The sequence below is a fragment of the Siphateles boraxobius genome, unplaced genomic scaffold (genome assembly GCF_051911475.1).
Source record: "Siphateles boraxobius isolate OS27281-9 unplaced genomic scaffold, OSU_SipBor_1 15, whole genome shotgun sequence".
Classification (NCBI taxonomy): domain Eukaryota; kingdom Metazoa; phylum Chordata; class Actinopteri; order Cypriniformes; family Leuciscidae; genus Siphateles; species Siphateles boraxobius.
In genome coordinates this window covers 1,549,885-1,621,973 of record NW_027508755.1, presented here as the reverse complement: position 1 = coordinate 1,621,973, position 72,089 = coordinate 1,549,885, and the positions used below count along the sequence as shown (strand labels likewise).

Here is a 72,089-nt window from a genome sequence, read left to right as displayed (position 1 = left end):
GGACGAGCCGCGGCGCCGCCATCTTAAACCGGTCACCTGCTCCGCTCAGTGTAATCTGTTTGGCAGGTGCAATGAGCTGCCAGCGCATTTAATTAATCATATCTCACTGAATACCGAACTGATTTTCACGCGGGTTTTTTTGCTGCAAAGGTCATACACGTAGCTACGATACAGGACACATTGAATATTTTGTTCACAAAATACAACTAATAGTACGGTAGTGTTAAATGTTAAATCTTATTTGTGTAAAGTAATCCCCGAGTGATGGTCCGCCGATTTGAGCAGGAATATACTGCACAGTGCTCTGAAATCTACTGCTGCTATGCAACGTAAATAGGAGTATGACCTGCTTAATATGGCGGCCGCATTTCTTGCGCCCCAGCGGCCAATAGGGCATCTAGTCTCTATATGATATCTATGGTGGCGACACGTAGGTGAAAGTATTTGGAGGTAGCCTACAAAAAAAGAGTCTATTTGCGGGCGGGAGCGGGACAAAAATGTTGCGGGCGGGAGAAAGTAACATAGAAAGTAGTTGAGAACGTCAGTTATAACGACCCACGTATTAAAAAAATGGACGGGTTTAAATCGGGCTCGGGCTCATAATTACAGTTTATGTGTCGGGCCGGGCTCGGACACAATGCGCACGGGCTCGGGTCGGGCTTGATTTTTTGGGCCCGATCTAAGCTCTACAATGGATGACTTCAGACAGAAGCACATGGATAACACAGCTAAGAACAAACTTACTGCTGATCCACTTTTCCATGTTGATAAGAGCATTAAAATTAAAAAAAATAATGAGACAAATAGAAATCAAGGGACATTTAGAATAGATAAAAATGTGCGATTAATCGCGAGTTAACTATGGCATTAATGCGATTAATCGCGATTAAATATTTTAATAGTTTGACAGCACTAATATATATATAATAGCCATGAAAAGATGATCAAAAACGCGGTGGCTGGCTAAACGCTGGTGAGGAAAGAGTTAAACCGACTATTTCATATAGAAACATTTAACTTTTTTCCAGCCAATAACTGCCCGCATTTTTTTTTTCATATTCACAAAACTTTTGTGGTCCCCAGAAATGTTTGATTGTATGAATATCTGAACATATCAAAAGGACGAACAGACCTTCTGATTTTAAACAAAAAGGATTCTAGCTTCACTCATTCTTTTTTTTATCAACACTTGATTGTAAGTTTCATAAACATTATGAAACATTTTCATAAACAATAAAGCAACATTTTGAGCAAAAAGCTGAGAAAAATATTTTCTTTTTTTGTCTGGATCAGATTCAGAAGGATGATTAAAACACACATGGAGTCGATCAGTCCATCAACACCCTCAAATCTTCGGTCATGAACCCTTTCTGGGTCGACATTTCATTCAGAAACATTAGGCATTTTGGCATATTTATATGCTGTAATGTTGATTTTTACAGCAATGCTTCTATCGCTTGTTTCTGCTTCTTCTTCGCATGTGTTTTGATCCGGAAATGGAGTTATGTTTCAGAAGATGTGTAATAGCGCCCCCTACCGTATAACAGTGAAAACACCGATTGAAGGAAAACACCGGGAATGACGGGGAAAGAGTTGAATAAGAAAACAAATAATAATGGGCTGCAAACTCATACGTTTCTGCAACTTGGCTCAAGGACATCTTAAACCTCAATGAATTTGAGCTCGACAAGTTTCAAAAACGCCTTGTTTAGAACTGTCTAAGAAAATTAATTTTGTATCACTGATTAAAGGTTTTATAAACAAAATATTACATCATTTCATTAAAAAAAAATTCAATTGAATGAAATTAATTGTGTTGCATGAATAAAAAAAATATAGGTTTGAAAAACAACATGATTGAGAGAAAATTATGACAGAATATGTTCAGTATTGGAGTGGGTGAAATATTGGGTGAAATATTTCTTTAGGCTTATGTTAGATTTTAAACAATAACTGGGGATCTCTCCATTACAACTGAGTGACTCTACACGACTCCACACGGATCCAAAACTGCAGCCAAAACCAAAGCTATTTTCAAGTTTATCAATATTTTTCATCTTTGGAGTATTGGGAGGATCAAAGGTTTTCCCACACGCTCCCGTCTGTCTCTGTCTTATCTGTGGATCAGGAGGGTGTGTGTGTGTGTGTGTGTGTGTGTGTGTGTGTGTGTGTGTGTGTGTGTGTGTGTGTGTGTGTGTGTGTGTGTGTGTGTGTGTGTGTGTGTGTGTGTGTGTGTGTGTGTGTGTGTGTGTGCGTGTGCGTGTGTGTGTGTGTGTGTGCCATTACCTCATAAAGCAGATTACAGCCCGTGGAATATCCCGTATATCCCGGGACTGGAACAAGGACTCGGTTTCCCAACCTGTGTTGATATTATGTAAAACTAGCTTTGGTTAAAGTTAGGATTTGTGTTTGGAAAGCCAGTCTAATGCTGTGATATCAGAATGATGGAGTTTATGGAGATGAACGGACGTGAACAACACCAGTAGGAAACTAACTAGTGGCATTTCTGCTGCCGGGAAGTTCCTACTTATTAGTTGGGAAGCCGTAATTGGTGCTCTTCGCATGCCGAACAAAAATTATCGACTTTTTATTGTTATTTCAATGAAAGGCTTGTACTATATTTTAGTTTGATAATGTTATATATATATATATATTTATATATATATATATATAATATTTTATGGGATTTTATGGTACTAAATTATATTTACGCTGTATTTATAATCAGTGTTGGGAGTAACGCGTTACAAAAGTAATGCATTACAGTAACAGATTACTTTTTGCTGTAATGCAGTAGTGTAAGGCACTACTAATCAATTTTCAGTAATATTTTACTATATTACATGTTCAGTTACGCTTGCGTTACAACACACTTTTAGTTTTAATTGTAAAAAAACAACAACAAAAAAACACCAAGACCATGAGACATTAACGAATGAAAAATGCAAGTAGGCTAAGTTAGCTGTTTGTGGTCAGTCAATAGCCGCGTGTGGTGTCCAAGTTTGTAAATAAAGACTAAATGGCAGCGTCTGATATATTTTTTATAGCGATATATTTTTTACAGGAGTGCTGTGTGAGGCATGATTTCGGCCTCTGTGCTCGCGCTGCCCAGTGGAAAAGCGGCTAATGGGTGAAGATGGCATGAAGAAGACTGTACATTCGCGAGATGGACGTATGCGCATTAGGCTACTCCATTTGTTCAGTGTTTTCTTTATAAACAGTTAGGTTATGTTTAGGTGGTATTTTTCTTGTTTTCATCACGCAATCATTTTTGATGCGGTGGGGACGCGTTCACGTAACATGATGTAAGGAAAGCAACTAAAAGCTGTCACAAAGTACCGGCAAAAGCAATGATTATGAATAGCATATGTGAAATATAGCAAGGAGACATTTTAATTGTTTATTAATAAAGATGAAGTTGACTTTGCTGACTCGCGATCTTCGCAGTAGTGAATGCGCCAGAGAGAAATGCACTTTATACAGATAAGCAGAGAGCAGTCCGTTTTCTTTCGTTTTGAATTGTTCTGTTTACAAGTAGACATTTCAATATATATATATATTTTTCAGGTCTGTGAAGTAGGCTAGGCTACCTTATAGCCTACGCTGAGATTCGGTTAATTTATGAGACGCGCTTCAGTTCACGCGCAGGCACCTCCGTGTCCTGATTATCTATTGTCTGCTATATATACTTCTTATTTATTAAATCCAGGCAATTGGTTGATGAAACATTGATTCAAATTAAGATACAATTAGTAAAAATCGAAATTCACTTTAAAGAAAGGCTTTGTGTCTTCTGTTTTAGGTCTCTATGAAAGTTTTAAAACAGTCTTTTAGTGCCGCTTCAGAGCGGTCGCGTCCGTAACGGAGAACTGCCACATACATTGTTTTTTCCTCATAAATGCGAACCCGAAAAATAAAATAAAATGAATATTTTATGTTCTGTGGAGAGCCAACCCTTCTTCATCTTGTTGGTAGTATTACTTTTGATTTGCGCAGTGTAGCCTAATTCACAGAATTACAAAAAAATATTTTGCCTCCTAAAAGTAAAAAAAAAAAATTGCCATTCAAGAATGAGTGTATTTCCCTCATATTAAATATAAAACGCATGTGAGGACTGATATTTTTCTAATGTCTAGACTCTTTTAAGGGGGTATCCTATGGATAAACAGACGTTTCAATATATTGGTTTTAAATGCATTTTCTGAGAATTTATATTTCAAGTTTTGACTGCAAATGTCACGTCCAAAACACTGGAATTCCCCAATTTTTATAATCCATTTATTCACTTTTTTAGCATAGACCTGAAAATTACATTTCCAGCTTAAACTGTGGTAAATCTTGAATGTTTTAAAGCACAGACTGAAGTTTGATCTCTTTTCAAAGACGACACATTGCAAATTATTGCTGAAGTGAAAAAAGTTAAAAGTGAACTTAAAAAAACGTTACAGAATTTTATTGTTATGAAAAATGCACAAAAATACTATTTTCAATTTGTATATGAAATCTATATTTTCAACAACAAAAAAACATGTTTTACTCTAAAAATGCAAGAAAATCAAAACCATAAATCTAAACAAGTTGTGTTCCAAATTTGACTTTGATTTCTCAAAAAATAAGCTTTCAGTGAGATTTTGTTTGGCCGCAGAACCAAAAGTTTCCACTAGGTGAAACTCGTCTCCCACCGCCAGAATCATGGTGTTTATGGAGATGAACGCACATAAGTGGGAAACTAACTAGTAGGATTTCTGCTGCTGTTAAGCCCTGCCGGGAAGTTCCTACTTATTAGTTGGGATGTCGTAATTACAATGCGATGTGAGTGATATTTAGTCAAAAATAAATATATGAGGGGTGTTTCGAGTCCCAACTAAGTCAGGAGGCAGGAGCAACTCATCTGTTGCTTGATAAACAAATGGGGGCTGTACGTCACTTTTATGACTGTACTCTAAAGCATAAAAATATCACAATATGTTTGCAGATATTAAGGAAACACTAATAAAATAATGTGTTGGCTCATCAAAAAATATTAACGCAACAGTTTGCATAAATGTTTTTGAGTAATGACAACTTTGAGTGAATTAACATTCAACCAGAAAGCTACATTGAATTAAAGGAACTTAATCATTTGTAAACTCAAATTTTTAAATGTGGATTACTCAAAAAAAATTAATTCATTCCAATTCCCAGAGTTGTAGCCCTGGAATGAATTAATCTTATTTCAGTTCAAATCAACAGCTATCATAGCACATGTTAACATAACTTATTTAACATGAATATATATTGCGTTTTTAATGAAGTAGTAAGATATTACTTGACAGTCATTGCTTATAGAATCAATGTAGTGTTTACCTTCGTGTATCTACATTACAGAAACTCTTTTAAATGTCAAACATAACAGCATTAAACACTTAGCAGGTCTTTCCCTTCACTAAAACAAATAAAATAACACTTAATTTCAACATTTATTCATTATTCAAATAATGTTTGCTACTTAAAAAGTGTCACGCAAGGTTGCAGGAAGCAGGGCAAAGACGAAGATATATTTCCAACACCAAGTTTTAATAATAATAATACAAATAGACAGGCAAACAGGCAGGAGCAATACACACTAAACGTATACTTGAACGCATAACAAACATAGGAAAATGAGGAACTTAAGTACACAGTGATAATTGTCATTTGTATTCCATTGTAGGATACGTACCAAAAAATTTTAAGCTGGCTATGATTAATCAGCTTGTAAGAAAATGCATCTTGATCTTACAGAATTAGTCAATTACAGGCCGAAGAAATGATATCTGTGAGAATTTTCAATCAGGATTTAGATCGTATCATAATACTGAGACAGCTCTCATTAGAGTCACAAATGATTTCCTCTTATCATCCGATCATGGTTGTGTCTCTCTATTAGTGCTACTCGATCTTAGTGCTGCATTTGATACTATTGACCAGCAGTAAATGAAGAGATGTCCTACCGATCACAAGTTCAGTATGGCGTACCCCAAGGCTCAGTACTAGGACCGTTGCTGTTCACTCTGTACATGCTACCCTTAGGAGATATCATTAGGAAACATGGCATTAGTTTTCACTGTTATGCTGATGATACTCAGCTCTATATTTCTTCACGTCCTGACGAAACTTACCAATCCACAAAAGTTGTGAAAGTTCTGATCCAATCTGACTTCTGACCCTATAATGCTGCCTGAATCATAATCATACACTGTTCGTTCATTGGCCAGAGGAGGACTGGCCCCCTGACTGAGCCTGGGTTCTCCCAAGGTTTTTTTCTCCATTTTGTCACTGATGGAGTTTTGTTTCCTTGCCACTGTCGCCTTTTTATCTTTCTTCGCCTTTGGCTTTTGGCTTGCTTTATTTTTTTATTTTTTACACAAGCAACATACACATCTCTGCTACAAATTAACACTTAAAGTTTTTTTATAGGACCTACCATTTTCATACAGTTGCACTGAAAGTGACAGAAGTGCAAATGTTACAACTTACCCCATATGCAGGATTAATTGTAACAGACAGAGTGGTTAGTTGTAACACTTGTGTGTAACACACATAATTCAGTGGTATTTTATCTCTATAGTTTGATATTGTTTGTGCAACTGTATAGATAGATATCCATAAATCCATCCCTCATCCAATCATCCTTCTATTATGGATCAATATCATGGATAGAGATATAGGAAAGGGCTGCACAGCAATAAATAATTAAATAAATAAAATATTGTAATTCCAATTGAATTATATTTGTATGAGGCAGATGCATGCAAAATTATTATTATTCATAATAATAACAGTAATAATAATAAAAACGAGCTTAAAATCACATTTTAAATGGTTTATTGCATGAAAAACAGGCTATATTCTTAATAAATAAACAAGTGTTCAATGCATAGTAAACAAATATGGGGGGAAAAAATCATACTTTGACATTTAAATTCCAACATTGTTTGTGAAAGTCCAACAAAGTTAAATGTGGCAAAATAAATATATAAATAAATACTAAAACTTGAAAAATTGTGTGGCTCCCTGTTTTCCTTTGATTATAGTTGTACACTTGGTGGCTTAGCTGCAACACTGTAACTACAACTAACCCCGCTGTGTAAAACATATATTTTAAGTCTAGCTAACAGTTGCTAGGAGTTGCTGAAGTGTTTCAAAAAAGACAATGATTAAGGTATTATAAAGTTAGATTTGGTGGTGACTTACACACCCAACTCAGAAACCGAAAAAAAAGTATGATGAAAAAATGTGCTTGCATGGTTTTAAAACACTCTTTTTCCAGTATCTTCACAAAATCTTATCAAACTTTACACAAATCCGCGTGAAACCGTCTTCTGAGAGAAAAAGAGCGGAAACACAACCTGCTTGACCCTGACTAACTATGTAAATGGTTTGTGTTACATTTAACAACGTATTTCAATAGTATTTAAACACCTCGGGTTGTCAGTTAGTGGAAAACACAACGTATTGCAGCCATGGAAGTCAGTGAACCAACTGGGTCAGAGATCGCAGATTATACCCGACCTTAAAAGCCTCGGCACCCGTCTTAAAAAGTCTATGTCCAGATTCATATTAAAACATGTATAAATCAACTTTCAAAGTTTTGCAAGTCTCCTCAGCTTCCATTGTCAATCGCAACTGTCCTCAATCAATATGGCAACCCGTGCGAGGAATAACTCTCTCCAATACTGTCAATTTGGAGCGCAGTACACATTTCATCCACTAGCTGTCAATACTTAATTATTCACTATTGTGATGTGTTGAAACCAGGTTGAAATGGCTTCGCAAATCAGAAGAAATGTAGGTGGGGCTTGATTTTGTCCAGGGGTGAATTGATTGGATTGTTGTGGTTTGCTATTGTTGGTCAATGTCATGAGATTAAAGATGACAACATTCATCATAAATAATGCAATATTCCAAGAAAAATAAAAGTTGTCTATTTTGATTTCATGGTGACTTTAAGGTGTAATTCATACATGTTCATCTATGTTTATTGTGATGTGACTTTAAGGCAGCACGACTTAAATTAATATGTAATTGTGAATGTTTACTCTACAGTTAATTTAGTGTATATTTTTTGTACTGCAGGAGCTTGATAAATACTATTCATGTAACTAAAAACAGGTTTGTGGGGCTAAATATGATATTCTCATCAAAATGATGCCTTGAATTTGTTAGCAAAATATCCAGTAACACTTTAGTTTAGGGTTCAATTCTCCCTATTAACTAGTTGCTTATTATCATGCATATTAATAGGATGTTGGCTGTTTATTAGTGCTTATAAAGCACATATTAATGTCTTATTATGCCTTGCATGACCATATTCTACATCTCTTAATCCAGACAATACCTAAACTTTAAAACTACCTTACTAACTTTTAATAAGCAGTAATTAGGAGTTTATTGAGGCAAAATCAGTTAATAGTGAGAATTGGACCCTAATCTAAAGTGTGACATTAGGCCATAACTAAAATGTTCTCCTTTTATGGTCCATAAAACAAAGAACTGCATATGGCAGTAGAACAACACCAGGATGAGTAAATAATGGGTTAATTTTTATTTTATGGTGAACTATCGCTTTTAAAATAGGCCAAATGCACAAGTTAAGAATCAACAATTTATCTCATTAATATCTGAAGTGGTTATTGCCAGTGATCACAGACACTTATCCTGAGATCCTGTAAGTGAAAATTAGGGATCGAGAGCTTCGTATGTTTGGGCTGATCATGTGATACAATGACTGGCACATCCACAGCTTTTTATTCAGGGTTTTGTTGTTTGCTTATGTTACTCCCATCACCAGCATAACATCTTGTCTACAGGACTTCTTGAAGTGTGGTATTAAGTGAACCTGCCATTGCAGCCTGACAATGACACACAGTCTGAGTGTAAATGTGTGTGACAGTTCCTCTGTCTCTCTGTCAGACTAGTTTCTGCTCCATGTACACAGGACAGGTTTGCTTTTTTACGCTCTGTTTGTGTAGGACCAGACGAGTTCACAGTTGTCTGTTTCCCATCATTGATAATGATGTGTTGCATTATGAGTCTGACAATCATAACACTCTTGAGTGAGTGTCTATCTCCGGTTGTCAGTATGAACGCTGTATAAAATGACTATGTTTTAACATTACTGTTTAATAATGCGAAGGTATTCCACATTGTGAAGTCGGTCCATATAAACGCCCAGTTGAGGACACTTTAATAGACAAGCCCATTCAAACGAACATGGTGTTTATTCCTTCTTCCCACAATGCCTTGCTGTCCAGTGTCTGTCTGGAGGTTGACAGTGTATATACAGTGATGTCCAAAAGACTGAGAACACATTGAAAATATGACATTCAAAGTCTAATTTAAAATGAACAGAGTGCTTTGAAATATTTTAAACAATTGGGATGTTATAATATGAAATAAAGAATAAAAATCATTTCAATCAGCCAATCCCAGCAGTGGCCGTTTACGCCGAAGACACGCCCCTTCAAATCAGAGGCTAAAATCAGTGTAGGAAATATGCCTTTTATTTTTAAATAAGACGATTTTTGATGTATAAATCATACTAACATTTTAAGTGCACCCAAGGAAAAATTATGAAACAATAAAACAGTGAGCCCTTTAATTGATAATCTGGCCTTGTAAAGGAAAAGAGATAAAAGTTGATGCCGTTTTACTGCCTCTAGTGTTCATTTCAACTGTAAACTGAATTGTATGTAAAGGTATGTTTTTGTAAAGGTTGCTGAAATGTAGCTAGAGTCACATTTTTTCAAGAAGGTTGATTTATTTCTTTATTTCTTTACTTATTTAGTGGTGGCCTTCATTACAAAACACACTGTGTTCTGGAATTGATCCCGGTAATGTTACCAGCATCTTATTTTGCATTGATGCATCGAAGCTCCCCAGCAATTTGACAGCTTCTTTCTGGACTCAAATCCCACTGTGTATGTAGATCAGAGTCAGCATGAAATAAAATTTCACCGTTATTTTTTTCTTTCTAAATTTATGCTATAGATCCTATTGTGAAAGATTAATCTATGTATATGTTTCTTTTCAATCCAAATGTCATAACTGGATCTTGGTGAAAGTGACAGGCTTGTATGCAGGACTCCTCCAATCATTTAGTCTGCTTAAAACTGCCTCTGCAAACTCATGTTTAACTTGCTTCCGTGTTTTAGTGCAACGTCCACATGTCACAATCCAATCAACAACAGACGAATAGAACCAAATCCCTGCCCTACATTTTTTCTTTTAATGACAATCTGTTACTCTCAGATGTGTCAAAATAAGAAAAGATCTGTCGCTATACTTCTGTTTCATCACAACTTTAAGAGGAACGAGTGAACGCTTTCTCTTTCTCTTTGGTACAAGTGTCATTGTGTGAATGATTGTCCTTTTGGTTGTCTGTTTAGCTATAAAAATTGATGAAGTGACATCAGACCAGCAGCCAAAACCTGCCTCTCCTCCAAACAAATTAAGAAATAAAGAGGATAAGGAAGAACCTTTAGGATGTCTAAATCTTCTGTTAGAGGAAATGAAAATAATTTCTACAGATGTGCTCCCTTTCATGGCCAAAAAGGGATTAGAGAAAACATCAGACATTGTTTCTATGTATTGTTTGACTTTAAAGTCATGCGCAAAATGGGATTAAAACACAACAAAAAATGCTGATAAATAACCTTCAGTACCCCACCCCTCAGCCCCCTCCCCGTCAGAAGACTAAACCAGCTTCAAACAGCAACTGTGTTCCTGACAGTAAATTTTCTTCAAATCTCCCATTTCTAACAAGATCCTCTTAAAAGCCCATAACAAGCAGCTGAATTGTTGCTCTCTTCATCTGGAGGGGTGTAAGACACCATGTCTAACTTCAAAGTCCATCTTAACGCCACACTTTAATTGTATCTTCTCCCGACACCCTGCATGCCATCTGATTCTGCTGACTGCACTTACTGCACTTAACACCAACATTTCTTTCTCTTTTTGGGTCCAGTCGTCCCTTTATTTGAGCCATGCAGACTTAAAGGGATAGTTCACCGACAAAATGTAATTCTGCCATCATTTATTCACCCTCATGTCGTTCCAAACCTTCAAGATTTTCTTTAAATTTCCCGAAGAGACACAATCACTTAAACAGATAGAATTTAGGCTTTCATTCAAATTTAAACATTGATTAGTTAACATAAACAAAAGCTCAACCATACTTGCTTGAGAACCAATGAGAACCTCATTGGTTCGTGCTGCGTAACACATGAGAATAAACATTATTGGTTCTTGCTGAAGCTCAAACGTGCTGCGCAACACGATAATTAACCTCATTGGTTCTTGCCGAAGCACAAACGTGCTGTGTAACACGAGAGTGAACCTCATTGGTTCTTGCCGAAGCTGAAACATTCTGCGTAACACGAGAATGAATCTCATTGGTTTTTGCAGAAGCTCAAACGTGCTGCGTAACACGAGAATAAACCTCATTGGTTCTTGCAGAAGCTCGAACGTGCTGCGTAACACGAGAATAAACCTCATTGGTTCTTGCAGAAGCTCAAACGTGCTGCGTAACACGAGAATAAACCTCATTGGTTCTTGCAGAAGCTCAAACGTGCTGCGTAACACGAGAATGAACCTCATTGGTTCTTGCAGAAGCTCAAACGTGCTGCGTAACACGAGAATAAACCTCATTGGTTCTTACAGAAGCTCAAACGTGCTGCGTAACACGAGAATAAACCTCATTGGTTCTTGCTGAAGCTCAAACGTGCTGCGTAACACGAGAGTGAACCTCATTGGTTCTTGCCGGAGCTCAAACGTGCTGCGTAACACGAGAATAAACCTCATTGGTTCTTACAGAAGCTCAAACGTGCTGCGTAACACGAGAATAAACCTCATTGGTTCTTGCTGAAGCTCAAACGTGCTGCGTAACACGAGAGTGAACCTCATTGGTTCTTACAGAAGCTCAAACGTGCTGCGTAACACGAGAATGAACCTCATTGGTTCTTGCAGAAGCTCAAAAGTGCTGCGTAACACGAGAATAAACCTCATTGGTTCTTACAGAAGCTCAAACGTGCTGCGTAACACGAGAATAAACCTCATTGGTTCTTGCAGAAGCTCGAACGTGCTGCGTAACACGATAATGAACCTCATTGGTTCTTGCCGGAGCTCAAACGTGCTGCGTAACACGAGAATAAACCTCATTGGTTCTTGCTGAAGCTCAAACGTGCTGCGTAACACGAGAGTGAACCTCATTGGTTCTTGCAGAAGCTCAAACGTGCTGCGTAACACGAGAATAAACCTCATTGGTTCTTACAGAAGCTCAAACGTGCTGCGTAACACGAGAATAAACCTCATTGGTTCTTGCTGAAGCTCAAACGTGCTGCGTAACACGAGAGTGAACCTCATTGGTTCTTGCCGGAGCTCAAACGTGCTGCGTAACACGAGAATAAACCTCATTGGTTCTTGCAGAAGCTCAAAAGTGCTGCGTAACACGAGAATAAACCTCATTGGTTCTTGCAGAAGCTCAAACGTGCTGCGTAACACGAGAATGAACCTCATTGGTTCTTGCTGAAGCTCAAACGTGCTGTGTAACACGAGAATGAATCTCATTGGTTCTTGCCGAAGCTCAAACGTGCTGTGTAACACGAGAATGAACCTCATTGGTTCTTGCTGAAGCTCAAACGTGCTGCGTAACACGATAATGAACCTCATTGGTTCTTGTCGAAGCTCAAACGTGCTGTGTAAAACGAGAGTGAACCTTATTGGTTCTTGCCGAAGCTGAAACATTCTAAGTAACACGAGAATGAACCTCATTGGTTCTTGCAGAAGCTCAAACGTGCTGCGTAACACGAGAATAAACCTCATTGGTTCTTACAGAAGCTCAAACGTGCTGCGTAACACGAGAATGAACCTCATTGGTTCTTGCTGAAGCTCAAACGTGCTGCGTAACACGATAATGAACCTCATTGGTTCTTGCCGAAGCTCAAACGTGCTGTGTAACACGAGAGTGAACCTCATTGGTTCTTGCCGAAGCTGAAACATTCTAAGTAACACGAGAATGAACCTCATTGGTTCTTGCAGAAGCTCAAACGTGCTGCGTAACACGAGAATGAACCTCATTGGTTCTTGCAGAAGCTCAAACGTGCTGCGTAACACGAGAATAAACCTCATTGGTTCTTACAGAAGCTCAAACGTGCTGCGTAACACGAGAATGAATCTCATTGGTTCTTGCCGAAGCTCAAACGTGCTGTGTAACACGAGAGTGAACCTCATTGGTTTTTGCCGAAACTCAAACGTTCTGCGTAACACGAGAATGAACCTCATTGATTCTTGCCGAAGCTCAAACGTGCTGCGTAACATGAGAATGAACCTCATTGATTCTTGCCGAAGCTCAAACGTTCTGCGTAACACGAGAATGAATCTCATTGGTTCTTGCCGAAGCGCAAACGTTCTGCGTAACACGAGAATTAATCTAATTGGTTCTTGCGGAAGCTCAAACGTGCTGCGTAACACGAGAATGAACCTCATTTATTCTTGCAGAAGCTCAAACGTGCTGCGTAACACGAGAATGAACCTCATTGGTTCTTGCAGAAGCTCAAACGTGCTGCGTAACACGAGAATAAACCTCATTGGTTCTTACAAAAGCTCAAACGTGCTGCGTAACACGAGAATGAATCTCATTGGTTCTTGCCGAAGCTCAAACGTGCTGTGTAACACGAGAGTGAACCTCATTGGTTTTTGCCGAAACTCAAACGTTCTGCGTAACACGAGAATGAACCTCATTGATTCTTGCCGAAGCTCAAACGTGCTGCGTAACATGAGAATGAACCTCATTGATTCTTGCCGAAGCTCAAACGTTCTGCGTAACACGAGAATGAATCTCATTGGTTCTTGCCGAAGCGCAAACGTTCTGCGTAACACGAGAATTAATCTAATTGGTTCTTGCGGAAGCTCAAACGTGCTGCGTAACACGAGAATGAACCTCATTTATTCTTGCAGAAGCTCAAACGTGCTACGTAAAACAAGAATGAACCTCATTGGTTCCTGCCGAAGCTCAAACGTGCAGCGTAATACGAGAATGAACCTCATTGGTTCTTGCCGAAGTTCAAACGTGCTGCGTAACACGAGAATGAACCTCATTGGTTCTTGTTGACGCTCAAACTTGCTGCTAAACACGAGAATGAACCTCATTGATTCTTGCCGAAGCTCAAACGTTCTGCGTAACACGAGAATTAATCTCATTGGTTCTTGCTGAAGCTTAAACGTGCTGCGTAACATAAGAATGAACCTCATTGGTTCATGCAGAAGCTCAAACATGATGCGGAACACAAGAATGAACCTCATTGGTTCTTGCAAAAGTTCAAACATGCTGCGTAACACAAGAATGAACCTAATTGGTTCTTGCAGAAGCTCAAACGTGCTGCCTAACACGAGAATGAACCTCATTGATTCTTGCCGAAGGTCAAACGTTCTGCGTAACACGAGAATTAATCTCATTGGTTCTTGCTGAAGCTCAAACGTGCTGCGTAACATAAGAATGAACATCATTGGTTCTTGGAGATGCTCAAACATGATGCGTAACACGAGAATGAACCTCAATTGTTCTTGCAGAAGTTCAAACATGCTGCGTAAGACAAGAATGAACCTAATTTGTTCTTGCAGAAGCTCAAACGTGCTGCGTAACACAAGAATGAACCTCATTGGTTCATGCAGAAGCTCAAACATAATGCGTAACACAAGAATGAACCTCATTGGTTCTTGCAGAAGTTCAAACATGCTGTGTAACACAATAATGAACCTAATTAGTTCTTGCAGAAGCTCAAACGTGCTGCGTAACACAAGAATGAACCTCATTGGTCCTTGCTGAAGCTCAAACAGGCTGCATAATACGAGAATGAACCTCATTGGTTGACTGCCAGAGTTCACTACCCAACACCACTTACTACAAATATGCAGATGACACAGCCATAGTAGGACTACTTACAGACAACAGTTCTATTACAGCCTACCACCAGTCCATCACAGATTTTGTACTGTGGTGCTCTGATAACTACCTCCAACTCAACTTTGACAAGACAAAATAATCGGTTATTCATGCATCAAAATCACCCCCTGGACTCACTCACATCACTATACATGGCCAACCAGTGGCACAGGTCAGCACTTTTAAATATCTTGGTCTCACCATTGACAATAAGCTTAACTTCAATGAACATGTCACTACTACACAGAAACGTGCACAACAGAGACTGTATGCAATACGCAAACTAAGATCACTGTATGTTGCCCCCCATCTTCTTCTGCTACTCTACAAAAGCATCATCCAACCCCTTCTACTTTACTGCTCCCCCTGTATCTTCACCATACTAAATGTCATCAGCAAGAACAAAGTCATTAAAATCTCACACTTAGCATCCAAGATAATACAGCTTCCCACCCCCAGTCTCACTGATGCAAATGACACAGCCATCATACGCCTTGCACGCACCATAGTAAGTAGCCCTGACCATCCCCTGAACCGGTTCTTCACCCTACTCCCATCTGGCCGCAGATACAGAGCCCTGGACTGGAAAAAAGCGCACTTTAAGAAAAGTTTTATACCCTCAGCAATCACTGCACTTAACAAATTCCCGTGACACTACCCATGGGGGGGTGTTATATGTTATATGTTATACGTTATATGTATGAGGCTGTGTACATCCTGCATGGAATGTAAAAAATGACATGTGTGAAAAAGAATATCCTTATAGGACAATAAAGATTAAAGATTGGTTCTTGCCGAAGCTCAAACGTTCTGCGTAACACGAGAATGAACCTCATTGATTCTTGCCGAAGCTCAAACGCTCTGCGTAACACGAGAATGAACCTCATTGGTTCTTGTCGAAGCTCAAACGTTCTGCGTAACACAAGAATGAACCTCATTGGTTCTTGCTGAAGCTCAAACATGCTGTGTAACATAAGAATGAACCTCATTGGTTCATGCAGAAGCTCAAACATGATGCGGAACACAAGAATGAACCTCATTGGTTCTTGCAAAAGTTCAAACATGCTGCGTAACACAAGAATGAACCTAATTGGTTCTTGCAGAAGCTCAAACGTGCTGCCTAACACGAGAATGAACCTCATTGGTTCTTGCCGAAGCTCAAACGTTCTGCGTAACACGAGAATTAATCTCATTGGTTCTTGCTGAAGCTCAAACGTGCTGCGTAACATAAGAATGAACCTCATTGGTTCTTGGAGATGCTCAAACATGATGCGTAACACGAGAATGAACCTCATTGGTTCTTGCAGAAGTTCAAACATGCTGCGTAAGACCAGAATGAACCTAATTTGTTCTTGCAGAAGCTCAAACGTGCTGCGTAACACAAGAATGAACCTCATTGGTTCATGCAGAAGCTCAAACATAATGCGTAACACAAGAATGAACCTCATTGGTTCTTGCAGAAATTCAAACATGCTGCGTAACACAATAATGGACCTAATTGGTTCTTGCAGAATTCAAACGTGCTGCGTAACACAAGAATGAACCTCATTGGTCCTTCCTGAAGCTCAAACAGGCTGTGTAATACGAGAATGAACCTCATTGGTTCTTGCCGTAGCTCAAACGTTCTGCGTAACACGAGAATGAACCTCATTGATTCTTGCCGAAGCTCAAACGCTCTGCGTAACACGAGAATGAACCTCATTGATTGTTGCCGAAGCTCAAACGTTCTGCGTAACACAAGAATGAACCTCATTGGTTCTTGCTGAAGCTCAAACATGCTGTGTAACACAAGAATGAACCTCATTGGTTCTTGCCGCAGCTCAAACGTGCTGCGTAATACGAGAATGAACCTCATTGATTCTTGCCGCAGCTCAAACGTTCTGCGTAACACGAGAATGAACCTCATTGGTTCTTGCCGAAGCTCAAACGTGAAGCGTAATACGAGAATGAACCTCATTGGTTCTTGCCGAAGCTCAAACGTGCTGCGTATTACGAGAATGAATCTCATTGGTTCTTGCCGAAGCTCAAACGTGCTGCGTAACACAAAAATGAACCTCATTGGTTCTTGCCGAAGCTTAAACGTGCTGGGTAATACGAGAATGAACCTTATTGGTTCTTGCCGAAGCTCAAACGTGCTGCGTAACACGAAAATGAACCTCATTGGTTCTTGCCGAACCTCAAACGTGCTGCGTAACACGAGAATGAACCTCATTGGTTCTTGCCGAAGCTCAAACGTGCTGCGTAACACGAGAATGAACATCATTGGTTCTTGTTGACGCTCAAACTTGCTGCTAAACACAATAATGTACCTCATTGATTCTTGCCGAAGCTCAAACGTTCTGCGTAACACGAGAATAAATCTCATTGGTTCTTGCTGAAGCTCAAACGTGCTGCGTAACATAAGAATGAACCTCATTGGTTCTTGCAGATGCTCAAACATGATACGTAACAAAAGAATGAACCTAATTTGTTCTTGCAGAAGCTCAAACGTGCTGCGTAGCACAAGAATGAACCTCATTGGTTCATGCAGTAGCTCAAACATGATGCGGAACACAAGAATGAACCTCATTGGTTCTTGCAGAAGTTCAAACATGATGCGGAACACAAGAATGAACCTAATTGGTTCTTGCAGAAGCTCAAACGTGCTACGTAACACGAGAATGAACCTCATTGATTCTTGCCGAAGCTCAAATGTTCTGTGTAACACGAGAATCAATCTCATTGGTTCTTGCTGAAGCTCAAACGTGCTGCGTAACACGAGAATGAACCTCATTGGTTCTTGTTGACGCTCAAACTTGCTGCTAAACACGAGAATGAGCCTCATTGACTCTTGCCGAAGCTCAAACGTTCTGCGTAACATAAGAATGAACCTCATTGGTTCTTGGAGATGCTCAAACATGATGCGTAACACGAGAATGAACCTCATTGGTTCTTGCAGAAGTTCAAACATGCTGCGTAAGACAAGAATGAACCTAATTTGTTCTTGCAGAAGCTCAAACGTGCTGCGTAACACAAGAATGAACCTCATTGGTTCATGCAGAAGCTCAAACATAATGCGTAACACAAGAATGAACCTCATTGGTTCTTGCAGAAATTCAAACATGCTGCGTAACACAATAATGAACCTAATTGGTTCTTGCAGAAGCTCAAACGTGCTGCGTAACACAAGAATGAACCTCATTGGTCCTTCCGGAAGCTCAAACAGGCTGTGTAATACGAGAATGAACCTCATTGGTTCTTGCCGAAGCTCAAACGTTCTGCTTAACACGAGAATGAACCTCATTGATTCTTGCCGAAGCTCAAACGCTCTGCGTCACACGAGAATGAACCGCATTGATTCTTGCCGAAGCTCAAACGTTCTGCGTAACACAAGAATGAACCTCATTGGTTCTTGCTGAAGCTCAAACATGCTGTGTAACACAAGAATGAACCTCATTGGTTCTTGCAGAAGCTCAAACGTGCTGCGTAACACAAGAATGAACCTCATTGGTTCTTGCCGCAGCTCAAACGTGCTGCGTAATACGAGAATGAACCTCATTGATTCTTGCCGCAACTCAAACGTTCTGCGTAACATGAGAATGAACCTCATTGGTTCTTGCCGAAGCTCAAACGTGCTGCGTAATACGAGAATGAACCTCATTGGTTCTTGCCGAACCTCCAACGTGCTGCGTAATACGAGAATGAATCTCATTGGTTCTTGCCGAAGCTCAAACGTGCTGCGTAACACGAGAATGAACCTCATTGGTTCTTGCCGAAGCTCAAACGTGCTGTGTAATACGAGAATGGACCTCATTGGTTCTTGCCGAAGCTCAAACGTGCTGCGTAACACGAGAATGAACCTCATTGGTTCTTGCCGAACCTCAAACGTGCTACGTAACACGAGAATGAACCTCATTGGTTCTTGCCGAAGCTCAAACGTGCTGCGTAACACGAGAATGAACCTCATTGGTTCTTGTTGACGCTCAAATTTGCTGCTAAACACAATAATGTACCTCATTGATTCTTGCCGAAGCTCAAACGTTCTGCGTAACACGAGAATTAATCTCATTGGTTCTTGCAGATGCTCAAACATGATACGTAACACAAGAATGAACCTAATTTGTTCTTGCAGAAGCTCAAACGTGCTGCGTAGCACAAGAATGAACCTCATTGGTTCATGCAGAAGATCAAACATGATGCGGAACACAAGAATGAACCTCATTGATTCTTGCCGAAGCTCAAACGTTCTGTGTAACACGAGAATCAATCTCATTGGTTCTTGCTGAAGCTCAAACGTGCTGCGTAACACGAGAATGAACCTCATTGGTTCTTGTTGACGCTCGAACATGCTGCGTAACATAAGAATGAACCTCATTGGTTCATGCAGAAGCACAAACATGATGCGGAACACAAGAATTAACCTCATTGGTTCTTGCAGAAGTTCAAACATGCTGCGTAACACGAGAATGAACCTAATTGGTTCTTGCAGAAGCTCAAACGTGCTGCGTAACATGAGAATGAACCTCATTGATTCTTGCCGAAGCTCAAACGTTCTGCGTAACACGAGAATTAATCTCATTGGTTCTTGCTGAAGCTCAAACGTGCTGCGTAACATAAGAATGAACCTCATTGGTTCTTGGAGATGCTCAAACATGATGCGTAACACAAGAATGAACCTCATTGGTTCTTGTAGAAGCTCAAACGTTCTGCATAAGACAAGAATGAACCTAATTTTTTCTTGCAGAAGCTCAAACGTGCTGCGTAACACAAGAATGAACCTCATTGGTTCATGCAGAAGCTCAAACATGATGCGTAACACAAGAATGAACCTCATTGGTTCTTGCAGAAGCTCAAGCGTTCTGCGTAACACGAGAATGAACCTCATTGGTTCATGAAGAAGCGCACACATGATGCGTAACACGAGAATGAACCTAATTGGTTCTTGCCGAAGCTCAAACGTGCTGCGTAACACAAGAATGAACCTCATTGGTCCTTTCTTAAACTCAAACAGGCTGCGTAATACGAGAATGAACCTCATTGGTTCTTGCCGAAGCTCAAGCGTTCTGCGTAACACGAGAATGAACCTCATTGGTTCATGAAGAAGCGCACACATGATGCGTAACACGAGAATGAACCTAATTGGTTCTTGCCGAAGCTCAAACGTTCTGCATAACACAAGAATGAAGCTCATTGATTCTTGCCGAACCTCAAACGTTCTGCGTAACACAAGAATGAACCTCATTGGTTCGTGCTGCGTAACATGAGAATGAACCTCATTGGTTCTTGCCAAAGCTCAAACGTTCTGCGTAACATGAGAATGAACCTCATTGGTTCTTGATGAAGCTCAAACGTGCTGCGTAACATGAGAATGAACCTCATTGGTTCTTGCCGAGGCTCAACCGTTCTGCGTAACATGAGAATGAACCTCATTGGTTCTTGACGAAGCTCAAACGTGCTGCGTAACACAAGAATGAACCTCATTGGTTCTTGCAGAAGCTCAAACGTACTGCGTAACATGAGAATGAATCTCATTGGTTCTTGCAGAAGCTGAAATTGCTCCGTAAGACAAGAATGAACCTCATTGGTTCTTGCCGAAGCTCAAACGTGCTGTGTAACATGAGAATGAACCTCATTTGTTCTTGCAGAACCTCAAACATGATGCGCAACACAAGAATGAACCTCATTGGTTCTTGAAGAAGCTCAAACGTGCTCCGCAACACAAGAATGAACCTCATTGGTTCTTGCCGAAGCTCAAACATGCTGTGTAACACGAGAGTTAACCTCATTGGTTCTTGCAGAAGCTCAAATTGCTCCGTAAGACAAGAATGAACCTAATTGGTTCTTGCAGAAGCTCAAACGTGCTACGTAACATGAGAATGAACCTCATTGATTCTTGCCGAAGCTCAAACGTTCTGTGTAACACGAGAATCAATCTCATTGGTTCTTGCTGAAGCTCAAACGTGCTGCGTAACACGAGAATGAACCTCATTGGTTCTTGTTGACGCTCAAACTTGCTGCTAAACACGAGAATGAGCCTCATTTATTCTTGCCGAAGCTCAAACGTTCTGCGTAACACCAGAATTAATCTCATTGGTTCTTGCTGAAGCTCAAACGTGCTGCGTAACATAAGAATGAACCTCATTGATTCTTGGAGATGCTCAAACATGATGCGTAACACAAGAATGAACCTCATTGGTTCTTGTAGAAGCTCAAACGTTCTGCGTAAGACAAGAATGAACCTAATTTGTTCTTGCAGAAGCTCAAACGTGCTGCGTAACACAAGAATGAACCTCATTGGTTCATGCAGAAGGTCAAACATGATGCGTAACACAAGAATGAACCTCATTGGTTCTTGCAGAAGTTCAAACATGCTGCGTAACACAATAATGAACCTAATTGGTTCTTGCAGAAGCTCAAACTTGCTGCGTAACACAAGAATGAACCTCATTGGTCCTTTCTTAAGCTCAAACAGGCTGCGTAATACGAGAATGAACCTCATTGGTTCTTGCCGAAGCTCAAACGTTCTGCGTAACACGAGAATGAACCTCATTGGTTCATGAAGAAGCGCAAACATGATGCGTAACACGAGAATGAACCTAATTGGTTCTTGCCGAAGCCCAAACGTTCTGCGTAACACAAGAATGAAGCTCATTGATTCTTGCCGAACCTCAAGCGTTCTGCGTAACACCTCATTGGTTCGTGCTGCGTAACATGAGAATGAACCTCATTGGTTCTTGCCAAAGCTCAAACGTTCTGTGTAACATGAGAATGAACCTCATTGGTTATTGATGAAGCTCAAACGTGCTGCGTAACATGAGAATGAACCTCATTGGTTCTTGCCGAGGCTCAACCGTTCTGCGTAACATGAGAATGAACCTCATTGGTTCTTGACGAAGCTCAAACGTGCTGCGTAACACAAGAATGAACCTCATTGGTTCTTGCAGAAGCTCAAACGTGCTGCGTAACATGAGAATGAATCTCATTGGTTCTTGCAGAAGCTCAAATTGCTCAGTAAGACAAGAATGAACCTCATTGGTTCCTGCCGAAGCTCAAACGTGCTGTGTAACATGAGAATGCACCTCATTGGTTCTTGCAGAACCTCAAACATGATGCGTAACACAAGAATGAACCTCATTGGTTCTTGAAGAAGCTCAAACGTGCTCCGCAACACAAGAATGAACCTCATTGGTTCTTGCCGAAGCTCAAACATGCTGGGTAACACGAGCATGAACCTCATTGGTTCTTGCAGATGCTCAAATGTGCTGAGTAACACGAGAATGAACCTCATGGGTTCTTGCCGAAGCTCAAACGTGCTGCGTAACACGACAGTGAACCTCATTGGTTCTTGCAGAAGCTCAAATTGCTCCGTAAAACAAGAATGAACCTCATTGGTTCTTGCCGAAGCTCAAAAGTGCTGCGTAACATGAGAATGAACCTCATTGGTTCTTGCAGAACCTCAAACATGATGCGTAACACAAGAATGAACCTCATTGGTTCTTGAAGAAGCTCAAACGTGCTCCGCAACACAAGAATGAACCTCATTGGTTCTTGCCGAAGCTCAAACATGCTGCGTAACACGAGCATGAACCTCATTGGTTCTTGCAGATGCTCAAATGTGCTGAGTAATACGAGAATGAACCTCATGGGTTCTTGCCGAAGCTCAAACGTGCTGCGTAACACAAGAGTGAACCTCATTGGTTCTTGCCGAAGCTCAAGCGTGCTGCGTAACATGAGAATGAACCTCATTGGTTCTTGCCGAAGCTCAAACGTGCTGCGTAACATGAGAATGAACCTCATTGGTTCTTGCCGAAGCTCAACCGTTCTGCGTAACATGAGAATGAACCTCATTGGTTCTTGACGAAGCTCAAACGTGCTGCGTAACACGAGAATGAACCTCATTGGTTCTTGCAGAAGCTCAAATGTGCTGCGTAACATGAAAATGAACCTCATTGGTTCTTGCAGAAGCTCAAATTGCTGTGTAAGACAAGAATGAACCTCATTGGTTCTTGAAGAAGCTCAAATTGCTGCGTAACACAAGTATGAACCTCACTGGTTCTTGCAGAAGCTCAAACATGCTGCGTAACACGAGAATGAACCTCACTGGTTCTTGCCGCTGCTCAAACGTGCTGCGTAACACGAGAATGAACCTCAGTGGTTCTTGCAGAAGCTCAAACGTGCTGCGTAACACTAGAATGAACCTCATTGGTTCTTGCTGAAGCACAAACATGATGCGGAACACAAGAATGAACATCACTGGTTCTTGCCGCTGCTCAAACGTGCTGCGTAACACGAGAATGAACCTCATTGGTTCTTGCCGAAGCTCAAAAGTGCTGCGTAACATGAGAATGAACCTCATTGGTTCTTGCAGAACCTCAAACATGATGCGTAACACAAGAATGAACCTCATTGGTTCTTGAAGAAGCTCAAACGTGCTCCGCAACACAAGAATGAACCTCATTGGTTCTTGCCGAAGCTCAAACGTGCTGCGTAACATGAGAATGAACCTCATTGGTTCTTGCAGAACCTCAAACATGATGCGTAACACAAGAATGAACCTCATTGGTTCTTGAAGAAGCTCAAACGTGCTCCGCAACACAAGAATGAACCTCATTGGTTCTTGCCGAAGCTCAAACATGCTGGGTAACACGAGCATGAACCTCATTGGTTCTTGCAGATGCTCAAATGTGCTGAGTAACACGAGAATGAACCTCATGGGTTCTTGCCGAAGCTCAAACGTGCTGCGTAACACGACAGTGAACCTCATTGGTTCTTGCAGAAGCTCAAATTGCTCCGTAAAACAAGAATGAACCTCATTGGTTCTTGCCGAAGCTCAAAAGTGCTGCGTAACATGAGAATGAACCTCATTGGTTCTTGCAGAACCTCAAACATGATGCGTAACACAAGAATGAACCTCATTGGTTCTTGAAGAAGCTCAAACGTGCTCCGCAACACAAGAATGAACCTCATTGGTTCTTGCCGAAGCTCAAACGTGCTGCGTAACATGAGAATGAACCTCATTGGTTCTTGCAGAACCTCAAACATGATGCGTAACACAAGAATGAACCTCATTGGTTCTTGAAGAAGCTCAAACGTGCTCCGCAACACAAGAATGAACCTCATTAGTTCTTGCCGAAGCTCAAACATGCTGCGTAACACGAGCATGAACCTCATTGGTTCTTGCAGATGCTCAAATGTGCTGAGTAATACGAGAATGAACCTCATGGGTTCTTGCCGAAGCTCAAACGTGCTGCGTAACACAAGAGTGAACCTCATTGGTTCTTGCCGAAGCTCAAGCGTGCTGCGTAACATGAGAATGAACCTCATTGGTTCTTGCCGAAGCTCAAACGTGCTGCGTAACATGAGAATGAACCTCATTGGTTCTTGCCGAAGCTCAACCGTTCTGCGTAACATGAGAATGAACCTCATTGGTTCTTGACGAAGCTCAAACGTGCTGCGTAACACGAGAATGAACCTCATTGGTTCTTGCAGAAGCTCAAATGTGCTGCGTAACATGAAAATGAACCACATTGGTTCTTGCAGAAGCTCAAATTGCTGTGTAAGACAAGAATGAACCTCATTGGTTCTTGAAGAAGCTCAAATTGCTGCGTAACACAAGTATGAACCTCACTGGTTCTTGCAGAAGCTCAAACATGCTGCGTAACACGAGAATGAACCTCACTGGTTCTTGCCGCTGCTCAAACGTGCTGCGTAACACGAGAATGAACCTCAGTGGTTCTTGCAGAAGCTCAAACGTGCTGCGTAACACTAGAATGAACCTCATTGGTTCTTGCTGAAGCACAAACATGATGCGGAACACAAGAATGAACATCACTGGTTCTTGCCGCTGCTCAAACGTGCTGCGTAACACGAGAATGAACCTCATTGGTTCTTGCCGAAGCTCAAAAGTGCTGCGTAACATGAGAATGAACCTCATTGGTTCTTGCAGAACCTCAAACATGATGCGTAACACAAGAATGAACCTCATTGGTTCTTGAAGAAGCTCAAACGTGCTCCGCAACACAAGAATGAACCTCATTGGTTCTTGCCGAAGCTCAAACGTGCTGCGTAACATGAGAATGAACCTCATTGGTTCTTGCAGAACCTCAAACATGATGCGTAACACAAGAATGAACCTCATTGGTTCTTGAAGAAGCTCAAACGTGCTCCGCAACACAAGAATGAACCTCATTGGTTCTTGCCGAAGCTCAAACATGCTGCGTAACACGAGAATGAACCTCACTGGTTCTTGCCGCTGCTCAAACGTGCTGCGTAACACGAGAATGAACCTCAGTGGTTCTTGCAGAAGCTCAAACGTGCTGCGTAACACTAGAATGAACCTCATTGGTTCTTGCTGAAGCTCAAACATGATGCGGAACACAAGAATGAACCTCACTGGTTCTTGCCGCTGCTCAAACGTGCTGCGTAACACGAGAATGAACCTCAGTGGTTCTTGCAGAAGCTCAAACGTGCTGCGTAACACGAGAATGAACCTTAGTGGTTCTTGCAGAAGCTCAAACGTGCTACGTAACACAAGAATGAACCTCATTGGTTCTTGCAGAAGCTCAAACGTGCTGCGTAAAACAAGAATGAACCTCATTGGTTCTTGCAGAAGCTCAAACGTGCTGCGTAACACAAGAACGAACCTCATTGGTTCTTGCAGAAGCTCAAACATGCTGCGTAACACAAGAATGAACCTCACTGGTTCTTGCCGCTGCTCAAACGTGCTGCGTAACACGAGAATGAACCTCAGTGGTTCTTGCAGAAGCTCAAACGTGCTGCGTAACACGAGAATGAACCTCATTGGTTCTTGCAGAAGCTCAAACGTGCTGCGTAACACAAGAATGAACCTCATTGGTGCTTGCAGAAGCTCAAAGGTGCTGCGTAACACAAGAACGAACCTCATTGGTTCTTGCTGAAGCTCAAACTTGCTGCGTAATACGAGAATGAACCTCAGTGGATATGTGAATAACACGGGAATGAACCTCATTGGTTCTTGCTGAAGATCAAACAACTGATGTGCAAGTTGATGAATGTCAATATGTGAATACAAGCTTAATGTTCATCATATAAAGCGATTGAGTATCTTCAGAAAATTTTGACTAAACCGCTCAATTCATATGGATTCGTTTTACGATATCTTTTATGAACTTTTTGAAGCGTCAAAGTGGTAGTTGCTTAGTCTGTCAAAGAAGGACCAGAAATCTCTCAGAGTTATTAAAAGCACCTTCATTTGTGTTCCCAAGATTAACAAAAGTCTTACTGGTTTGGAACGACTTGAGGGTGAGTAAATGATGACAGATTTTTAATTTTTGGGTGAACTATTACTTTAAGGGGATCATTTACCCATAAATAAAAATTCTGTCATTATGTACTCAATCTAATTTCCCTCCAAACCCGTATGACTTTCTCTTGTTAGATTGTGCCAACAACACCAAATTGCTAGATAGGATGGATCTCCACGTCAGAAATATCAGATATATCAGATCCGACCCCAGACTCAGAATACCTGCTAGAAGATATTTGTCTCATATCCAAAACTATATTAACAGTCTTCTGTCATTGTGAGGTTTGAGTGGGAAACCAGGAAAGAGCAGAAGTAGGAGACAAAGCGATGATAATAATAAGAGCAGAGTATATTGAATAATCTTAGTTGCATATGTATTTTAGTGCTCAGACTTCATCTGACCCGTACAAATCCAACAAGTGTTATTAAGTGAACAAAACCAGTCCCACGCAAAAGGAGAAGTTTAGCAGAATGAGCCCAGGTGTTCTTGTCCAGTAAACAAAAAATCTTCTGAAGTCACAAAAACAACACTGACCTACAAATGCAAAACACTATAGAGATTTAGAGACTTAGATCATGATTTTCACACTCCATTTACGAATCTAAGCATCGCTGGGCCAAACTCTCCAGTCACCGGACAGATTATAATCTCAGATACCTGATTCCTTATCTCAATTTAGTCTAAATGCGTAGTTACCGCATTATGCCACAACTCTTGAATAGATTTGAATATGCAGTGATTTATGAAGTGATTTCAGTGAAACTTTTGATCTGTTCCTCACATAAAGCTTTCACATAACTTCAGAAGACTTGGAATATCAAATTATATCAACTGTACTGTTATTGTGCTATTAAGATATGTTTATGGTTCTTTTTAGAGCTTGACAAACCCTGCTCACGTTATGTTTTCATTTAATAGAAAAGAGTAACGTGGAAATTCCTCTTTTGCTAAAGTCGTAAGGCATTGGATGAGTAAATGATGGCAGAACTTTCATATCTGGATGCACATTATCTTCAACGATATTGTCTTGTTTATTTGCCTAAGCCATCATTTCCTCCAAAAGCATGGTCGTTGCTCTGTGTATGTCATGCAAATGATGATCTGTCTCATTTTCTTTTGCCTCCCTGCGTCTATGCTTTCCTCCTCCCCCACATTCACACACATTCACAAAGTGGACATTCACACTTCACTCCTGGTGGACGTCTGTGATAATTGCTATAAGCCTCCTACTTGCTTTCATTTTCCATTGTTCTCCCTAAAGTCTTTGCTCTGGCTTGTGATAAAGGGATAATCACTTCAAAGCAAACTGCTGAGAGTTTAGCCCTGAGCTGAAAGAGCAGGCAGACAATACAGTCATTGAGAGCAGTTACTGATCACAGCGTTCATCACGCTCTCAGACGCGCTTGCTTTAGCCGCTACAAAATGAATACTCAGCTACTACCAAAACGGGAATAATAATAATAAAAACTTTTTTTTTTTTTAAAGGGCTTTGGCCATTGGCGGTTAACTTTAAAAAACTACTTATAAAGTTAGCAAAGATTCTAAAACTGGAATTTAATAACATTTTCTTACTAGTTATTAAACATGTTTAATCAGGTCTGATCAGTAATAAGTATAGCGGTGTAACAATACCCTTATCTCACAATTCGATATATATCACGATATTGAACTCATGATACGATATTATTGCGATACTCCAGATAAAAGGTTTACAAAAAAGGTTTTGTTGATTAAAATGCTAAATTTGGTGTTACATTGTGTGTGTGAATGAATAGTCTTGGACTTGGTGCTGGAAACTCAAAGCACAGGACAATGGAGACACCAGAATAAACATATTCATGATTCTGAAGATGAAAACACAGAATTATTTTAGATGAATATTCTTGCACTCTTTCACTGACTAGATATATTTAAAATAATGTATGCCACTTTTTACTGGTAACATTTGGCATTTTCAGGACCCACAAATATTGCATTATTATACATTATATTCAACCTTATATATAGTAGTTTAATGTAGTACTGACACTAAAACTCACACAGTAATTGTTATTTTGGGTGAATTATACACAATACAGATTTATCACTATCCATCATACATATTATTTAGCATTTTTTGTATTTTTTGTATTTTTTGTATATCATAGCATTTTTTGTATTGCGATATATTGTTACACCCCTAGTAATAAGCAATTGCACACAAAGCAAAATAGTTTGCAGTGTTGTCCAACGATATCTATGAATCTCAATGAGCCTGTAAATGGTCCATCCTGGACAATGACTTCCTAAAGTCATTAGAATTAGAGCATGTTTCATTTGTGGACTGTTTCCACTATATGAGAAAACATTCGATTATTGTGAAAGATTGAGCAAAGCTGTGTTGAAAAGTCCTTTGGTCTAAAAATGTGTCCTATTCTAAAATGTTCTGCACACCATAGTATGACAGCGATGTGTACAGAGCTTCACATCTGCTCTTTAAATTCCTCTCATTTAGCACTAATGCATGTATTTTATAATATCCTGCTCCTTAAAGTGAATGTAGAACATCAAAGGAAGCTCTCCAGCCTTTGAAGTATCATAAGTGGAATCAGTGGAACGTCCTCTCTCACTAGTTCAAAATGCAGGACAAGCTTTTCTGGTAGTTTCACTTTTTTACTTTTTTACTTTTAACTATACTGCTACTGTAAAGTAACCTACTTCAAACTTTTGTGCTGTTTTAACTAACCTCGTCGGGTCTTAAAGGGGTCGTTCACACAAAAATGTCATTTACTTACTCCTGCACAAAACCTGTACGCATTTCTTTCTTCTTCTGAACACAAAAGAAGATATTTTTAATGTCTTCCGTTGTATGGTATTGCATTGTGTTGTATAGAAAAACAACACCAAGACATTTTTAAAAATATATCTTCGTTTGTGTTATAGAAGAAAGAAAAAAAAGAAAGTCGTAGAGATTTGGAACAACATGACATCTTTTAAACTATCCTTTAATCTTTAACATTAACTTTAATCATCAATGTATATGTTTGCATTATGGTTTTTCTATTTGACTTTATTAATTTTTTGTTGTTGTCATAATTTACTCACAAATGGGAAATATTTGCTGCTCGGATATTCTGCTAAACATCTCATTGCTTTCCATTAAAGAGAGAACCCAAGACTGGAACAATATGAACATGTAAATGTAAATGATGATTAAATTCTTATTCCGGGGGTGAGTTATTATATTCTAGTCTTTAATTTGTCAGAAACAGCACTTTTGAAAATAATTGTTGGTTTTGCGGTCTTCGGTCACATTGTACTCCAAATTAATTCACCATGTATTATTTCGATTTATAAAATTAGTCAATTAATGTCTGTGGTTTAGAGACTTTGAACCTGAAGATATATACCATTTGGTTAATAGGCTATCATTTAAACAAACACAAAGCAGCATTAATTCACATTTGAGGTGTGACTGTGTCTTTAATGTTGTAGAAAGATAATTACCGACTTTATTTTACTCATAAATCGAAAAATTCAATGAAAACTGCTTTTATAAAACCCAAAGGAAATTCCAAATGGATCATTAAGGCTTATTCTCCTCGAGGTTTTAGGGATTGCAAACTTTACAGCTCTATATTATACATATGTAATACATACTTAGTAAATACATATACAAATTTTATTTATAGAGCTGTTCATTCAGTACATAATGCACAAATCTGAACATAATGTTCAGATGTATACCACATTATTATTATTATTATTTATTTTATTTATTCGTGTTCTGTGTACATACGTGTATATGTGTATGCATATATCTATGTATGCATATACCAAGAACCACAACAAATGTGACCCTGGATCACAAAACCAGTCACAAAATAGCACGGGTATATTTGAAGCAATAGCCAACTTTTTTCTTTTATGCCAAAAATCATTAGGATATTAAGTAAACATCATGTTCTATGAAGATATTTTGTAAATGTCCTACCGTGAATATAAATATATATAACATAAATGGACAACTTTAAAGTTTTTTTCTCAATGTTAGATTTTTTTTGCACTCTCAGATTCCAGATTGTCAAATAGTTATATCTCAGCCAAATATTGTCCTATCCTTACAAACCATACATTAATGGAAAGCCTTTTTATTCAGCATTCAGAAGATGTATAAATCTCAAATCAAAAAATTTACCCTTGTGACTGATTTTATGATCTAAGGTCACAAATTCCTTGTGTGTTTGCGCACACTTGGCGAATAAATCTCATTCTGATTCAGATTCTGAACGCAGAAACGAATGGGTTAAATGTGCATATGGTAACGAAGGGGTTAACTGTGCATGTGGTAGCGAAGGAGTTAACTATGAGTCCTGAGAGGGAAAAGGCGGCCTGTGTCTTTAAAGTTTCTGTAGCAACAGCAGGATCACTTACTCCTGACGCTCCACAGCTCGAGGGGAGTCGGCTCAAGATCTCTGCGCTTTGATAAGGTCCTCGCGCCTCGGTTGAAACTTTCCCCTCACGGACTTTTAGCGAACGGGTGCTTTCAGCGACTCATTGAGCGCATTCGGGTTAAAAGCATCGATAATAATATATAAGTGCGTTTAGACATTTTTTGGAGCGAGCTGTGTGGTTTTAAAGCGGGACAGAGAGGAATAGTGTTGTATGTATCTGTCGGGACCGTGCGGTCGGCTGCGCGCTTTGATGTCCGCTCTTAAACCCTGAGCTCAGTCCACACTGGAATAAGAGACCAGAGCGCATTCAAACACACACACTATACAGGGATCTAGTGTACTCTTTACTGGAGGAAGTGTACGCTGGAAAACCTCAAATCTGCGTTTGACACTAAACAACATCAGAGGACAAGAGGACTGCGCGCAATTGGATATATATTGTGGATTATATTTGTTCTGTTGTTGGAAAACTGGGACTTTTGGGGACTGAACTCATGGATGGATGGTGAGTTCGAGCTGTGTGTGTGTGTCCTCCCAGCGCTGGCCCCATGCTATTGCTTTGATGTGGTGTTTACCGACTTTGAAGTCATGTGTCGCTGTGAAATAAACTATTTCTGATAGGCACTGCGTTAAAGCGCGTGTTTTGGGTTTGTGTTTTTATTGTGTTGTTTTGACGTTAGATTAGAGTGTTTAAAGTGTATTCATGGTGGTGTTATGGGACTTCACCCCCTGTGATCTCACACTTTTGTTTTTCTTGATTGGTTTGAAGTTGAATGCACCGTTTTTTGTTTGTTTTTTTTCTCATTGATTGGATAATCGAGCACTCATTATATCCGTAAGGAAATTTACGCGGTTTGTTTAATCCTTTAAAACTGAACGAGTAGTTTGGAGACGCGTCTAAATGTGTTTTTTAAGACCCATTTCTGTATGTGTTTCGATGCAGTTGTACATTATTTGATGCATTTTAGAGCCTTTTTCATTGAAAGTGTAGCTTTGTACTATGCTATTAGTGTTGCTTTTTTATTATAATTGTAAGTAGTTTTAATATAGGCTATATTACGCAATTATACCTTCTTTAAGAGTGGTCCTTCTGAACTCGTATTGATGATATTGGCGAATGCAAGTTTCTGTACTGTACAGATATACTGTAAGTAAGCATGCTATCGATTAAATGAGTTCACGTTATTTTGCGCTTCGGTTTCCGCGTAACGAGTCGACATTTACGCTATATTTATCTGCACAATTAAACATTGTGAACTGTAAAGTGAAATGCGGTTTTCTTATGCCGCCGTTTTAAAACCATCTGAGTTTTGAGTTCGGAGCTTATTAAATGAGTTTGGACCGTTGTAGATTTTATTTTCTTCATACAACTGAGAATGGGATGTTTGATCGTTTTAGTTTTGTTAAATATTGCCATACTGATCGGCTAGGCTCAGTTTCTTTGAAGTTTTTCTCGTTTCATCACGACGAGGTGATTCAGACTGGGCTTAAAGGGGGGGAAAGTAATGTAACCTGGTACAAAAATACTTGATATGATCTCATTTCTTTTTTTAAAGTTATAAATATCTCATACCTTGCCTGAATTGAATTTAAACCAGGTCGCTTTGATTGCATTCGACGAAGCCGATTGTACACCGCAAGTGCGCACAATGTAGATATGTGTGTCTGAAGTGACTCTTTTGAAGTTTTGGGGCGGATCTGGTTTTGATGAGATCAATACTTTGTGTTTCAGAGAGAAGCTCCCCTGCTGATTTAAGAGAGAGAGGAGATTACAGCTGAGCTTCACACTGAAGGCTTTGCTGCTGGAGCTGCAAGAGCCATGAATAGGATACTAACAGATCCTATGGTCACTAGCTTCAGAGAAGATGACCCACGTCCACCGGTCCCAGGGGAAGAGGGTGAGACGACATGCCACCATCCCAGCAAACTGGCCATGATGAGACCGAAGGATCCTGTGAAAACCATTATGGCTGATCCTCGCTGTTCAACAACTAGGAGGGATGAGGATGGACTTGGGGAACCGGAGGGCAGTGCATCACCGGACTCCCCTCTTGCCCGGTGGACAAAATCTTTGCACTTCCTTCTTGGGGACCAGGATGGTGCTCAACTTTTCCGGGCATATCTTGAACGTGAGAAATGTGAGGACACTTTAGATTTTTGGTTTGCCTGCAATGGTTTTAGGCAAATGGACCTCAAGGATACCAAAACGCACAGAGTTGCCAAAGCCATTTACAAGCGGTATATTGAGAACAACAGCGTTGTGGCCAAGCAGCTTAAACCTGCCACTAAGACCTTTATTAGGGATAATATTAAGCGTCAGCAGATTGACTCTGCGATGTTTGATCAGGCTCAAATGGAGATCCAGACGGCTATGGAGGAGAATGCCTATCAAATGTTCCTGACCTCAGACATATACCTTGAGTACGTCAGAACCGGATGCGAGAACCCAAGTCATGTGAATCCCAATGGACTAGGAGGCCTAAAACTGGTATGCGGATACTTGCCGATGCCGACTCTAAATGAAGAGGAAGAATGGAGTTGTAATGACTTTAAAGCCAAAGCTTTGGCCACTGTAGTGGGTCTGTCTGCCAAAGCGCTACGGTCACCACCTTCCCTTCTTGCAGCGGAAGCATTAGAGAAAAGCTACAGGTAAGACTTCCAAAAATCACTTTAAGATACCACTAAAAATTCATAATCCTGTTAAGTTGCTAATGCTTCATGCTTGGTACTTCTTGGTAGTGTAGTGATTAAAGACCCAGTGTTGTAACTGTTGTGGGTTTAAACATCACAAAGATTGTTTGATCCATGAGCTGTCACTGGCCTTGAGCAAGACACTAACTCTTAGGTTACTCCAGAAGGATATATTCTCTCTGTGTAAGTCACATGCAAGTCGCTTTGGATACATTTAGCAGGTTAATGACAAACGAATAAATTGGTAATGAGTTTTAAGCGTATTATACAGTTTCATGTAGCTATTGCACTGAATTCTTGCTTTAAACATGAGAGGCCCTTTCTCGCAAGTTTGGAGCGTTTGCTCTCACCTGGCTTGCATTACGCAGAGAGAGAGAGAAGGGAAAAAAACATCAATAGAGCAGCTCTTCCTTTCATGTAAATATTGTCTTGCACCAGGCCCTCTGCTGGCTCCACACAGTTTCCTCTGCTTTGAAATTCTTCCGCCGTTAGAGGATCATCTTCAAGGATCAAGGCTAGTTCACAATGCAAAATTGGTTTCAGCCGTCAAATGGATAAAAAAGGTGGCACACATAAAAAAATGTCACTGCTTAAAAAATGAAACCGTTGTATTTGTTTTGTTATTAACAAAAAAAGTACCTAGCTCACAAGATTTTGCTTATTTTGATTTAAATAGTATCTGTTATTTATTATACTATGTAATGTGTGTTTGACACCTTTAGATGTCTTGACGAGCTGTTGGTTTGGTTGTTCAAAGACGTATATAGTCTGGGTTTAACAAAACACCAGGGGAAATCTGGTTTGATGAATTAATACCTGTCAGAGCACTTGAGGTTGTAAATGAGGTGACCCATCAAGGTGTGGTGCCAGACAAATGTTTATCTGTCTCAAAGACAGCCCGTTGGGAGGGTGATCTTGATGAAGGTGACAGAATGTTTCATCTCTGCTTATCTTTGTATGGTTGTTTATGTAGAAGATGATTAAGAACCAGACGAGAGTAAGCAAAGTCTCTCTCTTTTTGATGTTATTCCCTGATTTCTTTTTGAAGAATGCTCCTTGAGCAGTCTGTTTTTCCTCTCTCTCGGGGCACTTTTTTTGTTCATCTGAAGCATGTGGAACTTATTTCTCTCTCTCTCTCTGTGTTTCTGAATCGAATTATTCACAAAACAACACGCAGCAGCGGTTCCTCTGTGAGTCACAGAGACCATGGCCTTCATCTCCTCCGTTTCTTATTTACCACCGTTCTCCTCTGATTTGCAACTGCCTCTCTTCGCACTTTTATCTAGGAAAAAAACCCCGACGGATGGAGAATAAGCACACTTTTTGAGCAAGCGGAAAAGAAGGACAGAGGGGGGCGAGGCACCTCATGAAAGAAAGCATGAATGAGGGGGTGAGCAAGGGAAGAATGTGAACCCAGCTGTGCTAAATACCTGACTCTGAGCGAGAGCTTCCAAAGGTCAGGTTTGAGTTGGGGCCGTAGGCTATAGTCCTGCTGGGTCTCCCCTCACAGCGCTGCTGGCAGTAGGCATTCTCATAAAGAGGAGGCCCTCCTTCCCCCTTCTTCTCTTCTTTCTTTCCGCTCTCTCATGTTCTTTATTTCCCTCTCTCTCACTCTCTTTTGGTCCGACTCAGGTTCTCTACCTCCTCCTCCTATTCCAGTGGAGCAGGAATGTGTCACAGCAGGAGAGAGGGGTATGGAGAGCGAGCGAGAGAGAGAGAGAGAGATTGGGAGGGGTGGGTATGTGGAGGAGGTGCCCTAGCAGAGGAAACAGCACAACAGAAGGAATGACATGAAACGGGAAAGTTTGGAAGGGGGAGGTAAAGTGAGGAACGGGGTGCCTGGCCCAGACAAAAGGCCCCAGATATGCTCCACTGAGGGGAAGTGGCATTGGCAATTCACACAGATGTGCTGCTCACTTAACTTTCCCCCTGATCAGCCCTCACTGGGCTGCCCCAGGGGGGAGGTGGGGTAAGAGAGATGAAAGGGAAGAGAAGAGAAAAGACAAACTGAGCTTGAGCCCCCCGCCCCCAACACCAAGAAAAAAGACTAGTAAAAATAGCTGGACTGTTTTCACAAACATGAGGGAGGCCATAGTGGAAGCTTTTTGCAATGTTTTTTTTTTTTTCTCTAAATGGCAAAACTAATATTTGGATGATATCGTAACATTATTTATGAAACTGATATTTTAATCCACATAGTTAAGGCCAGAATCATAGTCTACTTAACATACTTTCTTGCTTTACTCTGGTGGTAACAAGCCTCAGTTGTCAGGTGGCAAACAGGTTACCTTCAGATGTCTGTCCCATTAACTGGATTTCCCACTGATGTTTTAATCCACATAGTTAAGTCAAGTCAAGTCACCTTTATTTATATAGTGCTTTTTACAATACAGATTGTTTTAAAGCAGCTTTACAGAAATATCCGGAAAAGAATGCAACAAAATTTGTTTCCAGAAGAAAATAGAGTCACAGTTTAGCTAGAATCATAGTCTATGCAAGTACTTAACATGCTTTCTTGCTGGTAACAAGCCTCAGTTGTGGAGATGGCAAACAGGTTACCTTCAGATGTCTGTCCCATTAACTGGATGCATCACCTTTTTTTAAGGTGGCAAAAGTTAGTCAAGCTGTTCATAGCTATCTAAGTTCCCCTTCAAACTGTTGCTCTGCCATGACAGTAATTTTCCTGAAAGAGAAAACGTTCAGTTTTACGCTATTAGCCGCTGCAGTTCCCTTTGTGGCAAGGCTGAGAGTGCAGCTGAACACATTTCAGAAAGCGATACACTTTTGAACCTTATAGGTTCAGTCCCTTCTGAGTAACCTGAGGATAAGTGTCTTGCTCAGTTGTGAATTCATGAATTAACCAAGCAACCTTCCAGTTACCAGCCTTGAGTTTAACAACTCTACCATTCTTTCAACTAAAAAACAAAATATTTGTTTGTCCCTGTAGGTCCTACAGACGCAATGACCCTGGAAACCCCTATCGTGTTACGGCCGGTTATAGTTTTGCCCCTGTCACCAGTGCCAATGACAGTGAGGTCTCCAGTGATGCCCTGACAGATGACTCTATGTCTATGACAGACAGTAGTGTGTAAGTGTGTACATGTCTCATTAACCAAAGTAATAAAAAAATGTGTCTTTCTAAAACACTCTTTCTATATTTGCCTGTCTCATAAGCTGTTTCATAACATGGTAAGCTGCCTACCTAGATAGCACTGTTGATTATCATAGACAAATTTGAACGATGCCTAAAAATTAGATCTTGAAAGATTCACAGTACAGTGTATCTTTAGCCTGTGGTCAAAGACATTGGGTTTAAGTATTAAGTCATGGTAATGAGATGGTACACATTCAGGTGATACATTGACATTTAAATGCGTTTATGAGATGTTTTTAATGCACTGCTGGAGTCTGGAGGGGCTTGGAGTGGGCCCAAGAGTAGATAGAGATAATGTGCTTCCTCTATCCGTTAATTAAAGCTAATGTTTGCAAATTCTTCGACAGGAAATTATACTGGCTAGTTTGTCCTCTTTTGCTCATGTTCTTTTCCTATATAGCTTTGATCTTCAAGGGTTTTCTTTTCAGACTTTGCACAACATAGTCACCAAAGACAGTCATTATTTATTGGTTTTGCCATTGTCCCAGGAAAAAAGGGAGGGGGGGGGGGGTAACTCGCCATGTGGACTATAAGACACTCAATGAGGTGCTTTGGCAGTAAATTAAAGGAATCTCAACTCACAGGGAGGTTTGGTATGAGCCCACCGCGGCTGGAACGGAGGGATTCAGTGTCAGCTAGGCCTTTGAGAGGTTAGCCATTTCTGGAGCACAAGAGCAGGTCACCTGGGATTAGGGTGTTTGGGACCCCCATCCCCCAGACGCTCATGTACGCCACATATTCAACCCCACCTCAGCCTGAAAGCAGCCCTCCCCCTCTGTGTTTGCGGCAGAGGCAATTGTGCGAGTGCATAGCTAAGTGCAGAGAGTGAGAAATAAAGTGCATGCTGGATGAAAGGCTTAACTGAATCGCTTTCAGCCCATTGTTAGGCCCTGGGAGCTTAGAGGGATAAGAGGGTGGCTGGCTGCTTTGAAAATTACTTGCACAAGTGAATAGGAGATTCCCATAAAGCACAGCCAGCCTGTGACACCCCAAAGCTCTGAACAGAGAAAGTGTCTGTGGACAGTGGGCTGATTGAACCAAAGATTAATATTTTGATAGGTGCAACCATTCAGCACTTTTTTTAAACGAAATGTGCAACAGCTTTCTTGGGTGACTCGTCCTCATACTAAAGTCAAATCATCTCCCATTTGAAGTATAGGCTAGTAGGAACTGCAGTATAGTACTTACAAGGTTACAACATTAATTCAAATGAATCCGTGAAAAAAAAGTTTATCAAACATTTACTTGTACTGAAGACACAATTTTTTTCAGAATTTTGTTTTATCTAGATGCTCCTGTCCAGTGATTTTACACATATTTAGCCAATGCATTTATTATTTTTTTATTTTTTTTTATTTGTGCCACTTTGAAGTAGCATACACGGTGAGAAAAACAGCCTCTGTGTTCTTTATTTGGAGGCTGATTTGATTGGAATAGCTGCTTTTATTTGAGTTAAAAGGCACAGCGTTAAATCAGAATCTGAATTCCAGATAAAGGGAGGGAGGGAGCGAGGGAGGGGAGGAGAAGTGGGGGAAATTTTGCTTATATCTTATTTATGGATTTACTTGGACGCTAGGGAATGCCGCTGCGCCGACTTCAAACATTACCTTATCTTACAAACCAGCCTTTTGATGTGCGCAAGATCAGAGGCTGACTGCAGAGCGCTTGCCAAATGAAGATTGGAGCGACGGCTTTATGCGCATGACTGTGAGCTTTCAAAGACGTGGTGGAAACTGCATTTGGGCTAGGTCATACACTTCAGAGTCAGAACAGAGCAAAGGAAACTGGCCTGGCTTAAAAAAAAAAAAAAAAAAAAGATATGAGCAGGATGAAAAAGATGTCTGGATTTAGAGGCAAGAAAGGGCAAGATTGAGGAGGTGGAGGTTTAGGAACATTCTGCCATGGATTAGAATGGATTAGGAGTGTTTATGGAAACACAAGATGTCTTTTTATTGTTATTGGTAACGTGCTTGAATGTGCGTTGGCATTAGTAGCAACATTTGTTTTGCTGCCCTCCGGGTTTGATCGTGACCCCGGGCGTCTGTGCTGGGCAAGAATTCACAGGGTGAGAGTGCACTATTTTCTGGGCCATTATTTCCACAACATATTAAGTGTGGATCTGTTTGTATTTGAGTTTCTTTGAAACACTTTATAAGGTTCTAAAGATGTTTGTGCAGCATGTGTATGTTTGTGTATGAGTATGGGCAGTGAATAACCTTCATCGTTCTCTATGTGTCCTGATAGAGATGCCATCCCTCCTTACAAGCTGGGAAGTAAAAAACAAATACAGCGAGAGATGCAGCGCAACATGAGGATGAACGGCCAAGTGTCTCTACCTCCGTTCCCTGTAAGTGTCCTTGCCATTCTTCTGAACTACACACACAACTCCAACATCACCCCCAATTAAAAAGCATTACCCTCTCATGGTTGTGGACCGTTCGTGTTGTTGTGCTCTTTCTCGGATAATGACTCTTAATAAACTGCCACGCCGCACTAAATGAGTCTGTTTTATCCTGAGGCACCAAAATCAACTGTCTCTCTCTGAGAGCGCTTTGATCAGCAGATGAATGGGGCTGACTTCAAGGGAAGTGACAACTTCCAACTGAGCTGCACCCTTTTTAGTCCTCCAACAGCACCATCCATCCCCCTCTCCCTCATTTCCTCCCTGTCTCCCTGAAAGCAGAAAAAAGAGAGGGTCAATTTGTGTTTGGAGAGAGGGTTTGGAAAGACAACTTGTTAATCAAGTCAAACAAACCCGTATCCACCCTCCTCATCCTTTCTTACTCTCCTTTTTGTTTCTTTTTCCCTCTTCCCCGTCACTTTGGTCACTCTTTGTGCACTTGTACTCCCATACATGCAATTTCAAGCTCTGTGTTGGAAAAACTTCCCATTTTCTGTGTTGTCTCTCTCCCTCTTTCCTTCCCTCCTTTTTTTCTATCTTGTAATATTTCCCTTCTGATTTGGTGCCGACTGTCTGCCTCTCCCGGGATGTTACTTTTAGGCAGCAGGGGCCTAGAGCTGCTGCAAGTCTCACCAGCAACTCGTCTTCCTTTCTTCTCTCTTTCGTCTTTCCCTTCATCTCCACAAAGAGATGGAAAGAGGAAGCCAAATCAAGAAAGGCAGGGTGCAAAATAATAATAAAAATAATAAGAAAGTGATTGAAAATCCTTGTGTGAGACGCACACACATGGGGAAGGAGGATAATGTGGCTACTGTAGCTCAAAGGTGCCCGCTGTCGTATGGGGGGAATAAATTACCTCGGCGCTTCTGATCTCCCACCGCTTGACTCCTCTAGTGGCGGCACACATCTCACCATCTTACTTTCTCTTCTTTTAATCCCCCCTCTTTCCTTTTTTCTTTGCCTCCCTCCTTTTTCCCCCTGTCGATATGTGACTTTTATTGCTAGATGTAAAGCCAGTGTCCCTGCCGCCCCTGGTGAGCGTTTGATATTTGACGAGGGCTCTTTGAAGCTGCCTCACTTCACAGGCCGGGCTGATGGCTTGGTTGCACTACAGAGGGAACAAGCCGAGGCTCCTTAGAGCGTGACCAACTGCTCATGCCGGCAGCGGCCCATGCCAGTGGTGTGGGGCATGTGTCTGTGTTTGTGTGTGCATTGGATGGGCAGTGGACTTATGCAGGGAGGGCAGCTGTAGAAATCAAACCCTCCTGTCCTGTCTGGTCTTCTTGCTAATCTGTATCTCTCTCTCTCTGGTTGTGCAGAGGACGCGGCGGCCACCTAAGGAGATGACTCCCGTGGAGCCAGCAGCATTTGCAGCACAGTTGATAGCCAGACTGGAGCGTCTGAAGCGGGAACAGGAAACCATGAGCTCCCTGGAGGAGAGACTTCAACAGATTCAGGAGGTTAGTATTGCTACAATTCTCTGGAAATGTTGTCACTGTCAAATAGTTAAAGAGTTGAATTCGGTTTCCTTAAACCAGTGGTCTCAAACTCAATTTCTGGAGGGCCAGAGCTCTGCACTGTTTTGCTCCAACCCTAATCAAACACACACCTGATCCAGCTAATCAAGGTCTTCAGGATTACTAGAAACTTCCTTGCAGGTGTGAGTTTGAGCTGGTTGGGGCAAAACTGTGCAGAGCTGTGGCCCTCCAAGAATTGAGTTTGAGACCTTCCTTAAACAGTTCCCCTAAATGGCTGTTTTCAAGTATTTCTTTTTAAAATCGCGTTTCTGTGTGCGCTTATAGGAGGAGGAGCGGGATGAATCTGAGGTGTCTGGAAGCAGTGCATCCCACTCTCTGCCTTTGCTCCCTCCTGGCTCTTACGAGGAGGACCCCCAGGCCATCCTGGACGAGCACCTTTCCCGAGTCCTCAAGACTCCTGGCTGTCAGTCTCCAGGAATACTTCGACATTCCCCACGCTCCCGCTCTCCTGAACAGCGCCCACTCCCTCGGGGAGGTCCCAGCACCAGGTCGCAGTCTGGCTCTGTGAATGGACACGTACCAGCCAAGAACTTCATCTCCAGACAGTCAACCAAGCACATCCATCACCACTACATCCATCACCACGCTGGGCCCAAAAGCAAGGAGCAGATCGAGGCGGAGGCGACCCAGCGGGTAAAGTGCCTGTGCCATGGGTCTTCAGATTGCTGTTCTGCCCCTTACATTCGCAGTCGGAGTCTGGGCCGAGACCAGTGTGGCAGCCCTGCAGAAGTGGCCTTGGGGTATACTACAACTTTTTTTCTTTACATATGTTTTCTTTTTAATTGTGGCATCCTGATGTCAATACGTAGAACTTGTTTTTTAACTTTTCTTTTCTTGCTGCTAGGCATTGCAGCTCTCTATCTAAGCGTTTGTGTAAATCTGGAGAGGAGATGAACACGGAAGGGTTGGAGAACAGTCTCCTTCAGTTGCCAGCTGACAGTACAGACCGCTCTCAAAACGTTTGGCAGTGGATCCTTGAGAGCGACCGACAGACCAAGCACAAGCCCCACAGGTCTGTCTTGCAACTATTGTCATGTCTATGTTGTAACTCTTTTTTTCTTGTGCATGCTCCTTTACTACTACTAATGTTTAGTTAGGATAAGGGAGTAATAGGGGTGTAACGATACCGTCATGTCCGTATATCATGATACTGAACTCATGATACGATATTATTGCGATACTCCAAGACAATTGGTAAAAGGTTAACAAAAAATAAACTGTTGATTAAAATGCTAAATTTGATATTACATTGGGGGTGTAAATGAATAGGCTTGGACTTGGTGCTGGAAATCCAATGCAAAGGACAATGGTGACACCCAAATATATTCCTGATTCTGAAAATACAGAATACTATTTTAGACTAAATGACTACACATGACTAAATACATTTTAAATAATGTATGCCACTGGTACTGGTAATGTCAGACATGTGGCATTATCAGGACCCACAAATATTCCCACATTGCATTTATACATTATATTCAACATTATATATAGCAGTTTATTGTAGTACTGACACTAAAACTTGATTTTTTTTTCCGCACATGGCAATGTTATTTTGGGTAAACAATACATATTGTCACTATCTACGATAGATATTGTTGCATTTTTGTATTGCGATATATTGTTACACCCCTAGGGAGTAAGGATCCTCTTTTCATTACTGTATTGAGCAATAATTTTGAAGATAGATTTACCATCTAATCCTCTGCTCACCTTGATTCCAGTGAGTCTTTGTGCCCGTTTACTTACATGGTGAAATTGTCTATTGTTGCAGCACTCAAAATGTAAAGAAGTTGCACTGTTTGGATTCCCCACGCACACACACCTGGGGAGGTGGTGGAAGCAGTGGGCATCTCCGTGCCCATCAGCCCGCACACCCCTTCGTTCAGGACCCTGCCATGCCACCTCTTCCCCCTCCCAACACCCTCGCACAGCTGGAAGAGGCCCGTAGACGCCTGGAGGAAGTTTCCAAACCCTCTAAACAGAGGTATGAGATCCATTCTACAACTTTTTTTAACTCTTTGTATGCATTTTCTTTCTAAAAACTCTTGATTGATGTTCTTATTGATTATATGGGTTCCACTTCACAGGCATTCAACAACAAGCCTTCAGAGAGACAAGAGTCACCCAGTGCCTGTTCAAAATGGCAGTTCAGTGCTTCAAACGGATGAGTACGTATCTCCCAATTGTCATCCTCCTGCACTCTATAATTCATTGTTCAATAATGATGAATGACACACACACGCATGCAGTGCGACAGTCCTCAAATGCTTTGCAGCCATTAGTCTCTCTCCTCTTTCAAAAACATCTGGTTGTTCTTCCTCTTTGTTTCCGGGCCTGGCTAATATTTAAAGTGTGGAGCTTTGGCCACCTGATGGCAAAACCCTTTTTCATTTTTAATTGGCTGACCTTCTGTCACAGTCTAATGCTGGGATGCACTTTCTGATGTAGCACTACGATGTGGGGAAAGCACTATTGACTAAAACACTGTTCTGTTTTTTGTGTGTGTGTGTGTGTGTGTGTGTGTGTGTGTGTGTGTGTGTGTGTGTGTGTGTGTGTGTGTGTGTGTGTGTGCTTAACCTAGACAAATATTAACCTAGTCATGAACTAATGTTTAAAACAATCTTGAAGGTTGATAATTAGGGTTTAGAGTTCAATTCATTCATCCTACATGAGCAATAGTAACAGTGATTCTTCCTTAGCAAACACCACCTTGTTCTGATCTTAAAGGCCTAGCTAACATTTTACTCTCCTGTGATTTATCTTTACAATTGTTTTCATCTCTGTTTGTCTTTACAGACCGAAAGATCTCAAGAAGATGTCAGGTTGCCACAGTAGTTTGGGCTCAGAAACAGTGGTCACGTACTTCTTTTGTGGTGAGGAAATCCCGTACCGCAGAATGATGAAAACACACAGCCTCACACTTGGACACTTCAAGGAACAACTACGGAAAAAAGGCAACTACAGGTATACTCTCAATTCTATTACTAGAGAAAATGATGTTTGTTGGTTGTTGATATTAAGGCTGCTGAAGACTTTGAATTTGTATGTATTAGTTTTGCAATTAGCTGACCCAAAAAATATTATTGCAAGGTATATGTGGATGTGTTTTGACACTGATTGTGTTGGTCCTCTGCAAGACTACGATGTTTACTGTAAACATTCACATTAGCAGCAAGTATGGAGTTAAGATGACAGGAAAGAGAGAGGGGTGGTTGCACAGAGAAAGAAAGAATGAGGGAATTTTAACTGTAGCCGTTTGGTCACATCTGGTATTGATTTCATCTTAAGGCACATTTAATAAGCAGCTCTTTGAAGCCCAGGCCTTTCATTTGATGCACAAAGACTCGCACACATTTTTCAACAATTGTATCAAGCTACGTTGCTCTCATACATTTGTGTGTGTGTTTACATAAGACTATTATTATTTTTTAATGATTACTTCTCATTTATATCAAAGGCTCTCTTTGTTTTGCCCTTTTTATTTGAATTGGGTATTGTCGGATGGCCGCCAATGGTTTTCCTTGTGCATGTTGTCTCCATAAAAGCCCATTTCAAGCACACCGGAACAATTGAGGAACTTTTGCTGGTAACTACGCTGGTTATAGCTTTTAAATCCCCATTGACCAAAATCTTTAATGTGCCATGTTGAACATGCGGTTGCAGGGTTATCCATCTAGATAACCCTAGTTTATCAACTCTGTGTAAAATAGTTTGTCTGAGGCCTGTATTCTATATGAATATTGGACAAATTCCCAATGTTAAGGACCCCTCTCTGACCATGCACATTTTCAAGGAAAAGGGAAATTCAAAGCTGAAGTTTTTAATCGCAGAAAATGTGTGGAGTCGGGTCATTTCAACATGGCAGAAATTCAACAAAGAACAGTACTGCCAGAGTTGCCAGACGATATTGGTGCCAGATGTTGCGAAGAGAAAATCTTGCCATATAAAACATGCTCCAATGGAAAGACTTCTTTCTCTTTTTCTTTCTTCTTCTCCCTCTCTCTTTTTTTTTCAAACAAATAAGAGCCATGCTGCCCTTTTGAAGATTTTGCGGAGGAGGATATAGCTTATTCTCCAGAAATAAGGATGTAATTATGTGCCATGTTGCAAGTATTCCAGTTTGTCCCTCATTTATGAAGTTAAGCTTGGGCAGTGGGAAAACAATGGATTGTTTCCGACATATTGAAGAAGAAAAGAAACTTTGTTCTCGTTGCTTGTTGTTTTGAGTCATGGTTATTCCTGTGTGTGTTTTATGTGAGCTGTTTCTATAACTTGGTGGTGTTTTACTTGTAAAAACCTAGCATGCACCGCAGCGCAATTTAGTAAGAGGGGGCATTTTCCATTACAAAGCCAATTACTGAGGCAAACCTCACCACTCCCTCCCCTCCCACTGTTTTCTCTTCCTTCTGGAGGAGGTGGAGATCATTAGTGCATCAGAGGTGGAGGGAAAGGGACAAATCGGACAATAGAAATGAGGCAAAGAGGCTATCAATCAAGGTCAAACACTAGATTAAGCTCAGACTCGTCCCCATCACAATGTGGTAATGAAAAAAGTTAGTGTAGACTCCTCGGCACCCAAAAATGTCAACCCTTGTGAAAGATCCCCGTCATTTACTCACAGAGCTCCCAATTAGACACAAGAAGCCTGATGGTTGATTGGTGGTGGTGTTTAACAGAACCTCTAATTTAGGCTAAAGCCACTCTTTGTCCCCCAAATAGTGGAAAGCAATGCAGGATAGCATTAGTGTCTGATATGGATATTTGGTTTCACTATAGTTTGATGGTCCATTTTAACACATTCTGTTGACTACAAGTAGCGTTGCACCTTCATGTCTACTAACTCTCATTAGAGTATTAGTTGGGTTTGGGTTAGAATAAGTTGACATATACTTGCAAAGTTACTTATAGTCAGTATAATGTCTGCTGGGGAACATCACAATGAAGAGTTTGCAGATATTAAGCAGACAGTCTACTAATACTCTAATGAGAGTTAGTTGACAAAGTTGCTTATTGTCAACCGAATGTTCAAAAGGGACCATCAAAATAAAGTGTTACCGGATATTTAAAGTCAACATGAATTGGTCCACTGGCTTGGATTTTCTGGAATGGAAGTATTGCCTTTTGACCTATAGATCTATGTTTTTGAATGCCATCAGCAGTTTGTTGATCCTACATTTTCTCTGTTTCAGGTACTACTTCAAGAAGGCCAGTGATGAGTTTGAATGTGGTGCTGTGTTTGAGGAGGTCTGGGACGACTGCACAGTTCTGCCCATGTATGAGGGCAAAATCCTCGGCAAAGTGGAAAGAATGGACTAGATGAACATGACAGCCCACATGTGGACTTACCCAGCACTCAAGACTAACTCGAAGAGCAGAACATAGACGTTTTATTAAGCTTAAGAAGTTTAGACGTTTGGCGTACCAAGCTATTGAAGGAATACTAGCCTATGAAGTACAGAGGGATCTGAACCAGCAATGCATCATGAGAAATTGTTCCTTTGCTTTGGAAAACTAAGAGAGATGTTATGACCAATGAAGATGCAGTCAAACCACTTGCTTGTTTGGACTACAACATGCCAACGTTGGTGTGTTACCTTACTATGAACTGCTGACCAGCATTTGTGATAATTATAAATGTGTATACATGTGTTGAATGCGAGAATGTGTGCATGTGTAATACAGAGGTGCTCATATGTACACAAAGTTATAATATGCTTCTGTCACAAGTTAAAGACTTTATTGCTATTTATTAAACTGTCATTCCCCTCATACCTGTGTTCAGATGATGGACAAGCTGCTTATTTGATTGGGAGATCTTTCCAATGTTATACATGCATGGACGGATGTCTAGAGTCACGTCACCTTAACTCAAAAGACTTGTACCAGGAATTTTCTCCTCTTGCCAATGAGAACGAACCTCTCCAAACCTCTCTGCTGATTGGGTGGAAATTTCTACCTTTAACGCCCAGTTAATAGTTGTTGCATCTTTAGTGCCTTTGGTTTAAGGTCCAGACATTGCACAGGAACCAATAGCCTTGTCCTGGAACCTGTTCCAAAACTCTTGAAAAAAAAGAAAGAAACCGTAATAGGAAGTCATACTATTAAAAAAAAATAATTAAATTCAGCATAGTCTGAGAGAGATCCGAGAGTGTGCATGTCCTGAGGTTGATCAGAGGGTTAATGTCCTGTGTAAACGTTGAATGGAAAGGCCTGGAGTTGGATAAATTGGCATGAGCGGATAAAAACATGCCATCGCTAGTGTATTATACAGTACCTGTGCCTACATGGATGCCATGCTGTGTGCTGCCCTGTTTCAGGGTGTGAATATTCCCTTGCTTTTCTGAGGGGTTTATGTTTAAAATAAGTTTTTTATGCTTTGGATATCTTGTAATCATGACATTACTTTTCAGTGTTTTCCTCCCCAAATTTTGTTTGTGTTCCACTTAAAATGTAAATTATGCATTATATAGAGCTTCATTTTAAAGACGACTTGGTACTTTAATTATTGTAATTATGAAGAGATGTAGCCTTTATTAAAAGTTATATTTTTTAAATGAAAACCAGCATGTTTGTGTTCTTAACTACTGTGTGTCTGTGTTTGGTTGAGAGTTCGTTCGAATGATTTTTGCACCTTCACTTGTTTTCTTTTGAATTTGAGTGGTCAGTATGTGTATTCCCTGGGAATCAGACCCATAAAGAGGCCCACACTAAATCTACACTAAACCTACACTAAATCTGCACTACCAGTCAGAAGTTTGGGATCAGGAAGAGTTTTAATGTTTTTAAAAGAAGTCTCTTCTGCTGACCAATGCTGCATTTATTTGATTAAAAATACAAATAATAATAATAATATTGTTAAATATAATGACAATTCAAATTTGTTTTCTATATTAATATATTATAATTTATGTAATTTATTCCTGTGATCAAAGCTTTTTTCAGCTTTGTTATTTTCAGCATCATTACTCCAGTCTTCAGTGTCACATGATCCTTCAGAAATTATTCTTATATGATGATTTTTTTTATGCTCAAAAAACATTAATTATGACAATGTTGAAAACAAGTTGTGTACAATTGTTTTTCAGGATTCTTTGATGAATAGAAAGTTCAAAAGAACAGCATTTATTTGATATAGAATATTATGTTACATTATAAATGTCTTAACTGTCACTTTTGATCAATTTCATTCCTCCTTGATAAATAAAAGTATTGTTTTATATTATTTCTTTCGCCCAAAAAAAAAAAAATTATTACTGACCCTAAACCTTTGAACGGTAGAGTTTATTGTGACAAAAACTTCTATTTCAGATAAATGCTGCTCTTTTGAACTTTCTGTACATCAAAGAATCCTGAAATAGTAAAAAACTGTTTTCAACATTACTAATAATGAGAAATGTTTCTTGAGCATCAAATCTGCATTTGATAATAATTTCTGAAGGATCATGTGACACTGAAGGCTGGAGTAATGATGCTGAAAATTCTGCTTTGACCACAGGAAAAAATTACACTTTACTATATATTCACATAGAAAAACATCTGTTTTACATTTAAAAAACAAACAAACAGTAATATTGTGAAATATTATTTCAATCAAATAAATGGTGAGCAGAAGAGACTTCTTTTAAAAACATAAATCTTATCCGCCAAATACTTTTGCCTGGTAGTGTCCACCAAATGTCCACCAAAACTTCTGCAGAATGGTCCACAGTACTGAAACACCCGTCTTGAATATGCATTTGATAATATAATTGATAATAACAATACTAATTTGAGAAGTTTTTCAGTCACCATTTGGAGTACAGTCCTCACACCATACAATGAAACTTGTATAACTTTTACTACTCCACACATTCCCCCTAAAATCTGGACCAAAGAAAATGCTCAAGTCTTCATATTTAGCTTTAACCTGCTCATGATCTTAAAGTTATACTTATACTTTTACCAGTTGATCTCCTCCTCGCTGTTGTAGACTCCTCTGAGACCAGTTTTAGGGTATCTAACAGGAAGTTTGGTAAGGACAAGATGAATGATAGCATGAGGATATCATAAAGAGACTCCCTGATTGGCTGTTAATCCCATCCATTAAAGTGCATGAGGGTTCCTGCCAGTCGGGGGTAACGCTGTGGCTGTTTGTACACCACTGAAGGCTTTGTTCATGGATCATCCCCCCCGTCAGCTCCCCCCAGCACCTCCATGCTTAATTAAAATCTCACCCCCTGTTGCTCCTTCCATGAGAAACCAACTCCAAGGTGAAGGCCTTTCCCAGAAAACTGTGCTTCCCTCGAGCTCAAGAAGAGCCCATTATGTTAGATATATGTATATAATTCAGACGTTAGGTGGGTTTTGTCGCCATTTTGGCGGACATTGCATTCAGAGTTAGTTTTATCTGGCTGCCTTAGTTTAGTATTTCAAGTATTCACCATCAGGGCTTGAAATATTTTTTTTTTAATCACCGGCCAATTTGGCTACTACATTTTTAAGTTATTGGCCATTCAGAACTTCTACTAGCCAAAAAAAAAAGAGAGAAATGAACCAGATTAACTGCATCACAGTTTAGAGATTAGAAATTTGGATTTCATACATTCATTTCTTATTGAAATAAAATCACGATTGTCATCTCCTTTCCTCTTTCATCCTTTTCACAATAATGTGTTTTATTGTGGACAGATCAATAAAGAACACCAAACAAATGTAGGATGTTGGTAAATAATGTCTTTTCTGTTAACCAAATGCTTTTTAATCTTCACTATTGATTCAATATAAATAAACAAGCGAGCTGTTATTTATTGTGTAGTGACGTGTGTGTGTGTTCAAGTAAGCCAGATATGAGCAGATTCTGCGCAATACATTGTATTTAATATATCATGAGGACTCTGTGAAGATTTGCTCACACGAACTTCCCCAGCAAAGTGAGTAACATAATAAGTAACACGACAAATTGTCTCGTGATTTGACAGCGTTACCCAACACAGTTGATTTTTACCTGCATTTGGTGGGTGTTAGTTTCTAACCCTGTTTACCATAAAGTGGAGGTAGGACATGCTTTTCTTGAGAGCCTCTCCACACTTGGTCCTGGCCTTTCCCTCTGCCCTGGGAGATGTGAGCTTTGCCAGAGTCGGGGCAACTGGTTTCTCCCGGGGCTAATTGGAGGATTAAAATGCCCCTGGAATCACCAATGCTCAGAGACAATGCTACGGCATAATGAAGTACTTCAGACCCCGGTGAGAAATCCCAGCCATATTTGTTCCCATTATCAGCCTTTAATTTGCTCCCTCGTAGAAAATTAATAAATGCAGCAGTAATTTGGCCACTAGAGCCCTGTTTGTACGAGCTCGTACAGGCTTAGCGATAGGTTGGAGTGCTAAGTGTCTTGCGGGAGAGTGTTTTTTCTTTGACAAATAAAGCCTGGCAGAGATCAGAGCACGCATGACCCTCGACTTGTCACTTCCCGTCTCCTAATTGTCCTTCGGTTCTAGTGAACTCTATTTTAAAGTTTCCTGTGCTTTGATCGTGAAATCATCTAGGAAACTCTTAGCTGTATTTCCCTGAACGGCCGTGACCTAAACGTTCCCGTGACAACATCCCGCAATCCTGGAGAAGTCAGTTTGTTCGGGACATTTCATTTAATATTCAACAATATTATTGATCCGCCTGTATTTGACTCACCTCCCCAGAGCGGCTAGATATACATATATATATATATATATATATATATATATATATATATATATATATATACATACATTGAACAAAATTATAACGCAACACTTTTGTTTTTGCCCCCATTTTTCATGAGCTGAACTCAAAGAATAAGACTTTTTCTATGTACACAAAAGGCCTATTTCTCTCAAATATTGTTCACAAATCTGTCTAAATCTGTGTTAGTGAGCCGAGATAATTCATCCACCTCACAGGTTTGGCATATCAAGATGCTGATTAGACAGCATGATTATTGCACAGGTGTGCCTTAGGCTGCCCACAATAAAAGGCCACTCTAAAATGTGCAGTTTTATCGCACAGCACAACGCCACAGATGTCGTAAGTTTTAAAGGGAACGTGCGATTGGCATGCTGACTGCAGGAATGTCCACCAAAGCTATTGCCCATGAATTAAATGTTCATTTCTCTACCATAAGCCGTCTCCAAAGGCGTTTCAGAGAATTTGGCAGAACACAGATTTAGACAGATTTGTGAACAATATTTGAGACAAATAAGCCTTTTGTGTACATTATTAAAGTCTTAGATATTTGAGTTCAGCTCATGAAAAATGGGGGCAAAAACAAAAGTGTTGTGTTTATAAATTAAATTAAATTAAAATAAACTAAATTAATAACTTTTTTGCAACAAAAATGAAACATCACTGAACTTACTTAAGCTGGACTGTGGCGCTATTTTCTTCTAGAGACAAACTTTGTTGCATTATTTTCCTGTTATCTCTGTAAAGCTGCTTTGAAACAATCTGTATTTCAAAAAGAGCTATATAAATAAATGTGACTTGACTAAAGAAAGACTACACGCCTGCGCACATATATTCAAACGCTCATACCTATAGACTAAGCACGTAATACGCATGTGCACGCCGTCAGCGTTCTCACAGATTCACGTTTTTTTATATTTACGCGGAGCTGATAACGTGTAACATGTTAACATGTAAGCGGCCCATAAGTTAATAACTAATGATCTTTGCAATGGAAGTGAATCAATTAAAACTAACTTTAGCTGGACAATAACTTTATTCTAGAGCTGCTATAAAGCAAAACAATCTCGGTTACTGTAATTTTTACCTAAAGCTGCTTTGAAACAACCTATATTGTTAAAAGCTCTATATAAATGAAGGTGACTTGACTTGTCATGGAAATTGCAGGTGTCAACGCAGGGAGACTTTAACGTTGGCTGACTTAACCCCCAAGTCGTTTAGACAATGTCTCGACGTTAGATTGATGATAACAGCGCTCTTTTACTTCTCACGGCACAAAGCGAAGCACGTGGGAGGCAGAAGAGTAACCATATCAGGCAGTGTGTGTGCCAGGGGCTCGCTAACTGTTTCATTCACTTCATTGTGTGGGGTGGTAATTGGCATTAAGCGCTACTCTGGCGGCTTTAACCAGCTTCAGTGTGTGTGAAAGAGAGAGAAAGAGACAGCTAAAGCTGCCTTAGTTCACTTCCCAGCCAACATTAGCTCGCATGGCAGGCCAGGGCTATTGTGCTACTTCACTTTTGTTACACTTAAGAGAGAACCGGTTCTGCCAAAAAAAAAAAAAAAGGGTCTCTGTTGATAGATTTATTTGCCAGGTAAAAACATTCGGCTGTGAAACGTGGGAGAAACTGAAGTTCCCTTTCGTTGTCACTCCGAGTTACGTCGGATGACGACGAATGGGGTTTCGCTTAGAAAGCCTATCAACTTCGAGTATTACAAAACGAGCCAATGGCAAAGAAATGCCATGGGTCTGCGGAATTTGCATGGCGTAACTCCGCCCCACCTCGTGGGTATAAAAGGAGGAAGCCGGCAGCAAGCAGATATGTTTTCGCTTCGGAGCCAAGTGTATTCTTCTCTCCACAAGCCATCTCTGAATTGTCAGCTTTACAAACGAGTACCTCGAGTGTTGGTGTGACGGCGATCTACGGCGAGAGCGTGCTTCCTGCTGATCTGTTGCAGTGGTCTGCCAGTCGGTGCGTTTCTCCCCGGGTGCTTCAACACTTGAGTTTTCTCTCACTAAAAGAGCTTACACGTGGCACGTCTTTTTAAAGATGTCTCGCCCGTGTACTTCTGGTTGCGGCAGATTGGTATCGGACTCTGATGGGCACGAGCGTTGCATAGTATGTTTGGGCATTGATCATGCTAGAGCAGCGCTCGTGGATGACTCATGTTCTCTCTGTGGGAACATGACCATCGCGTCATTACGGTCGAGACTCCGTGAACTCGCAAGAGTGAGAGTCCCCTCATCCACCCCCCGTCCTGCGGCTGGTGGCCAGGGTGATCTGAGGGTTACGGTCTGGAACAAGGCGCCGACTATGTGTCCGCGACCCCAGCCCCCCTCTTCAATGACGGTGCCCGCTAGTGAACTGCTGATTCCCGCGGGTCTACCCTCTGGTGGCCCGCGGGCTTCAGTTGAAGCTACAGAGGAAGATGCCATGTCTGTTGCAGCATCACTAGGCGGGTTTGACTCTTCTGGAAGTGAGGGCTCGTCACAGCTGCCACCTTCCGGTGTGCATACGGCTGTGCTCGAGTCTGATCCGGAGATGACGGCCATGCTTTCCCGGGCAGCCGCGAGCATCGGACTTGAGTGGAGGCCTCCACCCTGTCCTGAGCGCTCGCGGCTGGACGATTGGTTTTTGGGTAAGGCCGCCGACCCTCGTCCTCGGCAAACCCCAATACCTTTCTTCCCGGATGTGCATGATGAGATCTCGAAGTCCTGGAAGACCCCCCTGTCTTCTCGGGACCGCTCGCTGGTCTCATCCGCCTTTCCTCCCCTCGATGAGGCAGCTGCCCGTGGGTACACTGGGCTTCCCCCGGTTGAACGCTCTGTTGCCATGCAACTATGTCCGCAGAGTGCTTCTTCTCGGGGCGAGCCTAAGCACCCATCCAAAGCCTGTAGATTTTCGTCGACCCTGGTGGCGAAGTCTTACAGAGCGGCGGGACAGGCGGCTGCTTCACTGCATGCTATGGCCACTCTGCAGGTCTACCAGGCCCAGATGCTCAGAGACATGCACGAGGGTAGGACAAACCCAGGGCTCTTTGATGAGCTGCGCGCCGCGACCGACCTTGCTCTCCGGGCGACGAAGGTTACCGCGCGCTCCCTGGGTTTGGTGATGTCCACAGCTGTGGTCCAGGAGCGACATCTGTGGCTGAACCTGGCTGACATGCGGGACGCTGAGCGGACCCGTCTGCTTAACGCCCCCTTGTCCCAGGCCGGCCTCTTCGGCGGTGCAGTTGAAGACTTTGCCCAACAGTTTTCAACTGCCCAGAAACAGACCGAGGCCATCAAACACATTCTGCCCCGCCGGCCCGCTGCTGCCTCCACCTTGCCGGCCGGGCAGACGCCTCGACCTGTTTCCCGCCGAGGGCGCCCTCCTGCGGCTCCCGCCCCTCCCGCCCGGACCACGCAGCAGCCTCCACCCAGGGCCGGTCGCGGAGGAAGCCGTAAGAAGGCGCCACAGCCCTCTCCTGCCCCGCCCCCCGCTAAACGCCGGGCCAAGCGGCGCTCCTGAGACGGGCTGCTCAGGGATGATGATTGTTTCTCAGGAGGTGGTAGCAGGACCACTCCTTCCCCCGGTGGAGGGCCGGGGGAGAATCTTTTGTTCTCCACTCCCCGCTGCTCACCCACGGGTGGGCAGCACCCTAATGTGGTTAAAGACAGAAACAATCCCCTCTTCCCTGAGCTCACAGAGTTCTCGGGCGACACAGAGCGCCGCCCACAAGCCGTGCTCTCCTCGCCCCCCTCTGTCCCAGAGGCGGTTGACACGGCGTGCCGTCCACGGACCGCTTCGCCCTTGTCCCCCTCTGTCGCCAGACCCCTGGCAGAGCAGGCCCCCGCGGGACGACCAGCCTGGTCCTCCCCTGGCCCCCTCTGCCAGGGTGCGGTTGCTAACTGTGCCCCCTCTCCGGGCCGCTATGCCGTCCACATCTGGGCCAGTTACTCCGCCTCGCTGCCCCTCCGGGGGGACGCCTGTGGCCCGCATGATCCCGTTGGTTCAGTTCCTGGGAGCCTGGCTAGAGCTTCCCCGTCTGTCCCACTGGATCGCGCGTACCGTCAGGCTCGGCTATGCGATTCAGTTCGCACGGTCTCCTCCCCGCTTCAGGGGAGTCCGCTCCACTTTGGTCGGTGGCAATGCCCCTATCATGAGAGCAGAGATTGCCACCCTGCTGGCGAAGGGTGCAATCGAGACTGTCCCTCCAGCCGAGATGAGGTCCGGCTTCTACAGCCCCTACTTCATTGTCCCCAAGAAAACCGGTGGGTTACGGCCAATCCTGGACTTGCGCGTGCTGAACCGCTCCCTTCATCGGATGCCGTTCAAGATGCTCACCGCCAAACGCGTTTTCGAATGCATACGGCCCCAGGATTGGTTTGCAGCGATCGACCTGAAGGACGCCTACTTTCATGTCTCCATTCTTCCTCGACACAGACCGTTCCTCCGGTTTGCTTTCGAGGGGCAGGCATACCAGTACGCGGTTCTCCCTTTCGGGCTAGCCCTGTCTCCTCGCATCTTCACGAAGGTCGTCGAGGCGGCCCTTGTTCCCCTTCGAGAGCAAGGGGTTCGCATCCTGAGTTATATCGACGACTGGCTGATCCTAGCTCACTCTCGAGATCAGGTTTGCGAACACAGGGACCTAGTGCTCCGGCACCTAGCCCGTCTGGGCCTTCGGGTCAACTGGGAGAAGAGCAAACTTTGCCCCGTGCAGAGGATCTCTTTTCTCGGTATGGACATCGACTCGGTCGCCATGTCCGCGCAGCTTACGAGCGAGCGCGCGCAGTCACTGCTGACTTGCCTAAGACAATTCGAGGGCAAGAGTGCGGTTCCACTGAAACTTTTTCAGAGGCTCCTGGGGCATATGGCATCTGCAGCCGCGGTCACGCCGCTCGGATTGCTTCATATGAGACCGCTTCAGCTTTGGCTTCGCGACCGAGTCCCGAGGTGGGCATGGCAACACGGCACGTTCCGAGTACCAGTTACTCCGACCTGCCGTCAGTTCTTCACCCCGTGGTCGAACCTCGATTTTCTCAGGGCCGGTGTCCCCCTGGCTCGAGCTTCCCGGCATGTTGTTGTCTCAACAGATGCCTCCACCACGGGCTGGGGCGCCATGTGCAATGGACATGCTGCTGCGGGCTCCTGGACAGGACCCCAGCGGCTGTGGCATGTCAATTGCCTCGAGTTGTTGGCAGTACGCCTTGCCCTGCACCGCTTCCGGGCGTTGCTCAGGGGTCAACACGTACTAGTCCGCTCAGACAATACCGCCACTGTAGCGTACATCAACCATCAGGGTGGTCTACGCTCCCGCCGTATGTCACAACTCGCTCGCCACCTCCTCCTATGGAGTCAGAAGCATCTGAGGTCGCTTCGAGCCATCTTCATTCCCGGAGCGCTGAACTGTGCAGCCGACGAGCTCTCACGGCTTCAGCCCCTCCCTGGAGAATGGCGACTCCATCCCCAGTCGGTTCAGCTGATTTGGGACCAGTTCGGGGACGCGCAGATAGATCTGTTTGCCTCTCACGACTCGACCCACTGCGCCCAGTTCTATTCCCTGACCGAGGGCACGCTCGGCACAGATGCTCTGGCGCACAGCTGGCCGCAGGGCCGCAAGTATGCGTTTCCCCCAGTGAGCCTTCTTGCGCACACTTTGCGCAAGGTCAGGGAGGACGAGGAGCAGGTCATTCTGGTTGCCCCTTACTGGCCCAACCGGACCTGGTTCCCCGAACTAGTACTCCTCGCGACAGCACCTCCCTGGCCGATCCCTCTGAGGAAGAACCTTCTTTCTCAGGGACGGGGCACCCTATGGCACCCTCGTCCCGATCTTTGGAACCTCCACGTGTGGCTCCTGGATGGGACGAGGCAGGTTTGAGTACCCTACCACCAGCGGTGGTGGCTACCATCACTTCCGCTAGAGCGTCGTCCACGAGACACGTCTATGCGTTGAAGTGGAACCTCTTCGTCAACTGGTGCTCTTCTCACCGAGAAGACCCCCGGAGATGCTCGATCAGTGTTTTGCTTTCCTTCCTTCAACAGGGGCTGGAGCGAAGGCTGTCTCCCTCCACCCTGAAGGTCTATGTTGCCGCCATTGCCGCACATCATGACCTCATCGAAGGTAAGTCGGTAGGGAAGCACGACCTGATCATCAGGTTCCTGAGAGGAGCGAGGAGACTAAATCCTCCTCGTCCTCCTCTCGTTCCCTCTTGGGACCTCTCAGTGGTTCTAACTGCCCTGAAGAGTGCTCCCTTTGAGCCCCTGCAATCAGTTGAGCTTAAGTTCCTGTCGATGAAGACAGCGCTTCTGGTTGCACTGGCCTCCATCAAGAGGGTTGGGGACCTGCACGCATTCTCCGTTGACGAAGCGTGCCTGGAATTTGGGCCGGCTTACTCTCACGTGATCCTGAGACCCCGGCCTGGATATGTGCCCAAGGTTCCTACCACTCCCTTCCGGGACCAGGTGGTGAACCTGCAAGCGCTGCCCTCGGAGGAGGCAGACCCAGCCTTGGCACTGCTCTGTCCAGTACGCGCTCTCCGCGCCTATGTAGACAGAACGCAGTGTTTCAGGACCTCAGACCAGCTCTTTGTCTGTTATGGTGGGAAGCTGAAGGGAAAGGCTCTCTCCAAGCAAAGGTTGTCTCACTGGATAGTGGACACCATTGCCTTGGCTTACCAGCAGCAAGGTCGACCGTGCCCCCTTGGTGTGACTGCCCACTCCACCCGGAGTGTGGCGTCCTCTTGGGCTCTAGCGCATGGCGCCTCGCTAACAGACATCTGCAGAGCTGCAGGCTGGGCGACACCTAACACATTCGCCAGATTCTATAATCTCCGAGTGGAGCCTGTGTCCTCTCGTGTACTCGCTTCAACCAGCTAGTACCGGACCCGCTCAGGTGTCTTCGCTTGCTCGCCATTCCACTCCACGGACTGGATACGTGCGATATTTTCTCAGGTGAGCTTCTCCGAAAGCCCTGAGCTCCTCCAGCACTCCTGACGTCGGCGCCAGTGTCTTTTGCCTGTGCGTCGGCTAGGTGCCTCCCGTGTGCATGGTCCCTCCTCTGAGCGACCCCCACATGTGTATTTCCACTGTAAGCCTCTCTGAGCGTGTGTCTTTCCCTTGGCAAGCCACCTTGCCACCCCTGGGGTTGAAATATTCCACCTGCGGCTGGACACCCCAGTGTTTCCCATATGCTTCCTTCGGGTCATATGTGTATTCTCTAAGTCCCCCCCCTCCGGGCTGGCATTAATTGCATACTTCCCCTAGCTTGGGATATGCTTCCCAGTGTACCTTGGTATTCCTGTGTTATATGGAGTCCTTTGTCCAGGCTGACAGGGATCTCGATTTACGCAGGGCACTGGAAGACAGCTGAGAAGGTGGCGTGATTAGACTGGTAACCCCATTCGTCGTCATCCGACGTAACTCGGAGTGACAACGAAAGGGAACGTCTACGGTTACGTATGTAACCCTCGTTCCCTGAGTAGGGAACGGAGACGTTACGTCTGCCTGCCACTTTCCGCTGTACCGCGGGGATCGCCTGAGCTCAGTCTTGGCTCCTCAGCGAAGAAACATATCTGCTTGCTGCCGGCTTCCTCCTTTTATACCCACGAGGTGGGGCGGAGTTACGCCATGCAAATTCCGCAGACCCATGGCATTTCTTTGCCATTGGCTCGTTTTGTAATACTCGAAGTTGATAGGCTTTCTAAGCGAAACCCCATTCGTCGTCATCCGACGTAACGTCTCCGTTCCCTACTCAGGGAACGAGGGTTACATACGTAACCGTAGACGATAGTGTGTGTGTGTGTGTGTGTGTGTGTGTGTGTGTGTGTGTGTGTGTGTGTGTGTGGGAGGAGGGTTAAAGGATAAATGAGGAAGAAAAAAGAAGGAAAAGAGAGCGACAGAGACTGAGACATGGGCTATTGCCAAGAGACACATCAAAGCGCTCCCTTGATGTTTATTTTGAATGGGCACTAATGGTTTCTGAAGGCAAAGAATTGCAGCAGGAAGACGAAAAGAAAGAGCAAGAGACACAGACAGAAGTATGGAGCCAGCCTGCAGTCCTGCGAGGGCACACATATTCCCATCTCGTGTCTCTGAAAGCAACAGCGGGGTGTGGCGATGGTGGAGATGCTAACTCCAGGTTATGATTACATACACCCATGTTGCTTTGAGCCTTGTTTGCCCATCGGCTTTGTTTTTATATTTGATCAGCCGTCTCTTCTTGACCCACAACCTTTTCAATTTCGTGCCCGTTCGCCATATTTTGAAATCAGCAGTTTTTAAAGACTCCGAACTAAGCAAGTCAAGTCACCTTCATTTACACAGCGCTTTTAACAATATGAACTGTTTCAAAGCAGCTTTACAGTGATAATAGGAAATTAAAGTAACAGAGATTATTTTGGCTTTACAGCAGCTCTAGAATAAAGTTATTGTCCAGCTAAAGTTAGTTTTGATTGAATCATTTCCGTCGCAACGATCATTAGTTATTAACTTAGGGGCCGCTAACACGACACTGTTGCAACCGAAAATTCTTTAATGCGATCCGGCCACTCATTTGCATAAAACAGTGACTGGTGGCTCTGAGGATTTATTATCGCTTCCGCATAGCCACGTAAATCGGGATTATCCCGACAATGTTTTATCAGTACAGAGGTAAAGGGAAGGAGGCCTTCACAGTGGAGAGACTAGTGGCACTTCAGGGATGCATTGTCGTCATGTCCAGGCGCAGGTCCTTCATCAGATCCGGATAAGGCCTGGATCCGGCGGACTGCGGTAAACCTCGAGATAAACATAGAGACTAATATTAGCGTAGACGCCATCCGTCTTATGATGTACCAAGTACATCAGGATTTATGGGAATTGTACTAGAGCTAAATAGAGAAAAGTGTGCATGTTTGTGGCTCCTGGAAGGAACTTGTCTTTGTTTTGATAGTTGATCAGCCGTCTTCTTGGCTCTATCTTTTCATTTTCTTGCCCATTCTCTTTATTTTGATAAAGTACTTTTTGTACTTTTTAAGGCCTGACAAGTAATTTGTTGGGATCAATTTCAAAAGAAAGACTACACGCCTGCACACATATATATTCAAACGCTCATACTTATAGACTGAACACATAATACGCATGTGCACGCCATCAGCGTTCTCACAGATTCACGTTTTTGAAGTTTACGCGGAGATGATAACGTTTCTCAAAAAAATGTAACCTTGGATCCTGTTTCAAGTTTTGCGTTCTCGAGCAAATAAACAGCCAGAACGCATTAAAAGTTTTCAGTTTTCTGTTAGAGCGGTGTTGTGTTAGCGGCCCCTAAGTTAATAACTAATGATCTTTGCAACGGAAGTGAAAACTAACTTTAGCTGGACAATAACTTTATTCTAGAGCTGCTGTAAAGCCAAACAATCTCTGTTACTGTAATTTCCTATTATCACTGTAAAGCTGCTTTGAAACAATCTATATTGTTTCTATATACGAACTAGAGCTAAATGAAGAAAAGTGTGTATGGATGTAGATCAACTGAACCTGAACACGTCACGTTGCTGTGGCTTCTCTATAAATGCAGATGCTCGTGACTCGAGAATATGTCATGTCTTCACTTCATGGTTTGCCGGTTTCATGAGAGACTTTTATATCATATCACCTTTAAAATTCATATAAAATCTCCATGCCTGAACATATCAAACTGAATGATCTGTGGTGAAGTCAATTCTACAGAAAAACACATTAGTTAGTTGTAGAGTTAGATGAAAAGTTAGTTCAGGCAGGAATAAAAACTCAAATTAAGCTTGCAGAAATTAAAGCGTAAATATTAATGTTAGAAAATTAAGTAAAACCTACTCAATATGCAATAGGCCATAAATATTTAATAAGGTTGGATTTTCACTGTTTCCCAGCTGTATTTACACTGTTTTATAATTATTTGTGTTGTTAGGTCTTATAACTTGCTGTTTTGTGACATCTGTTGTTAATTTTCTACTCAAAATTACACAATCATACTGAAAAATTATCTGAAGAATGTTACCGTTATTGCGTAACAAGTATTGAGATCTTTGTGTTCGGGACTCGGGTTGATACCATATTACTTCTATTATAACGACTACACAATATTTCCTGTATTATTTACGTAGATATTTAAGTAAAGCATACACTTTACAGGCATGACTTGTTTCAGTGTTATATTGTTTGAGTAAAATGTACTAGAAACTTGAGTATTGCATACTAAACTTGAACTAAGTACAAATTACTCAGACTTTAACTGGCCAAGTTAAAGTTACTTATTTTCTAAGTTAAGATTTTATTTAATTCCATATGTGAAAAATCTGCGTGCAAAACATTTTTACTTTTTAACAAATTTGACTTTTTCCAGTACAGACTGTTGACACTGCAGATCTATTTTTCAATCATCTCCCTTTATTTCTAGAATGATGCAAAATATATTTGTATTAACCAGATATTAATACATGTTCAGAATAAACCTTAGTTAAGTAAATTCATGGCACAGCGGCACACGTCTCTTTTATATAAAGAAATGGCATCATGTTGCATGTGAGTGGGAAAATTATTTTTGGCAGTCAGATCAAATAAAAATCAAATAAAGAAGGCATGCTAAAAATCTTGGTTAATTTTACCTCTGGTAAAATGGAAATGGAAAGTCCTGTTGAGCGTTGCATTGTGGGATACAGTCTATATATGCAGTGGGATCTGTTGTGTACTGCACATTTAGGTAAATATAGTAAGCCAACCTTGTATTGCATTCATACAGAAGTTATGCGTATTATGCACAGTATACATACCATGTGTGCAGAGACAATATATATTTTAAACATAGCTTAAAATATGCCGCATGATTTATGGACCTTTGCCCTTAAAAAAAATCGAACAAAAATCAAAACATTTTTTAACTATTTTGTTTACCCAAAAAAGGAATAATGAGAGCAACATCTCTCTCTCTCTCTCTCTCTCTCTCTCTCTCTCTCTCAATTCTTATACTGCCTTTTATATTGAAAGGTCATCCCAGTATTGTTAAAATACCACTTTCTGCACTTTCATCATGAAAGGTCAGGCTGTATACCTGAAGAGTGTTTAAAGGCGAGCGACTGTGCCGGCTGCCATTGTCGAGTCAAGTGTTCCCTTGAGAAAGTCTTTCTTCATTTCTTTCTTCAAGACTTTTTGAAAATCTGCCTGAAAACTGGGGTTGAGGATGGAGGAAGTATTTTATTTTGTAATATAATTCATTGAATGTAAACCGAAGGCCGTGACTCGCAAACTAGCACATGATGTTATGCTCCTGTGTGAGAGGAAATAATGCCTTTAGTCACTACTAGGAACTAGGACTGCAGATATACAAACAACAATTGCTCAGTTCGTTTTCACTTTCTTCATTCCAGGCGGCCATTTTGTTATATAAATGTTTGCGTAGTAGGCGAATGCTCAGATTAGATGATACAATTAAAATTAGAAATTGATTTTTTTTTTCTTGGCTGTTTGCTAATTTGAACAGCCAGTCAGAATGGCCTATTGACAGGAAATACACTGGTGCATTTTTATTTATAAAGTCTATTACCCTAAATATCTGCAAGAGTTGCTGCAACCACATGTTAGTACATATTACACCAGATAATCACATTCTTTTGATTATCCCGAGAAAGAAAACTGTGTGGTTTTTCAAAGTCATTGAAAGTCAATCTCTGCATTTAAAAAAACTACTAGGGAGTGTTTTTATCACAGCTTGTAAATGTTTCAAATGAATGTATATGTGTGTGTGTGTGTGTGTGTGTGTGTGTGTGTGTGTGTGTGTGTGTGTGTGTGTGAGTGTGTGTGTGTGTGTGTGTGTGTGTGTGTGTGTGTGTGTGTGTGTGTGTGTGTGTGTGTGTGTGTGTGTGTGTGTGTGTGTGTGTGTGTGTGTGTGTGTGTGTGTGTGTGAGTGTGTGTGTGTGTATTGTATGTATGTCTTTCGGGAGATTTTATCTCTCCTGCCAGGCTGTTGTTGTACTTGCCTGGTTATAATAAACCTTTACAGGCCCATTTGTTTCATGCTATGTTTACAACTACAATTTAGTTTAGTAGTTAAGCTCAAGTGCCTTAGTCAAAAGTTAAGAGTATATATAAACATGTATGATCCCATAGTCTTAAAGGTCCTTGCAGTTACCTACCGGCGCATACCTATAGACTGAACACGTAATACACATGTGCACGCCGTCACCGTTTTTACAGATTCTCGTTTTTGAAGTTTACACGGAGATGATAAAAGTTTTTCACATTTTTTCAAAACTTGCACATTGGATCCTGTTTTAAGGTTTGCGTTCTCGAGCACCAAACACTGTTTTTGTGCGAATGAATGGCCAGAACACATTAAAAGTTTTCAGTTTTCTGTGTCGTGTTAGCGGCCCCTAAGTTAATAACTAATGATCTTTGCGACGGAATCCAAACTAACTTTAGCTGGACAATAACTTTATTCTAGAGCTGCTGTAAAGTCAAACAATCTCTGTTGCTGTAATTTCCTATTATCACTGTAAAGCTGCTTTAAAACAATATATATTGTTAAAAGCGCTGTATAAATGAAAGTGTCTTGACTTGTTAATGCTGTGTAACTACAGCCTCAGTGAAGCAGACCATAATATCTCTTCAACGTGCATTTCTTTAAGGTCCTCATAACTTGTGATGCACCAATCAGTGGCTCATTGGATGCGATTTGGTCTGATTTCTGAATTCCCTCTTTCCTGGTTCCTGCAACGGCACATTAATAACAAATGTGATCTTTATTGTCCACACTATCTGAACTATAGGCATCCCGGGATCTCTGTTTAACTGTCTCGAGTGAGAGACCACACATGTACAGGCTCTTTCACAGGGTATCTTTGGGGAAGTCAAGTCACCTTCATTTATACAGGGCTTTTAACAATATAGATTGTTTCAAAGCAGCTTTACAGTGATAATAGGAAATTACAGTAGCAGATTGTTTTATGTATATTTTATGAGCTGTACAGCAGCTCTAGAATAAAGTTATTGTCCAGCTAAAGTTAGTTTTGGTTGATTCACTTCCGTTGCAAAGATCATTAGATTATTAGTTATTAACTTATATTTATTAACTTAGCTTAACTTAACTTATAACTATTAACTTAGTTATTCAGCTTATATGACTGAAAACTGAAAACTTTTAATGCGTTCTGGCCGTACACTGTATAAAAAGATGGACGACGCCCCTTCGCTCTCTTCCATTGGCGAGAAGTGAAGCCGCCAGTGTCCCGATATGGCGCTGACAACGCAAAACAGGTTAAAATGTGCAAGCATTGAAATTTTTAAAAAAACGTTATCATCTCCGCGTTAACTTCAAAAACGTTGAACGCTGACGGCGTGCACATACGTATTACGTGTTCAGTCTATAGATATGAGCGTTTGAATATATATGTGCGCAGGCGTGTAGTCTTTCTCTACAAACTGACCTCAACTTGACCTTGTGTGGACTTAAAATTCACAATACATAATTTTTTGTCGCTTCCATGTAACCATGTGTAGGACAGTCGTGAAGAGAAAACATTATGTTGAAGGAAAACTGTCATCTGTGTTGAAGTGTGTGTCCTGTTTCAATTACAAGTTAAATCAATCTGTTTACTTCCATCTGATGAAAGATCTGTGTGATTGTTGTCCATAGTCATTTCCTCTTATTGTTTTTTTTGTCTTTCTTTTCATGACCTAATTTTTTGTTGTTGTTGTTGGTCTTTTTAATCTCTCTCTCAGCTCTGCAAGGGTACATGGTTGAGGGGTCACAGGCTTCGAGGGGAAGAGTACATGTGCACATTTTTATGGCTAACCACATGTGTTTCTAGATATCTGGGCCTCTATTTCTCATGGAAAGGCAGTGGGGGGGTGGGGGGTGGGCTGGGTTACGGGTAGTTTGGGGGACAGGGGTTGGTAGTTGGTGTGGGAGAGAAAAACATGTGGTTCTTGTTTGAAGGGTTAAGATGAAGCAGCCATGTTTCTTCCCTGTGAAGTGCAACGGAAATCCAAACATCCCCTCGATGTTTAAACACTATGGCTTCTGTGACGCCCTCATATGAGAAACAACAAAATACACCATCATGTGATGGCTACACAAACACAATAATGCGCAGGCTATAGTGGAGGAAGGAGATGCAAAGTTGTTGGTATGTTGGAAAACATCAGTGATTAAGAGATTTGTAAATCTTGGCCCTCATGTGGTCATGTTTCAGAGCTGGAAATCCACCGGCCGTAATGGACACCTGGGACCCTTAAACGTGTGCGAATCTGAAGTGCGCTTTACAGACAGTGCTTCTAGGGTTGAGATCTTACAACTTTGACAAACATTGTTTCATTGCTTGGTCAAACAGTTGCTCCCATGCCAAACGCATGCCATTGGTGAAGCCAGAATTTGACATGCTCAAAGAAAAAAGGTTGCAAATGCTACAGTGTTTAAACACTCTTCATTTCTCCTTTCTTATAATTGCATCTGCACATTAAACAGGGAAAGGAGAAAGTATTTTAGCATCCAAAGAATTACCCAAATGACCTTTAAACCCTCATCCTTACCTTGCGGGTCAAAATGACCCGAAGCCCTAAAATTAGCTTATTTTATTTCATTTTGATAGTATTTGTCTATTTTTTAATGCAATTTTTAGTTTTTTTATTTGATTTACCTTTAAATTACTTGATTTGATCGATAAATAATACACAAATTGTAATTTAGTAATGTAAGCACACATTATTTCAACTTAAAATCACAATAACTCACTATTTCATGCATAAACCTTTTAATTCAGCTCAAAATATCTTACATTGGGTGTCTTTGCAGACCTCTTGTGGAAAAAATAATAATTTAACATGATATTTCATGACTCTAGATGGGCTTATAGCTCTATATGGAGCAAATGAGCTGTTCCTCTGGGTCCTAAAGTCAGTTAATCTTTCAGATACACATGTATACATTATAAAATAATTTTTTGGTAAGGTTTTTATAATTTTTAGTTTGAATTTAGCATTTTTAGGATTTTTCTATGAGTACTGAAGTATTCCATTAATTCCTATGGGGGTCAAATTGACCCGCGAGCGAAGGATTTGCTACTTCAAAACTCCTCGAATCCATTAAAAATATATATATATTGTGTGTATTCGTGGTTCAAGTGCAACAAAAGTCCCAATGAATACTCAATTTTTTAAAAATTGTCAAAAATATTTTCCGGGTCATTTGACAAAAATGTCTTAGATGGGGGAAAAATGCCCAGACAGCAACACAGTGTCGGCTCAGATCCGGCCCACATCTGGTTCACGTTGAATCCTCATGTACCCGGATCTGGGCCGACACTGTGTTGCTGTCTGGGAAAGCATAGACTCCTTGATGGGTTACTGGAGTTTGTCTTTGGATGGTTATGTTTGTAATGTGTGAGGTAATGTTGGACATTGTTCCAAACTTCTCCTTCTCCGACATTCCTCGGGAGTCATCCAACTCTTCTGCTGGCTGGGAATCACAGGCGGGAAACAGCAGGATTCCTCGGCACTGATCAACCACTCCCGTCAACACTACATCCAGACCTGCCACTGAGAGCAGCCGGCTTGGAGAGAGATCACACGATCCTCCTCACCTCGCATCACGAGCTCTTCACACAGCGAATGCACTGCAAAAAAGGCCTTTCTTACTCTGTATTTTTGTCTTATTTCCAATCCAAATATCTAAAAATTCTTAAATCAAGATGCATTTACTAAAGAAGTAAATTGCCATAAGCTATTATGTCTTGTTTTCTGGGGGGGGGGGGGGGGGGGACGGGACAAAATGAAGTGTTTTTTCTTAATACAAGAAAAACTATCCGCGATTGCAGTCTGTAAGAATGTAAAAACAACTAGTGGTCGAAATAGGTACTGCAGTCCAATTCAAAATATCAGAGATGATTGTTTCTCCCGACCCGCCTCCTCAGACTCGACGCTCACACGGGTTGCCAGTTTGAGGACACGCAACAGGAACAATAATGAGAATTGGCAACGTTTAGTATCCAATCCGATCTCACGGCAATTCGTACGAATTTTACAAGGTGGCTAATTCGTTTGAATTTATATGAATTAGTACGATTTTTGCTAAATCGTACATATTTTACGAATTGCCCAATTCGTAGGAATTCGTATGAATAACCTATCCCTGACTCCGCCCCTAAACCTAACCATCATGTGGGTTTAGACAAATCGTATTAGCCAAATTAGCCTCCTTTTAATCACTCGTACAAAGTCGTACGAATAGCCTTGCCAGTTTCACACAGACCAAAACAAAAACAAACATTCCAGCCTGGAAACACACATTTCAAAGTAAAATAACCAGCTGTTGAATGCTTTTCAGAGAAACGAGTATGTGAACTTAGCATGTTTCATCAATATATGCAAACATATGGTATTTTTATACTTTAGTAGAGTGAAAAAGATACATACAGCACCTTTAAACGGAAACAAGATTATTTTTCTTACCTGTTTGGCAGATAATTTTTCTTGTTTTAAGCAAAATCATAATTATGATTCCCCACCCCCTCCGGAAAACAAGACATAATATCTCATAGCAATTTACTACTTTATTAAATGCATCTTAATTTAAGAATTCTTAAATAGTTGGACTGGAAACAGATCTGCGAGGTTGATCATTGCTTAGAAAAAGTGATTTGAAGGGAATGCAAGGCCCATGTGCACCAGAGGAATGAGGCTTTATGGATAAATCACTTTAGTTGACCACTTTGCAGTGGAAGTGATAGTTCCCCTGGGATAATGATAATGGTTAGTAGAGAGAGAGAAAGACCCCCCTCCCCAAATGAGCTGTTTTTGCTCTCAGCTCTCACTAGTGGGCTGGTGTAAACAAACCAAGTGCTTATGCCAGCGTTTGATCTTGTGAACCGTAAAATCTTCCTTGCAAAAACAGGAAAATTAGCTCTCACATGTGGATGCAGAGTGACAAAAGCTAGTGGGAAGATTTTTTTTTTCGGCAGCCTTGAATGTTGTTGATTTTCACTGAGTTTCCTCTTTGAGTCCATGTTAGGATCCTAATATTCATGCATCTGAGCTATACTATACTAGACTAAGTCTATAGAATATGTAATTTAATATTCAGCAATATTATTGATCTCCTGCATTGACACCATTATGTGAGAACTGAACTGACCTGGTTTTCTCCAGAGTGGCTATACAGTATATATGAAAATTAACTAAACTACTTACTTTTTTAAAACAGAAATCAACCATCACTGAACTTACTTAAGCTGGACTGTGACACTATTTTATTCTGGAAACAAACTTTGCAGCACTATTTTCCTGTTATCTCTGTAAAGCTGCTTTAAAATAATCTGTAGTGTAAAAAGCGCTATATAAATAAAGGTGACTTGACTTGTAATGAAACAAATTAATATTTGTGCAAATGTGAGGAAATATTTTACAATATTTAGTAGTGTTTGATGAGGTAATCTTCATTACTACTGCTGATCATAAGTAAGATTAGAGATTTGAACAAACCCCTCCAAACCTCCTCACGGCTGGTTCAAACATATATAATCATGTCACGTAATCTTAACATTGATTTTATATATAAAACGTGAAAATAAAATATTTATCCATTTTCCAAACTGCTTGTCCTAAGAGGGGAAACACACACACACACACACACACACACACACACACAAACACACACACACACACACACACACACACACAAACACACACACACACACACACACACACACACACACACACACACACACACACACACACACACACACACACACACACACACACACACACACACACACACACACACACACACACACACACCACTTGTAATACATGTACATGTAAAATGAAAAAATGAAACGTACATTTTGTTAACATATGTACATATGGGCATTTGATATCGTTGGGTTTTGGAGAACTAGATCTGATTATTGATTATTGCTGCTATAGAGAAAGTATGGACCGTGTAATGCCGATTGCAAGTCATACACAGACATGCTGCTGTGAGCATGTAAGATATGCTGCTCTTTCGATCTGTTGCATAAATATTAATAATAATAATACTAATAGGGTTTTTTTCAATTGTTTACACGCAATTTTTAAAACCGGGTTCTTTTTTTCAAAATGTAATCACAATTATCCAAACACCACACTCAATTGGCATAAATCCTAGATTGTTTGCAAAATGACACACTTCTGTCAAAACATACACACTTCAGTCAAAAGATATACACATATTTGTGAAAATGCTATTAGTTTTCATTTAACCAACACAGTCCTCAATGATCAGACACTATTGCAACCAGTTACACACTGCTGTGATAAATAAAAAACACATTTGTAAAAAAACAATTTTTAGGAAATAGCATGTGCTAGATTTTTGGCCAGACATTGTTATGTAAGGGATAATTTAGATGAAAAAAAAAATTGTGACAAACAAACAACATTCTTCATGATTAGTTTGAGATATAGGGAGAATGTACACACATAGGCCTAATATATCACTTACCAAGCACTGCACAACACTGATTTCTGCAGACTCATATTTCAAGTATTTATTTACAGTATTTCTTACCATAATCAGTTACAGTAATCAACCAACAATAAAATCAATGAAAAAAATTAAATCCGCAGACAAATAAAAATTACTGCATGAAGTACATACAGTTTGACTCTGAAGAAAAACTACCTTAAAAGCAACAAGAATACTGTAACTATTCAGTTACAGTATCAACCAGAGATTTGGTTGAACTCTTTGTCCAGCTTCCATCGGTGTCAGTCCATGGTTGATAACATGGTCAGTAAGTGTTGCACGGATTTCTTGAGTCAAATTTGGTCCTCGTCTTCTTTGTTCAGGTTCTATCAACTCTACAAGTCCTTCTCTACCTCTTCCTCTACCTAGGCCTCTTCCTCTGTCTCCTTCTTCTCCTCTTCCTCTACCTGGGCCTCTTCCTCTACCTCTTTCACCTCTTCCTCTACCTCCTTCACCTCTTCCTCTACCTCCTTCACCTCTTCCTCTACTTCCTTCTCCTCTTCCTCTACCTCCTTCACCTCTTCCTCTACCTCTTTCACCTCTTCCTCTACCTCCTTCACCTCTTCCTCTACCTCCTTCACCTCTTCCTCTACCTCTTTCACCTCTTCCTCTACCTCCTTCACCTCTTCCTCTACCTCCTTCACCTCTTCCTCTACCTCCTTCGCCTCTTCCTCTACCTCCTCAACTCTTCCTCTACCTCCTTCTCCTCTTCCTCTACCTCCTTCACCTCTTCCTGTACCTCCTTCACCTCTTCCTCTACCTCCTTCTCCTCTTCCTCTACCTCCTTCTCCTATTCCTCTACCTCCTTCACCTCTTCCTCTACTTCCTTCACCTCTTCCTCTACCTCCTTCTCCTCTTCCTCTACCTCCTTCACCTCTTCCTCTACCTCCTTCAACTCTTCCTCTACCTCCTTCACCTCTTCCTCTACTTCCTTCACCTCTTCCCCTACCTCCTTCTCCTCGTCCTCTACCTCCTTCACCTCTTCCTCTACTTCCTTCTCCTCTTCCTCTACCTCCTTCTCCTCTTCCTCTACCTCCTTCACCTCTTCCTCTACCTCCTTCTCCTCTTCCTCTACCTCCTTCACCTCTTCCTCTACTTCCTTCTCCTCTTCCTCTACCTCCTTCTCCTCTTCCTCTACCTCCTTCACCTCTTCCTCTACTTCCTTCACCTCTTCCTCTACCTCCTTCTCCTCTTCCTCTACCTCATTCACCTCTTCCTCTACCTCCTTCACCTCTTCCTCTACCTCCTTCACCTCTTCCTCTACTTCATTCACCTCTTCCTCTACCTCCTTCTCCTCTTCCTCTACCTCCTTCACCTCTTCCTCTACCTCCTTCTCCTCTTCCTCTACCTCCTTCACCTCTTCCTCTACTTCCTTCACCTCTTCCTCTACCTCCTCCTCCTCTTCCTCTACCTCCTTCACCTCTTCCTCTACCTCCTTCTCCTCTTCCTCTACCTCCTTCACCTCTTCCTCTACCTCCTTCTCCTCTTCCTCTACCTCCTTCACCTCTTCCTCTACCTCCTTCACCTCTTCCTCTACCTCCTTCTCCTCTTCCTCTACCTCCTTCACCTCTTCCTCTACCTCCATCACCTCTTCCTCTACCTGGGCCTCCTCCTCTACCTCCTTCACCTCTTCCTCTACCTCCATCACCTCTTCCTCTACCTGGGCCTCCTCCTCTACCTCCTTCACCTCTTCCTCTACCTCCTTCACCTCTTCCTCTACCTCCTTCACCTCTTCCTCTACCTCCTTTTCCTCTTCCTCTACCTCCTTCAACTCTTTCTTCTACCTGGGCCTCCTCCTCTACCTCCTTCACCTCTTCCTCTACCTCCTTCACCTCCTCCTCTACCTCCTTCACCTCTTCCTCTACCTCCTTCACCACTTCCTCTACCTCCTTCTCCTCTTCCTCTACCTCCTTCTCCTCTTCCTCTACCTCCTTCACCTCTTGCTCTACCTCCTTCACCTCTTCCTCTACCTCCTTCACCTCTTCCTCTACCTCCTTCACCTCTTCCTCTACCTGGGCCTCTTCCTCTACCTCCTTAACCTCTTCCTCTACCTCCTTCACCTCTTCCTCTACCTCCTTTACCACTTCCTCTACCTCCTTCTCCTCTTCCTCTACCTCCTTCTCCTCTTCCTCTACCTCCTCCACCTCTTCCTCTACCTCCTTCTCCTCTTCCTCTACCTCCTTCACCTCTTCCTCTACCTGGGCCTCTTCCTCTACCTCCTTAACCTCTTCCTCTACCTCCTTCACCTCTTCCTCTACCTCCTTCTCCTCTTCCTCTACCTCCATCACCTCTTCCTCTACCTGGGCCTCCTCCTCTACCTCCTTCACCTCTTCCTCTACCTCCTTCACCTCCTCTTTGAGCTCCCCCTCTTAATCTCACTCTTCTTCTTCTTCTTCTAGCTCCTTCCATTTTTGTTGAAGACAGGTGAACTCACCTGCTGCCTTTTATAGCACACCTGAGTGCTGTGTTTTCAAATTAGCACATGTGTGCTTCCACGCCTGATGGATGTGCATATCCAATTCATTCATTAGGGTGGTAAATGGCAAACCGGGGCTTTGTAATGACAAGGAAGTAACCTCACAATCCTTATCTGTGTCTAAGGTGTGAAAATGTGTGTAGAGTTTTACAAATCACAGTGTGTAATGTTTTGCAAAAAGGGTGAGGCTGACAATTGTGCAAATCTAGGCTGGTGTTTTGCTCCTTGAGTGTAAGGTTTTGCTAATAGTGGGAAAATTTTAATTTTAGTGTGTAAGCAATTGAAAAAAACTGTAAATGACCGATCAGCCTGCGTTTGAATACATGACTAAACTATACATACAGTATATCAAAGAAGGACATCAAAAGTAAGAGTAACACAATAACGTTCATTAGTTAACTACCTTAGTTAACATGAACTAAGAATGAACAATACTTCTATAGCATTTATTAATCTTAGTTAATATTAATTTCAAAATTTAGTAATACTTTATTAAAATCAAAAGTTGTATTTGTTAACATTACTTAAAGTACTGTGAACTAAAAACGAACAGCTGGGTTTTTATTAACTAACATTAACAAAGATTAACCAATACATTAACAAATGTTTTGCTCATGGTTAGTTCATTTTAGTTAATACATTCGTTAACACATTATACAAATATTAACTAATGAAGCTTATCGTAAAGTGTCACTAAAGTAATTTATACATTCTTTAAAAGTTTAGTCCAGGAGCCTTCTTGCCACATGTACCTCAGTGTGGAAAATGTACTAAATTTACAAATGTTTCTATTAATTACCCTCATTAACGTTGGCTGATGCATAATCATCTCTCATGTGCTAAACTTATATTTAGATTTATGTTTAGCATGTGCAGGATGATTATCATATTTAGCATATGTACCTGTGTTACAATTTAAAACAGGCATCCTTAAATAGAGGATCGCAGTCCGATTCCAGCAAAATAGATTTAT

At 41.7% G+C, this 72,089-nt stretch overlaps 1 protein-coding gene across 2 annotated transcripts; it reads left to right on the top strand.

Annotated features, from left to right (window-relative positions):
• Window positions 1-30,616: 30,616 nt before the first annotated feature.
• Window positions 30,617-47,009, top strand: axin2 (axin 2 (conductin, axil)). Of its 2 annotated transcripts, XM_077230595.1 has the most exons (11): window positions 30,617-31,164; window positions 32,392-33,308; window positions 36,298-36,438; window positions 38,749-38,851; window positions 40,225-40,365; window positions 40,708-41,183; window positions 41,288-41,455; window positions 42,221-42,433; window positions 42,537-42,617; window positions 43,246-43,413; window positions 45,639-47,009. In XM_077230595.1, exons 2-11 carry the CDS (start codon window positions 32,479-32,481, stop codon window positions 45,763-45,765), a joined length of 2,448 nt encoding a protein of 815 aa, XP_077086710.1. In that variant the 5' UTR covers window positions 30,617-31,164; window positions 32,392-32,478; the 3' UTR covers window positions 45,766-47,009. The 2 variants fall into 2 exon arrangements, with proteins under 2 accessions (XP_077086710.1, XP_077086711.1); XM_077230596.1 differs by lacking the exon at window positions 36,298-36,438 and having other exon boundaries at window positions 30,638-31,164.
• The last annotated feature ends 25,080 nt before the right edge of the window (window positions 47,010-72,089 follow it).

What these genes read in the sequence shown, in the direction of transcription:
- axin2 (XM_077230595.1), top strand. Translation starts at nt 32,479, where the DNA reads ATGAATAGGATACTAACAGATCCTATGGTCACTAGCTTCAGAGAAGAT. An exon ending in GCATTAGAGAAAAGCTACAG is followed by an intron (nt 33,309 to 36,297) that starts GTAAGACTTCCA and finishes TTGTCCCTGTAG; the next exon opens with GTCCTACAGACGCAATGACC. An exon ending in CCTGCAGAAGTGGCCTTGGG is followed by an intron (nt 41,184 to 41,287) that starts GTATACTACAAC and finishes TCTTGCTGCTAG; the next exon opens with GCATTGCAGCTCTCTATCTA.